The sequence below is a fragment of the Sturnira hondurensis genome, unplaced genomic scaffold (genome assembly GCF_014824575.4).
Source record: "Sturnira hondurensis isolate 20B ecotype Veracruz unplaced genomic scaffold, ASM1482457v3 Scaffold0024822, whole genome shotgun sequence".
Taxonomy (NCBI): Eukaryota; Metazoa; Chordata; class Mammalia; order Chiroptera; family Phyllostomidae; genus Sturnira; species Sturnira hondurensis.
In genome coordinates this window covers 540,990-609,959 of record NW_028097453.1, presented here as the reverse complement: position 1 = coordinate 609,959, position 68,970 = coordinate 540,990, and the positions used below count along the sequence as shown (strand labels likewise).

Below are 68,970 nucleotides of genomic sequence, written 5' to 3'. Positions count from 1 at the left end.
CCCTTGAGGAGCACAGGCCTTAGGCTCTGGCCCCAGCTACCTCGACTTTCTGTGATTAGACTCATTCCCCCCAGCCCATCTCCTCGGCTGAATCAGCACCCTGCCGCACCTCGGTCCTCCCGGCCTTGACACTGACCTCAGAGCTGTGTCACAGTGACTAATGGCCCCCAGCACCTTCCCCGCAGGTGAAAAATGCAAGGTAGCACTTCCCCGAGCCTCACGGGACGAGATCACAGGGCCCTCGCTCCCGCACCCTCACCACCGTCACACCCAGCAGGCTGGGCCGGTGTGCCACGCTGAAGCCCCCTGCTGCCCACCCTCCCTGCCACCCAGACACTTCCAGCTCCCGGCCCTCCACCCAGCTCTTCACCCTCCGCCTGAGCGACCCTCGCCCTGTCCCTTCCTGCATGAGGTCATTCACTCAGGGGTCAGTGTGTCCAGGCAGGACTGGGGCCACACCTGGCCAGGGTCAGTCACTGTGACTCAGCTAGCCCCTGGTCAAAAAGACTTTAAAGTGGGTTTTTTTCTGATCATCTCCCTAGGAGACTGGTTCTTCCACCCACTCCACGTATGTTGTTGAGCTTCTACTAGGTGCCAGGCGTGTACTAGCTGCTGTGGATGCAAAGCCAAAGATATGGTACCTGCTTGCCGACGGCTTGTTTGTCCTTGAGAAGACAAACAAGAGAACAAGCCGTTCGCGCAAACAGTGATCCGTCTAAGGACTGCGATCGGCAGCACATGTGGAGAGAGAATGGGGTGACGGCAGCGCCTGGCGCCTGCGTCAGGCTCACCATGTGGCCGGCTCCCTCCTGACCACTTACACATGTCGGCTCAGCTCGTCTGTCCCAGGGCCGGGGAGACTCCAGACAGAGGGAACAGTCTGTGCAAAGGCCAGGAGGTCACCACGACCATAGCACAGCAGCCAGGCAAGCGAACAGTGAGAGAAGAGGCTGAGGACGAGGGCAGAGGTCACATCTGTCACTTCCCCGCCGTTTCCATGTTGGAACCGTGCCAGAGAGACAGGGCCCCAGTGGCCGGCCAAGAGCTCGCAGTCTCATCCCAGAGGGTGGGTGGGTGGCAGGACTCAGCCTGTGTCAGGAGCTACTGAGGGTGGCTTGAAAAAGCCACTGAATGATCCTGTAATGCGCCCTTCACCCAGCCTGAGGGTTCGGGCACTACACGATTCCCAAACTCACTCCTAACACCAACACTCAGGAAAAGGGTGGGTTAGAGGAGGCGCCAGGTCGTCCTGCCCTAGGAGACCCTGCAGGGCTGCCGTTGGGCACGGAGACTCGCATAGGGATTCAGGAGGTCGTGCCAGCAGCGCCAGAGCTCCCCACGGGACCAGCCAAGACTTCTGCGGCCACTGACCACACAATTCAACCTCCGCTCTGCCTGATCCCCCTGAAGCGCGCATACCAAGCGCCCTTCCCAGGAACCCTCCTGCGTGCCAATGTCTGTCTCCTCCGGAAGCCCACCTACGACGACGGGCCACACTGAGCTGGCCCCTGGGCGTGCTCCCTGGACAGGCCCGCCCTCCCATCCAAACTCCAGTTCCCACTCGACGGTCCCACCAGGGAGACCCGGCCACTGCTCCTTACACATCACTGGTGCTTCCAGGGTCTCCATACGCCAGGAGCCACTCCAAGTCTCTCCGGCCTTAAAATGCTTATCACTTTGGTTGTCCTGGCCTGGACCACCGCTGCCACCACCACTCACTACCCTTTTCTCTATGCTTCTTTAGAGACACACACACACAGAGAGAGAGAGAGAGAGAGAGAGAGAGATTTCCTCCACCAGGAAGCCTTCCTAAACTACCTTCCCTGAGCCTGATGAATCCAGAATCCTGGAGCACTTGAACTTCCAGCTGTTGTGAGTTTGGAAACTTTTGAGTGTTTATAAATGGGTATTTAAAACCATGCATATGGGTTTCTTTGAAGTCTATTTTTATGCATTCCTCTGCCCTCAGGAATGTGTGCTCTGCTTCTCCAATAAAGGGGGGGCAGGCATCCCCCAAGATCAAGGAGGACCTTCATCCCACTCTCCCCCGCCCCCTCTGCTTGGCAACCACTTGGCTGCCCACAGACACGACCAGCGAGAGCACCCGCTGACAGCCCAATAACTCAGCGAGAACTAGAGGCCGGAACACAACCTACTTCTAGCCTTTTATTCCCATCAGAGCTCTGCATGCACAGTCTCTCTGGAACCTCTGGGGTGGGGTGGGGGCAGGCAGGAGAGCTATCCTTGTCTCCCACTTATAAATGAAGATCCTAAGACCAGGGGGGTGAAGAGACTTGTCCACAAACACACAGCCAGCAAGTGCCAGTGTTCGAGGCTAGAACCCCAGCCACTGGACACTAGCCTGGGGCTCCTCCTGACGCCGTCTGGTGGGAAGCCCAGGGCTGGGGAGGCTGGCCTGCAGCTGAGCAGTGTGCTCCCGGTGGGAGAGCGGGCCCACGACCACCCAGGAGGCTGGGAGACGCTGGCAGGCACTTGAAGGAGCACCCACTGCCACCCTTTTTCCATGTGGCTGTGTGCAAAGAGCCTGGTCAGCAGACACAGACGCCAAGGAGCCCTTGGGAGCCTCAGCTGCAGGAAGAAGCTGCAGAGCCCTCCAAGGACACGGCCAGAGGCTGAGCCCATCTGCAGGTGACAGGGATGCACCAAACACTTGGCCTTCGTGGCCAAGGCTGCTGTCCCGCCTGACCTCACTCAGACCCTGGGCAGGGTACTAAGGGCTCATGGGACCACACATCATTGAAAGTGAGGCCCCTGAGCCTTGCTGAACTATGAAGAGGGGCAGGGGATGCTGCATCAGAACCATGTTCTCCCACCTGACACCGGGGGTGAGTGGGCATCAGCCCTGCCTGGTGGCCCCATCCCCTGCTGCATGGGTGGCACAGACAGCTCTGTGGCCAGGCCTGAGCCCCAAAAACAGAGTCCTCGCCTCAACCTTGAGGACTTTGTGCGGGCTGGGAAGGGCACGGGGCAATAATAATACCAGTAATGGTAGTGGCAATGGTAATATTTAACAAGAGGTAGCACCGACCCAGAGCCAGGCACGGCCCCAGCACTCGCTGAAGGAGCCGCAGTGACTTCCCCGGGCCTCACACCACGCCACCAGCCAGGTGCCACCTTCACCCCTTGTACAAGGTGACCCGCTGGAAGTGGCAGCGCAGGGCTCTGCCCCCTGCAGTCTGGGGACAGTCTGCTCCGTCAGCCTCCGATCTCTCTCCTCCTCTCGTGTTCTGTGGTGTCCTTGCCCTAAAATTCAATCCCTCAACTAAGCCCACAGAATTCATAGGGAACAGGGCCTCCAGTCTCTCCAACCCCGCACACACCCAAGTCTCGGGGTTCGGATGGCCCTGTCTGCGCCAGAGCCAGGAAAATTCCAGCCCAGCCACTTGCAAAGCACCAGGCTCCACCGCACAGCCCTCTCTCCATCCACACCTGCGGTGGCCTAGCCAACAGCACCCGGTGGCCCTTTGGTTGAATGGTGAGAACCAGCCAGTCTGCGGACTGCGGCTGGGAGCCCCTGCGCCGGGTGGTTGGGGGGGGCGGCCACCCACCCGTTCCGCATGGTGTCCACACTGCATCGCTGCCCAGGCAGTGCCCTCTGCTGGTGGTGCTGGGTCCGTGCAGCTGGAACTGCGCCTCCCTGGCAGCCCTGCCAGGCACCTGCTCCCCCAAGGCTGTGTTTCCCCCCCCCATCTGTTTCTCCTTGGGAGAATTTTGGGAATGGCTTCTGGTTAGCAGACACTCTTGGTCGCCTTCCTGAAATTCATTTATCTTGCCGTCTTTGGTAAGAGAAGCCCAGATTTGTTAAATTACCCATTAATCAGAGAAGGTGTATTACTCCTGATTCATCTCAGTCAGTTCTGGCAATCCCATTTCCTTCCATTTCTCCTTCTTTTCCTGGATATAGTCATGACTAGATGTGATGGCCAGAACGTCAGCAGCCATCTTGCAGCTGTGAGGGGATAGTTTGAGGTCAACCCCTCTCTCCTTCTACCCACAGAGAAGTGAAAAGCCGGGAAGAACCTGGTTCCCTTCTTGTATTGTGAAGCTCCTAAATTAGCTGAGTCTCTCTTCTCGCAGTTGAGTTTTCTGTTACCACAGAAAACATCCTCACACCTTCCACTTCTCCAACCAGAGGAGACCCCTTGTGCGGTGAACTGTGAGCAGGTTTTCTGCACCAGGAATCATCCTTCTTTCAATGCATCCCATTCTCAAGACCTATCAACTTTATCTCCCAAATAATCCTCGAACTCATGCATTTGGTCACATCCCCACAGCCAAGCACTACGGAAACCATTACGTTTACCTTCTACCTTGTGCCTCACGCCCTTCTCTCCTCCCAACCATGGTCCTGCCCCACAAAGTGGGATCACATCACTCTCCTGTCTCCAGCCCTTCCGTGGCTTCCTTTTCTTCTACAACAACGTCCATGCAGTTTCCAAGGCCCTGTTTTTCTGGCTTAGCAGTGAAGCCCAGCGCCCGTGCAATGCCTGTGTCAGCGGCCCAACACATCCCTGTCCCTGAGTGGAGCGACCATCTCTCACCTTCCCCCGGCGAGGGTACCGCTGGCTTTCAACTCCACCCCAGAGTGTCAGGCAAGTGGATTCCGCTTCAGAACAACTCTCTTCTGTGAAACCAAAGAACCTCATGCTTGGTGAGACCCTGGGTGTTTTCAGAAGAGCAGACCAAGGCTTCGGGTGTCGTCTGGGTGTCCACAGCCCTGTGTTCCTCTCTCTGCTGGGCACTGGGCCAGGTGCTGGGGACCCAGAGTTAACTAGGACAGGGTCGCTGCCCTCCGAGAACTCCTGTCCGGTCACTTTTCCCCCAGGGTTTTCCCCCTGTGCCCCCACTCAGACCCAGTTCCCCACGTGTCCTCTAGAGGCAAAGCAACTGTGACAGCAGGATGCCAGTGGGTGACGTAAGGACAGAGAAGCCCCTTAGTGCTGACCAGGGGCCGTCAGGAAGGCTGCTGGCCAGTCCTCGTGGTCTTCAGCCAAAGGAACATGGTGTTATGGGGGGTTTCAGCAAGTAGCTCATATCTGCCTCAGTTTCCCCAGGATGACTTTCTCCCTCAGAAGCAAGAATTTCTGGGAAGTAGTGGGGGGAAGAATCTCAAGCTCCCTCAGAAGATAGCACGAGGGTGGAAGGCTCCTCACCTCCCGAGCCTGGGGTGTCCTTGCTGTTCTCCCAAAGGAGACCAACCTCAAGGACCTGGGGGAGCTGCCAGATCCCCTCAGGCAGAGCCCCGGCTCCGGGTGGGGTTGAAGACAGGTGCTGAGGTCGCAGGGGACCTGAGAGGAGAGATCTGAGATGCAGGGCTGAGAGAGGTCACCATGCAGCCCCCACAGTGGACTCCAGCTGGGTGCCGCCCCCCAGCACCCCAGTCCAGCCTCTGGGCCCACTAGTGCCTGTCTTGGCCTTGCTCTCCCACCTCCGATGCCCCCATGGAAGAGGCCCCACTATCAAAGGGGCCTCCTGAGGACTGGCAGGCCTGCAGGGCTGAATCGTGACGCCGGAGACAAAGCCACAGGCGGGGGGGGGGGGGGCAGCAGCAGACTGGAGAGAAGAGGACCAGGAGAGAGAATCCGTGTGAGGGAGAGCTGTTCTGCAAAGTCTGAAACACATTCTCCCTCTGCTTTCCGCCCCCCTCCCTCTTCTCCCTCCTCCCCCCTGCTCCCCCCCACCCTTTCCTCTCCCTCCCTTCTCACCGTGCCCCCCTCTTCTTCTCCCTCTCCCCCCTCCTCCTCTTTCCCTTCCAGCACACACAGTCTTTACACAATTAAAGTAGGACAAGAATGTTTTCCAAGGCTTTAAAATATCTTTGTTAAGGAAATTCACTGGGAGCAAGAAACTCTGCTTAATTCCTTGGAAAATAAAAAGCACACGGCAGAAACTGCTATTGTTCCCACACCCTCCCATCCCCTCCTGAGGACAGCAGGGCTCTGGCTCCAGCTCACCTGTCAGGCCCAGCTGACGGCCAGAGCCCAGTTCGCAGCCTCCCATCTGCTGTTGTCCCGAGTTCTGCTTGACAGGTGAGGTTAGGGACCAGGAAAATGCCTCTGAGCATCTGTTTGCTAGAGAACAAAAGTAACAGCTCCTTTTGTCTCCTGCAGGTGGGCCCTCTGGCCACATCCCAGGTCGGATTGTCAGTCAACCCCCACGAGCCCCCTCTGCACCCCAAATAGTCATTGCAAAGGCTCCCTGGGTAGGCAGAGGCCAGCTGGGGGGGGGGAGGGGGAGGGGCTCATCTCAGAGACAAGGCAACATCTGTCTGCCTGTGGACAGAAAGACATGGGAATGACCCAGAGCGGCTAGTTGTGCCCATTGAGACTAATTGGGGTAGTGGGTGCTTAACTTTTCTGGGTCACCTTGAAGATTTGATGAAAACTATGAAATCTCTTCCAAAAAAAATGTTCGTACACACACACAAACAAGATTTTGCACACAATCTCAGTGAGTCCACTCAAGTTAATACACAGCACCCTTAGACCAGCCAAGAGGGGACCTCCCCCCAGCCTCAAGCTTTAGAAGGCTCCACGCCAGTCCTTCTCTCTCACTGTTCTCCCCAGAGCAAGGAGTCCTCAAGGCCAAGGTGTTCTCACCTGGAGCTTATGCGCCCCCTTCTGGATCTTCCTTCCAGGTACCTGGGACCCTTGCTTCCTTGCCCAAACAGTTCCAAGCCCACTTCTATGTCCTGCATGTTACTTGTCTCCTTATTCGTCCTCTCAAGGATGGATCTTGGCCCCCGTGTACAGATTGCATGGCCCCTAGGGAGGGGAGTCAGGGGGGCTACGAGATGTGCGCAAGGACCCCGGGAGAAGCAGTCACGGCCCCTGAAGGTGTCCGTATCCAATCCCCTGTGAATGTGTCGCCGGACATGGCGAAGGCACGTTGCACCTGTGGCTAAATGAAGCCTCTTGAGGTACAGAGAATACCCTGGATCATCCAGGTGAGCCAAGTCTACTCACAAAAGTCCTTTCAAGTGAAAGAGGGATGCAGGAGAGAGATTTGAAGACGCTGTGCCGCTGTCTTTGAAGGAGGAGGAAGGGTCCGCCGCCAAGGGTGTGGGCAGCCTCTAGGGGCTGGAAAGGGCACGCTCTCCTGCCCCAGGGGCTCCAGAAAGCCCTGCGGCCCTGCAGGCACCTGGAGGCCAGCCTGGCGAGACCCAGCCCCGGACACCCAGAAGGTGAGACAGTACATCCGCATCGCTTTAACTCAGCGGTCACTAACCTTTTCGGCACCAGATTTCAGTTTTGTGGAAGACCGTTTTTCCATGGACGAGGAGGGAGTGGGGAGGGGGCATGGTTGCAGGATGATTCAAGAGCATTACATCCGAGCTCCCTCCTGCTCTGCTGACCAGTTCCTAACAGGCCCCAATAGGGATCGGTATCCATCCGTGGCCCAGGCGTTGGGAACCCAGGTTTTGAATGACTAGGTCTGTGGTAATTTGCCACAGCAGCCACGGGATAAAGACCCTCAACTGCTGGACGAAGCCAGGACTGGGGAGAGAAGGGGTGTGGGCTGCAGAGTGGGGGCCGGGGGCAGAACACCCCGCCGTGGCGGGACAGACCGACGAGGAACCTGGGCTTCCTGAATTTGAACGTGGCCTCCGGCGCTGTTACAAAGGCACATGGGTCCAGGTAGGAAGAGAACACACTTTACGTGAAGCTGGTAGCTTGACTCATAACTTTCAAATATTTAAATGTTGGGCCCAGAGGCCCCCATTGGCACTCTCGTCCCAGGCCCTGCCTCGTACCCAAGGGTCCCTCACAGAAAAGGCTCAGGACTCTCTCACGGTCATTTACATTTGGGCTACCACGTGCCATGACAAAGCGCATGCTCGGTGCCGAGCGTGTGCCGTTATCCGCGGTGACCACAGGAGCGAGCTCTGTTGCACTCTGAAGGCTGAGGCTGTCCAATGTCACAATGAGACTCCCCCCGAAGAGATGTCATTGCCATTTCCAGGAGCCATGGTCACTACACACAGGTTGGAGTGTTCGCTTGTGCTTTTCTTGTGTGTACGCAGCCAGGTCACTTCTCGTTCTCGTCTTCTTTGAAAATATCTCCAGCGTTTGTAACTGGCATCAGTGCAGATGTCTCCTCATATCCAGCAGAATGCTATCCTCATCCTCACTGACCCTCAGAGCTATGAAGAGGTCACGGTCCTGCCCCGGCCGGTGGCTCCACTGATTGGAGCATCATTCTGTACACCCAAAGGTTGCAGGTTCGATCCTCGGCTAGGGCACATGTCCAGGTTTAGGGCCCGACCCTTGGCTGGGGACTCACATGAAAAGTAACTGACCGATGTTTCTCTCTCAGGGTGAGAGGAGAGAGAGAGAAAACGGTCCTTTCCATCTCCCCAGTAGCCATGATTTTCTGCATCCTCTGTGCCTTCTTCCTCCCGGCCCCATCACACCTCACAGCCAAGTCCTGATGTTCCTGAACTCTGTCGCTCCTTCCCAATCATCAAGTCCCTGTGTCCTCTGTCCCCACAGAGGTCCACCTGCCCCCACTCTCAATGTCACACCTGGTGGCCCGACTTCTGGGAGACAGGAGGTGAGGTGAGTGCTGAGCCTTCCTAAGAGCCCCGAGGAGAAGCAGCAACATAAAGACCGTGCGAGAGGCACAGCCATGCCCGCATCCCGTCCTGCTCCTCCTCTGTCTCACCTTCTTCCCGCTTGGTGGGCTCCTCCCATCCTCGGACTCCTCCGGGTTCTCGGTGGCTTTCTGCTCTTTGCACTAATCGTGGCATCAGCTAATATTTATTGAGCCTTTTCCTCTTTTTTAAGGCTATTTTAAATTTATTTTTAATTTATTGACTTGAAAGATAGAGAGAGACAGAGAGAAACGTTGATTTGTTCTTCTACTTATTCATGCATTCTTTGGTTGCTTCTTATATGTGCCCCGACCGGGGATTGAACCCAAAACGGCGCTGTATCAGGATGACATTCTAACTGACTGAGCTGCTCCACTGGGGCTTTTGAGCACTTGCTATATGCCCAGTGCCTTATACATACATTGTCCTCTTTGTCTGTAAAGAAAGCCATGGAAATGTTATAGCCACTCAACAGGGGAGGAAGCACGTGGGCTCAGGGAGGCTTGTCCCCACACAGCCGGTCAGTGGCGGGCGGGTGCCTCCTACTCAGAGCCTCTCCCACCAGGTCAGCTTCCCACTGCTGTGTATTCACTGACCAAAGACCGATCATGCGGTTTCAGGCTACAAACCGCCCGGGTGGCTGGAGCATTCTAAGGGAAGGAATGTCTCGGAGTGCCCCCCACAAAAGTAGACTCTTTCCCTGCCCTGTAGGGACTTACTCGTGGGAGAGCAGTCTGCCCTGAAGGCTCCTTCTGCCGGGAGAAGCCTGAGAGGTGCCACGAGGGTCCAGGCGGTATGACCCAATCTCACAATTAAAAGTATAGGACATCCAGTTGAAGTTGAATTTCAGACAAACGAAGCATCGTTTTTTACTGTGAGTATTGGATTGTGCATGCTTAAACTATACTCTCATAAAATATCATTCATTGTTCATCTGGAATTCAAGTTTAACTGGGTGTCCTGCCTTGTAGCTGGCACCACTGGGCCCAGGCCACTCAGGGGTGGGCGCCAGCAGGGAAACAGGAGGCGTGCCTGCCTTCCCTCCACTCAGCACAGGCGGGCCAAAGAGGTCTGGAAAGGCAGGGCACAGCCCCAGCTGCCCCTCCCCCTCTGCTGGCCCTCTATGCCCACCTCCCGGCCCCACCCTGGGTCCCCTCTGAGCCTCCGCTCCCCCCACACTGCCCACAACATGGCCCAGCCCCTTGCGCTCTCCTCTCTGACCCCAGCACACCCAGGTGTCTGTACCACTCAAGTCAGCCCAGGACACCTTTGCTGTGACCCGAGGTGGACGGAGTGGGCGGGTGGCCAGGTCCCAGGCCGGCACAGCCTCCTTCCAGCACTGGAAAATGCCTCCGTAGCAAACTTGCCCAGCAGAGCTGCCCCGCTCATCCCCAAGTGGCGAGCGGTCCCTGGTGGAGGAAGGGCCTGGGGGAGAAGCCGGGGCAGGTGGATCTGAGGCCCCAGGCCCCTGCCATGCTCCCATTCTCCCCACCGGGCACCTGGGGGCCTAGGGGTGACACAGAGATTCAGGACAGTTCCTACCCCTCAGAGGAAACTGTGAGCAGTTGAAATCACAGTTCAGGAAAAATTCAGTGGGTTTTTCCACTGGATGCCCCCTGAGTCAGGCACCAGGGGTCTAGCAGATGAAACAGACCAGGGGTCTAGCAGATGAAACGGAAAAGCATCCTTCCCTCATAGAGTGGAGGAAATGGGTGATAAGATGATAAATATGGCCCTGCCAGCTAGTTCAGTTGGTTACAGCATCATCCCAATACGCCAAGGTTGCAGGTTTGATCCCCGGTCAGGGCACATCCAAGAATCAACCACTGAATGATGCATCAATAAGTAGAACATCAAATCCATGTCTCTCTCTCTCTCTCTCTCTCTCTCTCCTTCCCTCCCTCCCCATTTCTCTAAAATCAATAAATAAGAAAGTTGTTTAAAAGGAAATGACTGCAATGCTGATGAAAGCTAAGGAGATCAATGGGCAGGAGGAGCAGTGAGGACTGGGGTGGGGCTGCGCTTGTGGGTGGGGGCCCAGGACAGCCAGTGGTTGGCCCACGCAGGCAGCTGCAGGAACACACACGAAAGAGCAGCAGCAAGCGTGAAGGCCTGGAGGAGAAAGCACGTGGCCACGTCTGCAGAGCAGCAAAGAGACCAGTAGGGAATGGAGTGAGCAAAGCCGGAGAGCATCGGGAGAGTCGTGGGGGCGGGTCATTTACAGTCACTGAAGGGACTTGGACCCGGACTCTGATGTGTGAGCCCTTGGGACCAGATGATGTTGTTTTTACAAGATCGTTTCGGCTGCTGTTGGAAGAATGTATAATGGGGGCTGGAGAGCAAATGCAGGGAGATCAGCTAGGAAGCTCCTGGAATAATGCAAGCAAATGACCCCAATGGCTCAGGCCATGGTGACACAGTGGAGGTGGGAGGCAAGGCCAGGCTCTGGGTCCATTCTGTAGCAGAGCTCCATGACTCACTGTGGACCGGATGTAGGAAGTGAGAGGGTAGGAAGGAGTCAAGGAGAGAAGTGGTTTGAGACCTCGGCGCCTGGAAACAGTGGAGCCGCCATTTACTGAGACTGAGAAGATGCCAGGGGAAGCTGGTTGGGTGGGAAGTATCGGGAAGAGCAGTGTGGGCCATGCTGGGTTGAAAGGCCTATTGGGCATCAAGGGGGAGCAAAGATTCTGGGGAGAGACAGCTAGACAACCAAGCCTGGGGATCAGGAGGGAAGTCTGGCCCAGAAACAGGTTTGGAGCCATCAGTGCACAGAAGATATTCAGAGCAGGAGGTGATTTGGGGAGTAATTGCGGATGGAAAGCAGGAGGCGGGGCTCAGCCCTGGGTCCCTCCCACAGGAAGAGCTCAAGAGCCTGGGGGCAAAGGAGAGTGAGAAGGAGCCGCCAGCGCAGCCCCACAGAGTCAGCCTGGGCGACTGTCACTGTTCCGTTTTGTCGGCTGCATCAGTGCAGCCCCTTCAGGGCGGTGCTGCCTGAGCCCCACTGGGGGCGCCTGGGGTCTCTGAGATGTGGACATGCTCTCCGATGCCTGTGTCATCAGACCCGGAGAAGAGAGGGACAAAGGAACGCATCTCGGCCGTGTGGTGACAGGAGCTGATGTGAGAGGGGGAACAGGTCTTGCCAGGGAGAGAGAGAGAAACGGGAAAACAGTCCCCAAGTATAAAAGGAGCCAGAGGGGGAAGAAAGGGGAAGTCCCACCGCCTCCACCCCCGCAGCCGCCCCTGCCACCCAGCTGAGTGACAGAATAACAGGAGACAATGAGAGCACAGGAGCATTTTTTGAACTGCTGTCTTCATTTTAAAAGATCAACTATAAATAACCCTATGATCCAGGTGCCTCCTCTGATGGCAGGCTAACGAGTCACTTGATTCGGGCTGGAGACAATGAGAGGCCTGGCAGAAGCCCTCCCCAAGCTCTGGCCCCTTTGACTCACACCCCGAGGTCACTGAGCAAACTGTGAGTGTTTGTCAGAGGCTTCAGGGGGGGTTTCGATTCCCAGGGGAGGGGACACACCCCTAAGGACATCGACAGGGTGGATATTGAGGCCACACTTACACCGAGAGCCCAGCTAATTCTCCAGGTTCAAAGCCCACGACTATCTGTACCAGGCGAGATGTGAAGCAAACATCCAGACAATCCCTGTGCAGCCCCTGGAAAAATGATGAGATGCCACAAGGTTGCCAACGTGTCCTTGAGGAAGAGCAGAAAGTGCAAGACCAACCTCAGCAACCTCATAGTCCAAGGAGGCAGGAGGGAGGTGACAGACAGCGTGGACCTTCAGGTGCTTGGCTGTTGTTCCCAAGCAAACCATGTGTCATACCCACATCCCAGGTCTATAATGAAGAGAGCTGCCTTTTATGGAGTGCTCGTGGGCACCGAACTATACCCTTCATGTAAATTACAGTATTTAATTCCAACAACAATCCTGCCAGGTGGGGATGATATTTCTACACTCCCTGCCTTGTAAAAATTAAGTGTATAGGTTTACGTTTAGGAGTCACACAGCTCGCTATTAAGCAGCTAAGTTGGGGCCTAAACATGGGGCCGACTGGCTCTAGACTCCACACTCAGAATTGCACTGCCTCCCTCCCTGAGGTCCCCCTGCTGCCTCCCAGCCCTCCTCCGCCCCTGCCCATCACAGCCCTCATGGGTCAAGGCACAAGAATGGGTACATGGTGAGTGTTCAATTAACACTTGCTGCATTAAATATCTGGCGTCAGCTTTGAATTGGGTTGCTCTCCCCATCATGGAGAGTGAGAAAAGTCAACCCCGAGGGAGGCAGAGGACCCAAGCCTTGGGACCCAAGCCATCCCCACGGATGGGACCTTCCCCTTGTGGCGTTGAGAAGTAATCCAACCAGACCCACAGGTGGCTCTTGGGCTGCCACTGCCCTCCTGCCATCGAGCAGCTTCTCCGACAAGATGAGAAGAGCGGCCATTACCTGTGTGACTGTCCCCACTCTGTCACTACCACGGTGTCCACACAGTCTCAAAGCAACTGGCTGAGCAGGGCAGGGGATGAGGGCATGACACCCAAATCCCACTTATCTTGTGTTTTATTCTTGCTCACTCCTGCGTGACATTGCACAGGCATGATCCACTCAGAAATTCTTATTCCTTTGCCTTTTTCGTCCAGAGAAGGGAAGCTCATATCATAACGGAGGCATGTCCTCTAATCAAAAAAACATTTTTTATGAAAAAGAAGAGTCCTGGCAATTCCTTATCCAGCAGCTTTACAATCTCAGCACAAGAGATATCAAACAGGCTGTTTCTGTGCCAAGGCCATATCTGCAAAGCCAGAAACCTAGATACACAGTGGAACAGAAGAGTATGAAACTACTTCCATAACCAAGAGACACCAGGAGGTGTGGGCCAGCTGACAAAACATCAAAATTTCAGGGACATTGCAATAATTTAGGGAAGCCAAGTGATAGAATATTTGAAATTGGGGCAGTACCAGAAATTGCAGGAATCCAGAATTGATTGGATTGTCCAAAAAGTTCCTTTGGTTTTTTCCATACCATGGCTCTGGTGCACTTAGTTGTCTCTAACTTCATTGGAAACAACTTTGTTAGACTGTATTGTGACACCTGTCATATCGGCGTGCATTTTTTATTTTTATTTTTGTGAAGTCATTTTAATATTAAAGATGGAAGAAAATGAGCAGCATTTCTGGCATATTACGCTGTATTATGTTAAGAAAGGTAAAAATGCAACTGAAACACAGAAAAAGATTTGTGCACCATGTGGAGAAAGTGCTGTGACTGATCAAATGTGTCAAAAATGGTTTGCGAAGTTTCACGCTGGAGATTTCTTGCTGGACAATGCTCCAAATCAGGTCGACCAGTTGAAGTTGATAGCAATCAAATTGAGATATTAATCGAGAACAATCAATGTTATACCATGTGGGAGATAGCTGACATACTCAAAATATTCAGATCAATAAACTCATTGGTGAAAATAAAAAATGCCTCTTTTATTTTACAGAAAAAAAACATATGGGTTTTTTGCCAACATAATGTATGGCCCTACCATCAATATACAGACTGTTCGTGAGGGACAGTTTGCCAAGCCATCCCGGAGGCACAGAAAATATAGATCGAATTCTGTACCAATAGGTTTACAAAAAATCTTCAAGCCCCAATTCTGTGGCCCACTTACTAGAGCAATGTTTTATGGTCCAACTCCTAGCTGTCAAAAGGGTGCACAGTACCCGCATTCCATGAAACGGATCCTTCTTTCCCCGAATCCGACCTGCCACGTGAGACCCGCGACTTCAGCACCAGGGACAGCGCTCATGTGACTGGGGCTCCAGAGCAGTGTCTCAACTCTGCAGGGAAGACGGTTTTCCAAGTTCAAAATGAAACTACAGAATATTAATGCAAGAAGCAATTGCGTCGCTCGACGTCTTCATTTGATTGATGAGGAATCTGGGTCCCCCCCCAAATCAAATGACCCACTTAACATTCCAGAGCCAGAATGCTAGAACTCGGCCCCTTCACTCTGAGCCCTGAGCCCCACCCCCACCCCCACACCATATTGAGACCGGGGGTTGGATTAAGATCATCTTCTTGCAGCTTTGCACAAAGCTTCCCTGAGTTTTCAGAACTCAGTCAGTCTCGGTGCCAGGAGTGACATATGCGGGGGAGGGAGAGAGGTAGAAAACACAGAGGAAAGGGGAAAGTCCACAGCTCCTCATTTGGGAACACTTTGCCGATGACCCTCGGGGAGTGCAACCAGTTGGAAAGACAGAACAGGTAATGAAGCACAAGTAAGTGGGTGGCTCCTGCCAAGATCGCAGCTTGAGAGAATGGACAGCAGATGGGAAGCCCAGACCAGCCAGACCCAGGGCGGAGGGCAAGAATGCAGAGACCCTTCCCCAAGCCCCAAACCTCAGGGCGTCAGCAGCACACACTGAGACCCCAACAGGCACATGCAACAGTGATTCTTGGCGTGAAACTGGCACAGCCCCCGCCCTCAGAGAGTCAGCCAGGCCAGCTTAGTCAGCCACACCACAGCAAGAACAAACCCATGGCTTCCGCAAATGCAAGTCCTCCCAGGGGGGCCTGGAAATGGGACAACTCCCTGAGCCTGAGGCTGCAATGGAATAAAGTGAGTGGGTTGGTCTGGAAGCAGCCTTCCAGGACCACCATCCTGGGATATTTTTCTCAGTGAGATTCAAGGGGCTGGAAAGATGTTCTTAAGTAAAGGATCTCAGTGCCTCCCTCCCCAACTTTCCCTGCCAACCGAGAGCGATCGCCCCTCCGGACCCACCAGAGATTTTTACACACCTGGACAACAATGTAACCACAGACCCGGAAGAAAAGGTGGACACTAATACACAGGCCACGTGAGGCCAGTTGGCTGGACACCAGAGGCAGCTTTTATTCTGATGAGTTTGCTGTCAACAACACTTGTGCCCTCGCCCTTACAGACTGATAGACTCAAATTCTATTAGGATCCCAAATCAGATTTGATCAAATCTGGGGATACTGGCATACATTAATAAACCTCACATGAACCCGACGATCAGAGTGCCAATTAAATCACAAGGAGCAATGTAACTGTCAAAGAGGTTGGAAACTTACTCAGGCCGACCGCAGTCTCTCCATGGGAGCCAAATTATAGAAACATGGAGGAATTAGCCAAGATGAGTTAATTAAATTACTTGATTGCTTCATAGCATCAGGCTCTCCTGCCCTGCCATCTTCACAACTGGGGTTCACCTGCCCTCAGACCAGCCCCCCGACACCGCCGGACAAGCCCCACCTAGACAGGGGTGGGTGGGCCTTGCAGTTCTAACCTGTCTGATTCTCCTTCTTTTTGCTTCCGTCCGTGACCGATTTCTCTCCAGACTGACACTTTCTTGGTGTGAGTGAGTGTGTGTAAATATATTTGCCGTGGAGTCTTTTTGATCTTGTTGGAATTCTCTTTCTTTAAGGTTACTTTGCGTCACTGTTCTGATCCATTATATATTAGTTCTTTGCCAAGTGTGGGAAATAGATACTGTAACACGTCAGTGTGGGCACTAGATGTTGTCACATCCCAGACCACCCTGGGACTCAGGCTCAACACCACAATCCTTTGCGATTTCTCCTGCACTGTGGGTGGGTCAGCTGATCCTGGACAGGTCTGCTGCTGTATCTGGGGGTCTGCTGGGAATCTTCCGATCTGAACTGAGCTCAGCTGATGCCACTCTGGTCTCAGTGGCCCTGGCGCTCCCGGGATGGGCAGGCTAGCTGAGTCCTGCTCCTCTCAAAGCAACAAGGCGAAGGAAACCAAGCAGAAACCCACAAGACCTCCTTTGGCTGGGGCTTGACAGGCACACTCACTCCCACCTCCTTCTATTGGCCAAAGAAGTCACGTGGTTGAACCCAATGTCAAGGGCCAGGAGGAACTACAGAGGCACATGACAAGGGGCAAGGATACAGAAAGGAGTAAAGAATGGGGCCAGTGACACAACTGCCACAGGTACCCTGCTCCTGTCCCCTGTGCCCCCAACCAGCATGACTACCACTGATGTCATTAACACATTTTTAGTTTGAGAACATTGTAACGCACATGGTCTCGTTTGACCCTCAAAGAAACCTCATAAATTAGGACTACCGCCTTCCCTGCTTTGCAGAGGAGGAAACTGAACTCCCAAAGCATTTTGGTAGAGATCAACAGGCTTGAGCCAGGTCATCTGTCTCCAAATCTGTGCCCTTGCCCCTGCTGCGAGGCTTCTGCCTGCCGGGCAGAACTCCACACAGAGTCACGTGCCTCCTCCCTTCTTGGACTCGTGGCTGACCCGCGTGCTCCGGGCCTGATCCCCGGCCCTTGCCCACCCCAGCTCTCAGTCAGCGACCCCCTCGCTGGCTCCTCAGGTCCTTGTCCAGCATCTCCCCACATCGCCTCCACCTGCCCCTCCGCTGCAGCCTGCACCTCGCACTCAGCACCCACACAGCCCAAGCTGGCGGGGGTGTAGTGCACTCCCTCCTCAATCCTCCGTCCTGGGGGACACTTTGGAGTCCACTGTCAGGGGTCCAGGCTCCTTCTATCTCGTTTCTTCCCTGGGCCTGGATTTGACCTCGTGGTCAGGAAGGAACATCTTATTCTAGGCAGCAGGGATAAGAAAGGGACGGAGAGAGCAAAGAAGAGCATATGCGTGCAAAGTCTTAACACAGGGCCCGGGGGAGGCTGCCAAGTGACCCCTCACTTAATCCCGCCTTGATCACATGGTCATGCCCCACTCCCAGGGAGTTTGGGAAGCGTGTTCTTTGTTCTTGCAACCTCGTAGCCAAAAAGGATGGTATTAAGCAAGAAGAGAGAACCAAGATTCAAGGATAACAAGCCCCCTACACCAGGAAAGGAATTTCCCGTTTTGCTCTGCAGCAGATGGTGAGTCATTGAAGGATTCTGGGGGTGGGGGGTGACAGGCCTGATCTGCATGCGGAGCAGTCGCTGGGGGTGCTGCGTGGGCGGAGTGCTGGAAGGACAAAGGAGGGGAGACCTGTAGGAAGGCCACTTCAAGGCATCTGTGGCCAGACAGGCGAGGAGCGGGGGCGGGGGGAGCATAAAGGGAGACACCAGGGAAGTGGGGGTGAGAGAGGTGGACTGTTTCTCAGAACAGGGAGAGGGGCCTGGCAGGCAGCCGGAAACCACCCCCAGCTTCTAGTGAGACAACAGGAGTGCCCAGTACATTTTTGTCAAAAAGTTAAATGCAAGAAATAAATGAAGCCTCGGCCAGGTTGCTCAGTTGGTTGGAGCATCATCCGGTAAACCAAAAGGTTTCAGGTTCAATTCCCAGTCAGGGCATGTACCTGGATTGCAGGTTTGATCCCTAGTCCTGGCACTTGCCAGAGACGACAGGTCGATGTTTCTCCCCCACAGCGATGTTCCTCTCTCTCCCCAGCCACTTCCTCTCCTTCTGAAGACATACCCTCAGGTGAGGATTACTAAATAAATAAATAGGAAGAGAGGATTAAATAAGGTAACTTTTGTAAAGCATTCAGAACCCTGTCTGGCATATCATGAGCCCTCAGAAAGTGATGAAGTCTCCGGTGTTGGGAAAGGCCCAGCTTAACCGACTTTCCTACAGGGCCAAACACCCTCCTACGAGCTGCCCCCTCACCTCCACGCCCCTCCTCTGGCCTCTCCACACTCCAGCTGGGGGAAAGGATCAGCCAGCATCTTGGTCCTGGTCGGGAAGGCCTGTGGGCACCGGGCCAGCAGACAGAGGTAACGAGGACGACCCAGATGAATCAGCCGTTTCCAGCCCGCTCCCAAAGACCGCGCGGGGCCCACCCAGAGCAGCCAAAGTTCTGCTCTGGTTAAGAGTGGAGTGAAAAATGCCAGGTCCAGAGGTTCATTCCATGAGGTTTGGGGTGGGCAGGCGGCCGCAGGTTAGCGTGTGTCACTTGCTCACAGAATGGGGGGCTACTTTTCCAACCCCTATCCCAGCCAAGTCAGCCATATTTAGAATAAGAATGTTTAAAAAATTGCTCAACTTATGGAGGACCTCATATTTCTTTACGCTTCTCTATGTTTTTACCATTTTTCTCTTGTGAATGTGTGTTTCTTTTTAAATAAGAGGAAAATAAAATTTAAAAGCTTTTTTTTTATTGCTTATGTTCCCACATAGCTTTAAACATCTTTTTTTTTAAGATTTTATTTATTTATTTATCTTTAGAGGGGAAGGAGAGAGGGAGAGAAACATCAATGTATGGTTGCCTTTTGTGCATCCCCTGCTGGGAGTTAGCCTACAGGGAACTGGCCTGCAACCCAGGCATGTGCCCTGACTGGGAATCGAACCTCGATCCTCTGGTTCGCGGGCCCGCGCTCAATCCACTGAGCTACACCAGCCAGGGTAAAAGCGTTTTTTAACAGCCCAATATGCTGGCCTGCTGCAGCTCTGATGAAAGGTGGGGCTGGGGTTCGAGAGGAAGCTTGCTGGTTCTCATCAGCCACTCAGGGCAGGAAAGAAGCCCTCTCCCCCCAACCCAGCCCCTTGCCAGGAGCCAACAGACTTTGTTCTTGGCCCGTGGACACTCCCTTCACCCGTGGACACTCCCTTCACCCTACTGGTCAGCCCTGGACCCCACCTGCCCACGCTCCAACACTCCCTCAATTTCAGCAAACATTTCTCAGGTGCCTCCTGGGTGCCAGGAGCCGGGGATCCGAGATGACTAAGCCCTGGCCCGGGGCCTAGAGGTCCTCCCACGGAGAGACCTTTGAGGACTGGCCCACTCTGGAGGTCGAGATCTGGCTGGAACTGAGTGTTCACGCACCTTTGGCAGATGGAGATGGAGGGGCCTGGGCCAGACACCCGCGGGACGCAGCAAAGAAGGGATTTATGTTATCACCACCCCCGACCCCCCACCGCCACCACCTTCTGGGAGAAGCCCAACTAGAAATGCACACAGTCCTGGACCCGAGCCGAGGACAGAGACCCAAAGTGCTGTTCCTGGGCCTAAAGCACCCTCCCCTTTTCACTTGTGACTCAGCCCCCCACCCCTATGCTAGCTGGACTGTGTAAACATGTTTGACTAGAGCGCCCCCTCCAGGACACTGGTGAGAATGCACCCCTCGAAATCACACTTTCCCCATCTTAGGGCTTCCTCAGGGCAGGGCAGGGCCTCCGCTCCACCCCCATCGCTCTTGAAACGTATCACTCTTCACAGATTGGTCAGCGAGTCATTTTGTGAGGGTAAAAAGGAGGCGGGGCCTCTCAAGGGGACCGAGCTCGGGTATGACTTCAGACCAGAAACTGAGCTACTCAGAACCTGATCCAATGTGGTGTGTTTTTTTTTTCCAAACCAGTTTAATTAAAGTCAGTACCACCTGAAACCCAAGACCAATGCATGTCCACAAGGCCTCCCAGGTGGCCCCTTGGACAGGGGCACTCTCTCTCCCTGAAGCCATTTGGAACAAACATGGACAGGCTGGACACACCATTCCCACTAGGCCCTCTCTGGGCAAGACCAAAGGGCCACTCTGAAAAGCCTCGAGGCATCAATATTTCAAGCCTCTGGAGCTGTCTTTGTTTTTATGCAAATGGCTCAGCGGCCAGATGGACGAGGGCGGGCAGCTTCATCCATCACCAGGCTTCCCTCCTCCCAGCCCTGCCCACCGCTGGCTGCAGCCTGGCCTCAGCTCTGGCCTGGCTTCTCCCTCCCTCTGCATGATGGCCCACAGCTGGGTCCCAAGCCCTGGGGGACACAAAGGGAGCCTGGTCGCTGTGGTGGGGCCTCACAGGTGGAAGGACCTCAGTGTGAGGACCTCAGTGTGAGGGGAGGCAGCTGATCACTCCAGTGCCAGGCTGAGTGGCATTCATGTTAATGCCCCAAGAACCTGTGTGGCCGGCAGGACAGGGCTTAGCGTCCCCAGATTGCAGATGAAAAGCCGGGGCTCTGGGCGGCTAAAGGAATCTCCCCGAGGGCACCCAGCCAGGTGGTGCAGGGCTGCTCTGGGAGACCTCCCCTCATCCAGTCCCTCCTCCAATCCGATACCACCAAGAGCAGTGATCTGGAGGCACTGCCCCCTTCCTGGCCCGGCCTCCCCACCAGCCACATGGTGCCAGCCTCCATCCCCACAGCTGGACCCTCTGGCACCACCAGCAGCCTCAGCCATGCCACAGCTGAGCCCTGCCGGGTCCCCAGAGCCTGAGCCCTTGTCCAGGAACTTAGCCCATGGCCCCTTCCTCCAGCTCAGTGGCCTGCCTTGCTCTTGCCGATTCTTGCCCCTTTGGCATCAGGAGTGAGAGGTGCCCCACCGCTGAGTCTCGCCTGGTGGCTCCACCCAATGCCGTGACCCCACAGGGCTCTGGGCTCCACCCCATGGGGATGGTGGCCACCTGTGCCCAGCCTCCAATGTCAGCCTTAGTTGGAGTCACACACCCTTCGGGTTCCTCAGTGTGACATTCTTCCTGAAACTACTGTCAGCCTAAGTCCCCTCCATGGGTTTGGTCCCACCAGCCGTCTCCTGCCTGTCCCTTTAGCCCCAGCGTCCTGACTGTGCAAGGACAAGGTCCCAGGTACAGCACTCAGTCCTGCTTGGTCCATCCCACACCTCCAGCGTCCAGCACAGTCGTGGGGATGCGGGTGACACTCAGTGCCAAACCCTCCATGCACACAGCCCTCACCCCAGGGGCAGAGCCCAAAGGGACAGGTCTCCCTGTGCTGTCACTCGGGTGGAGCTGCTCGGCCGAAACGGCCCTGCCGGGGAGATCGGGAGGCCCACCAGGAACTGCCTGGGGGAGCCTTGGGCACGTCACAACCCTCCGTGTCTGTGTCACTCGGAAGTCAAAATCAGTGACAGCCGAGGCCCCGTCCAAGTCTCTGCATCTCTGAGCCAGTGGTCTCAATTCCCAGTCACCGTCCTTGTTTCCTCTCCCTCCAGGCCAGCATCTCAGTGAGATGGGATAAGTGGCCTCGGTCAGTGTTGCAGGGGCCCGAGACCTTCGCCCAAGCCCAGGAGTGTCCCACAGGATCAGGACATCACCTGGCCGTGCTTCGGGATAGGGCCTGTCTGCCCTGGGAAGGGGCTGCGGCAGATCTCTCCCGACATCTCCCGATTCCAGAACTTCGAGTCTGTTTCTGCACCTGACAGAAGAGGCAGGGGCAAACTCCCTCCGGCCTATCCTGTGACCGCCTCACTCCATTTCTCGTTCGTAGGACAACAGTCTAGCAAGGCAAACAGCCAACGTTCCTGTACAACGGAGAGACTCGGGAAGGAAAAAAGCAAAGAGGTGTGGACCTGCAGCTCAGAGACATTCAGCAATGCCCCCAGGCCACACCGCTAGGAGCCCAGGCCTGTCTGAGTGCCAAGCAGCTGTCCACTGGGCGATGCTCTGCCCAGACGGTCCTGGACGTCGTGCCTCCTGTCGGTGGGACATTCCCGAGCTTGGAGTTTGCAGGTAAGCCAGGCTTTCAGGTGCAGTCAGCCTTCCTTTGCACATGTCCTTTTGCTATGCCGGGAATGCCCTTCTCCATAGCTTCTTCTCTGTGTCAGGAGATCCCACTTGTCCTCTGACACTCAGCCCAGGCTGCTCCTGAGAGTGAGCTGGCCCCTCCCCTGCGCTCCCACAGCACACACTTCTCAGTCCCACCCCCCCTTCCCCCTGCAGCCGGCTCAGAGCTGGGTGCTGCGCATCCAACCGTCATCCAGCCCTCTCCACCTCCCGGGAGGCAGCTCCCAATACTTCCATTGTACAGTCACAGTCCACACCTTTTTGCCGTTGGCCCCACCCCACCCCCACAACTTCTCTGTCTCCTCCGCGCACAGTGCCAGGCACACGCCGGGTGCTGAGCAATCCCAGCTTGTAGGACTGTTGCCCTGCTGTCCATCCGCGGTGCTGAGAGATGGAGCGGGTCCTCGCCACGGAAATGTGAGCCTGGGCCCCTCAGGCCTGATGCAGTGTCCTATTCACTCGCACCCTTTGGCTCCCCCTCCCCCACCCCAGCTGCCTTTCTCTCCCCCTCCCCGCCAGGTCTAGTCCTGGGGTACACAGTGGGGGTGAAGGAGGCTCCGCTGAGTGCTCATGGCCCTGCTCATCCTTTTGCCTCAGAAACTGGAGCGCAGGAGTTTAGGTCAGAAGGGCAAGTCCAGACCAGAGCCCGAGAGGCCCCCGGATGTGATAAGGGAGTTCGTTTTTCGAGGCTCAGTGTCCATTCGATCAGGTGGGGGCCCCCGGCCCCGGCCCCTGCTCCTGGCTGGTGTTGGTAACGGAGCCGGAGGTCGGAGTGGAGAGCAAGGAGATCAAGTTCATGGGCAGGGACCAACCTGGACTGCGTCACTGACCTGCACGCTGGGGAGAAGGGGCCAGAGGATGTGTCCAGGGAGGGGGGGCAGGGTGACTAGGAGGTCAGACCTCAATGGGGTAGCATGAGAAGCAGTTAGAACTGTAGCCGGGGGAGCCGGGCTGTGCCATCCTGGGGGAGGTTCCCAGGAGCAGGGGAATCAGGGGTGTGGCAAGCAGGCGCAGGACCCTGTCCCACCCCTGCCTCAGGCCAAGCAGCTTCTATCTGTCTGTTCTATGGGTTGAATGTTCGTGCAGAATTTTCTCTGAATCGAGGAGGGGGGACAGACACCCTCTCCCTCAGCATCCCACACTCACCTTCAGTGAGTCCCTCTCCTGGGCTTTCACGCCATCACACTGAAAAGTCCCTTGTCTGGGGACCGCCTCAGAGCTCCTCCTTGAGCTCAAATGCCACCGCACCAGGGAGCCCTCCCTGACTTCCTCAGGCACAGTGAGTCCCACCGACAGCCCCCACCCCACCCCTCTCCCACCTGCGGCTGGCACAGGCTGCACGCCTGACGTGCAGAGGTGGAGTCGGCAGGTCCAGGTTCACCTTTCAGTGCTGCCCTCTCCAGAACCAGATGACCTTGAGCAAGCAAACATCCCTGTGACTCGGTTTCTCCCAACTCGGGGTCACACTCACACCTGCTGCTGTTGCCAGGAGGAGCAAATGGGACCTGCCGGAAGCACGAGAACCCGGGCCTGGCAGGGTGAGCCCCTAACAGAGGCACCTGCTGTGAGTGTCCCCACGGTCGGTGCCTAGGTCTGTCTCCTGCACTCGCCCCACTCCGAGACTTTCGCACACACCAAGGACACTTGCATTTTTGTCTCAATTTACTCTTTGGACACAACGACAGGTTCCTGTACCAGTGAAAGTTAGAGAGTTAGAGGAGCAATGTCGGGGAGAGATCGCAGCAGTTATTTACAATAGCCAAGTGCTGGAGACAGCCTAAGTGCCCTTCAGTAGATGAATGGGTCAAAAAACTGGTACATTTACACAATGGAATACAACGCAGCAGAAAGACAGAAGGAACTCCTCCCCTTCATGACAGCATGGATGGAACTAGAGAGCATTATGGTAAGTGAAATAAGCCAGGCAGTGAAAGACAAATACCATATGATCTCACCTGCAAGTGAAACCTGCTGAGCAAAACAAACAAATGAGCAAAACAGAACCAGAGATATGAAAACAACAAACAGACTGACAGGGACCAGAGGGGAAGGGAGAGGAAAGAAGGGCAGGGGTCTAGTTAAAGAACATGCATGCCAGGTTGGTGTAGCTCAGTGGTTTGAGCATGGGCTGCGAATCAAAGGGTTGCTGGTTCAATTCCCAGTCAGGGCACGTGCCTGGGTTGCAGGCCAGGTCCCCCCAATGGGGGCCACTTGAGAGTCAACCACATGTTGATGTTTCTCTTCCTCTCTTTCTCCCTCCCTTGTCCTCTCTTTAAAAATCAATAAGTAAATTTTTTCCTTTTTTTAAAAGTTTATTTATTTTATTTCTAGACAGAGGGGAAGGGAGAGAGAAAGATAGGGAGAGAAACATCAATGTGTGGTTGCCTCTTGCACGCCTCCTACTGGGGACCCGGCCTGCAACCCAGGCACGTGCCCTGACTGGGAATCAAACCAGCGACCCTTTGATTCACGGCCTGTGCTCAATCCACTGAGCTATACCAGCCAGGGCTAAATAAAATCTTTAAAAAAAAAAAAAAAAGAACGTGCATGAATGACCTGTGGACATGGACAATGGGTGGGGACTGACTGTAGGAATGGGCCAGGGCAGGCAGAGAAAGAGGAGAGCAATAGGGGAAAATTGAGACAACTGTAATAGAACAACAACAACAAAAAGATTCCTTTAAAAAAATCAAAATAAAAAAATTGTTTAAATGCTGGTGTTTGTGGTACTGTATTGTTTAGCAGACACTCTCGTCGCCCCATCACGCCTACAGGCTGCCTAGCCAGCCCTCCATGAGAAACACCAAAAGGTCTCTCTCCCAGGAAGGCCCGAACACCCGCCAGGAGTGGCCCTGGTGGAGGGAAGGCCCCGCCACGTGGAGCCCTGAAAGCCAAAGCCCACATTTCCCTCCGCCACTTCCCCAGGCCTGCATCACTCCATGGGTTCTGCGAGTATCCATCAAACCTCACAGCACTGCCGTTATCCTCATCCTCAGGTTACAGACGAGGAGAAGGAGAACCAGAGAGGTTGGGTACTTTGCCCAAGGTCACACAGCTGGTGGCTGAGCCTGGATTTGGACCCAGGCAATCGGCTCCACAGCCTGTGCTGAACTGTCGTGTTGTGATGAAGGTGATCGGCCAGGAAATGTAAAGCGTGATGTCCTATCTGGTAACACCAGTGCGGTTCTATTCCAGCTCTGTGCCTCTCCAAACAGAGCCCCTCGAGGCCAGCAGGCAAAGGGCTGTCCCCTGTGGGGGTGAGAGGCCCTCTCTCTGCAGCGTCCTCCCCGGTCCTAGCTCTCCTTCAGCCCACAGCCTTCCCAGACGACCTGAAGGGCGTCTGGTCGGAGCTGGAGAAAGGGCCCTGTCCGCAGTTGGTCAGGCCAGGTTCTGTTCTGCAGGTCCAGTGGGACTTTAGCACACCCCCCCCAGCTGCACCCCTGCTCTGGCCCTGCTCAGAGGCAGATGGGAGAGGCCTGGACAATGCCTAGGTCCCTGTCACAAGAACTTCAGCGCCAGGAGCCTGCCACTGAGAAGCCCAGCAGAGCCAGGGCGGGCTTCACTGCCCACAAAGGGGCCAGGTCCCCTACAAGCTGGGGGGTAATATTGGGAGCCCATCACCACCTCCAGCCTCTCTGCCTACATGTGCCCACCGGCTTTTAGGAAATGACCCCCAAATCAATAGCGAACCCAGGCCCTGGGTCAGTGTCTGAACTGTGCACCTTCCACCATGAGGGTGCAGTGCCACCCTGTCCCGAGTTCACTTTGTCCACTTTGCCCTGATGCCCTGCACCCTGTACCCACACACCGACCCTGACCGATCCCCTCTCGGGCTTCCTCCTGAGAGAAAGAGAGACGGCAAGGGCGATCCCGTTTCACAGCGGGATCGGGTGTCTGAATCCAGGCATCAGCTAGCAGGCTTCGCCAGGCCAGAGATCCTGCCTGCCCCGACACTGGCGGGTCCCAGCCACGGACAGCGGACCCAGCCGGAGCACCCACAGGCCCCGCCAGGAGCACCTTCTCCTCCACCACCTGCTGGTGAGTCACCTTTTCCCCCCTGACCCTCTCACTTCCTTCTCTGAAGCTGGATCTTAACCGCCATCTCAAAGGGCCCCCACGCGCCTTTCTCCCACAGCCCCTGAAGCATTCTGGGGAAATTCAGTTGGGAGCATGGCAACAAGCACAAGCTACCCAGAAGGGCTCGGTTCCCAGCATGCTCTTAAGGAGACAGGTTGTTCTCATGGTCCGCATCCCTAGCTCGTGTGGCTCGGAGCCTTCTAGAATACCAGTTTCGATCCCCCACCGAAGCCTGGGCCTTGTCTTTGCTCCAGAAGAAAGCTGCCCTCCGACCCCCACCCGCTCTGCCCATCTCCACTCCAGTAGCTCTGCAGCCCCCCTGGGTGTGGGGAGGCCCCAGAGTCCCTGCTGCTCCGTGGCCCACACAGGAGCCAGGGGAAGCCCAAGCCCAGAGGCAGACGCCGGAGGACTTTGCTGAAGAGCAGACCCCGACTTCCACGGGGCTTTGTCAGGCACACGGGCCACTTCCACCGCCCACGCCACACAGCCCTGTGTGTTCCCGTCATCGAATGGTTCGGTTGCCATTCCCAGAGGGTCTTCTCTGGGCAAAGCAGCACAGTAGATACGGGGTGGCCCAGGCTAGCAATCCATCCCCCACTCTCCCTGTAGACACCGTTATTTCCCCAGGGACCAGGACACAGAGAGGGTGACTTTGCCGAGGCCATACAGCTTAATACACCACATCCTGGAACGTAGCTTCAGGGCAGTTCCTTAGAGAGGGGACCCCAAGAGAATAACTCAAGACTGGGGGTGCCTGCAGAAAGGAGAGGCAGGCATTTGGCATTTTGTTCTTCGGTGTCAACGTTTAACCACAAGACCTCCGTCCCCGCCCCGGGCTGCCTGTGCCAGGAAGGCAGGGGAGGGGGAAGGTGCGGTGGGTCTCCACATGGGCCTGCAGACCCCAGATTGGCTGCAGAGGCTGGGTGAGGCCAGGGTCCTTCCACTGCTTGGTGGGGAAAGAGGGACACACAGTCCCAGGCTGAGAGTGGTGGGGGCCTTGATCTGGGCGTGGAGGAAGCACTGGAGGCCCTGTGCAGGGGTGACTGAGTGCACCTGTGAGCAGGAGCACCTGGTCACCACGGGGGAGGCCACAGCAGCAACCCAGGCAGGAGGGGAGGTCTGTGCAGACCCGCAGTACGAGAGGAGGGCCGGGCAGCGGTGGGGAGACAGGACCTCTTGGAGGCCGATCCCACAGGATTTGGAGGCTGATGGGGTGTGAAGACGGGGGAGAAGGATGCCTTTCCCTGAACAGAGGACGGGGCTGGGGGGAGACGCAGTTGGGGGCCAAGAAGACAGCGTGAGCCCAGACACAACAGGAGCGCCAAAGGAAGTCCAGGTTAGGCTCTCAAAACCAGGCCAAGGCCCAGCAGCCGTTGCCAGGGCAGCTGGGCCGGGCTCCTGGACACCCTGGGACCGACCTTCACGCAGCACAAACATTCACCGCCTCGACAGCCCAGGACCTGAGGCATCTCCCCATTTTACAGGGGGAGAAACCGAGGCACGGGGTACATGATTTGCCCAGGTCTAGTGGGTCACAGTGGCACGTCCAGGACTGTGGGCTCCAGAGTCAAGGCTGTAACTACGGTTACAAGCTCACAGGAGGGTGGGGGTCCAGGAGAAGGCCCCCCGAGTCCTGCCCCACAGCTGCCTCCCAGAGCAGAATTGCCTCAGCGGGGTCAGCAGGGAGCCGCTCTAGTCTCCGTGAGGAAGAGCGACGGGACCCCGCGCCCCACTGCTCCTCCTGGAGCGAACGAGCCCGTGACCCTTCTTTCCAGCGTCTGCTGCTCCTGCTCAGGTTTGAAACAAAGGAGCTCTTGTCACTCCATCTCTGTCCTTGAGCCGTGCCCAAAAGGAGAGAGACAGACAGCCCCCACTGTGCCCACCCCACTCTGACGAGGAGGAAGGCCACAGCCCTCCCTGCCTCCTTTCACTTGCTCCGGGTGACAGAACCTCCTCCTGTTCCGAGAGGCAGACAGACTAGGTGGGGGAGGGTCAGGCCACCTGGACAGACATCTGCGCACCAGGATGGGGCCTGGGGCTGCCGGTGTGTGCACGAGCCCACAGGTGTCTGCATATTTGTGCATGAGCACGTGATCGGATGTCCCGGTGACTTTAAGTGCAGCAGGTGTGTGTCTGTGACTATGAGCATGAGTGGGCACACGCAGCCATCTTGGCGGTGTGTCTGAGTGCATGTCTGTGCTCGTCGCACGTCTGTGTGGCCGTGTGCTGTGTGCTGTGATGTATCCATGTCCCCATGTGCATGTGTCCTGGGCACAGTCCTGGGCTGAATGGGAATGGACCACACGCAGTGGGGGGTCCGCCTCGGTGGGACTGACTGGGAAGAAGGTTGGCTTTGGAACTAGAAAGTTGGGTTTGAGTCACGATGTCGTCACCAAGCAGCGGAAGGACCTGTGGGCAGTCACACGCTTTGCTAGACTTTGGTCTCCTTGTTTGTTACGTGGGGATAATGAGCCCCAGCTATGCTCAGACCCTGTTCGGGAGCGTGTGGCTGGCCTGAGTGTAGGGCACGGGGCGCCCAGAGGAGGCAGCTTTACCACAGCAGGCAGGTACCAGGAAGGCCACCTGGCCTGGGGCACCTGGACAGTCCTCTTCTGTCCGGCCCTAGGCCAGCCCAAAGTCGACCTTCCAGCCACCCCTCCCTCCACGGTCCTCTCCTTCACTCAACAGCGGGCAGTGGGAAGCCACCCTCCAGGCCCACCTTCCGGCCCCTGGCCCCTGTCTGCCGCCAGCCCTGTGACATCTAAGCTCTCCCTCTGCCCAGCTATGTGGTCCCGTCCCTGGGGAACCCCATCCCCCGTGTGCAGTACACACTGTTCTCTTTGCACAGTGACTTCTCTCATCCATTCTCGGACTCGGAGATGGCTCCCCTGTCACCTGGGGTGGAGGTTGCTAAGCAACCAGAGGCCAGTGGTGGGAAAGGCCAGGGAGGGGTTCAGGACATTGATGCTCTGTGTAGCTCTGTGACCTTGAGAGGCCGGTCGGACAGCCTCTCACAGACAGCTGCAGGACGTCTGCCCTGGGAGAGGCACACTCCCGAGCCCCCCAAGACCCTGCATGAAGGAAGTGCCTGTTGCACCCCAAAGCCACAGGTCACAAACAGGCAGAGGAGAAGGTGCAGGACTCAGGGGGAACCATGAAGGACCCCACACTCACAGGCAGAGCATATCCCAGGACCCTGCTCAGCCTGATGGGCTGGGGCCCCCAAAGACCCCAGCCCTGCAGATCTGCCTTCACCAGGGCGCCCCACCCACCCAGAGCACCCAGCTCCTCCCAGGGGCCAGGAAGGCAGCCAGTAAGAGCCAGCTCCAATCCTGGCTCACACGATCCTTGTCGCCTAGTGGATTATTGTCACGTAGTACTGAGATAAGCAAGCGTGAGTGTGGACTCACTTTGGAGAGACCACAGAGCTGCAGGCTGTCCTCAACGTCTGTCAGGGAAACTGCTCCCCAGGCCGGGCCCCTCAGCCCCGCCAGCCTGCCCTTAGGGCACTGAGGCTGAAATCCAGCATGAGCGGACCTGAGGGAGGGACCCTGGTCCCTTCGTGGGTGTCCCAGCCCAGCGGGCACGCTCTCCTTAACCAACGCCCCCAACACACACACACATAATCACTTACTTCCCACCTGCCTAAGATAATTTTTGAAAATTCAAATCATCTCTCATAAACATCCTGGACTTAGGCCAAAAAACAATAAGTCTCATTATTAGGAAACATTAACTTCCAAATAATTTTAATTTAATCTTTAAATAAAAGAAGTGTCAGCTCCCTCTTTCTTTATGGCCTCCATGTGCTGTGATGTACAGGGACCCCCCTCGGCTGGTGGAAGTTCTCATTTCCCAGGCTCTTTCTGTGCAATCCCTTCGTCTAGTTGCCCGTACGTGCAGACTCGGGGTGAAAACCGATCCCAAGGGAGGAATGTCGCCCAGGAGGCCATGAGGTTTCTTCCCCAGCTGAACACAAATCATTCCTCAATCCAATGACGTGCCTTCTGTCGACGATCAAGGGCCAGCCATCCCCCGTCCCAGCCCCGATATGACGAACTTCTTCCGCTCCACAGGTCGCAGAGGGCCAGGAAGACTGCGCGCCTCCATGCCGCTTCCCTGAGTCCCCTAGGATGGATACATGTGGGTGGAAGGAAATGGAGGTCGCTCTGGTGGATTTCGATAACTCAGACGAAATCCAGGAACAGCCAGGCTACACCACAGACTTCAACCCCACCAGCCCAAAAGGCCGGCCTGGAAGCAACCCCTTCTCCAACTGGAGGGTCCTCATCAGCGACAGCACGGGCCACGAGACAGCCTTCTGCAAGCTCCCAGGCGACTTGCCCGACCCCCCAGAGCCCGAGCCAGTGGCCATGAACGAAGGGAACCAGAGGGTGATCATCAACGTAGCTGGGCTGAGGTTCGAGACCCAGCTCCGGACCCTCAATCAGTTCCCGGAGACCCTGTTGGGGGACCGGGAGAAAAGGATGCAGTTCTTCGACTCCATGAGAAATGAGTATTTCTTTGACAGGAACAGGCCCAGTTTTGATGGAATCCTATATTATTACCAATCCGGTGGGAAAATCCGGCGCCCGGCCAACGTCCCCATCGACGTCTTCGCGGATGAGATCACTTTCTACGAGCTGGGCAGTGAGGCCATGGACGAGTTCCGGAATGATGAAGGCTTCATCAAAGACCCCGAAGTTCCGCTGCCCACCAACGACTTCCACCGGCAGTTCTGGCTGCTCTTTGAGTACCCGGAGAGCTCCAGCGCGGCCCGCGGCGTGGCCACGGTCTCTGTGTTGGTGGTCATCATCTCCATCACCATCTTCTGCCTGGAGACACTGCCCGAGTTCCGGGAGGACCGGGAACTAAAGGCGGTGAGAGAGCCCAGCCTCGACGCCAACAAGACCGGCCTCTCCCACACCCTGTTCACCGACCCCTTCTTCATGGTGGAGTCCATCTGCATCTTTTGGTTCACCTTCGAGCTGGTGTTCCGGTTCGTGGTCTGCCCCAGCAAGACGGGCTTCTTCAAGAACATCATGAACCTCATCGACATCATCTCCATCATCCCCTACTTTGCCACCGTCATCACAGAGCTGGTCCAGGAGACAGAACCCACTGCCCAGCAGAACATGTCCCTGGCCATCCTGAGGGTCATCCGGCTGGTGCGGGTCTTCCGCATCTTCAAGCTCTCCCGCCACTCCAAGGGGCTGCAGATCCTGGGGCAGACGCTGAAGGCCTCCATGCAGGAGCTGGGGCTGCTCATCTTCTTCCTCTTCATCGGGGTCATCCTCTTCTCCAGCGCCGTCTACTTCGCCGAGGTGGACGAGCCGGAGTCCCATTTCTCCAGCATCCCTGATGGCTTCTGGTGGGCGGTGGTCACCATGACGACCGTGGGCTACGGGGACATGTGCCCCACCACCGCAGGGGGCAAGATCGTGGGCATCCTGTGTGCCATCGCAGGCGTCCTGACCATTTCCCTCCCTGTGCCCGTCATTGTCTCCAACTTCAACTACTTCTACCACCGGGAGACGGAAAATGAGGAGAGGCATAGCCTCCCGAGGGAGATCAACAAAATCCTCAACAGCTCGGACTCCAGGCTGGGCAGCACGGGCTCCCTCAGCAAGACCAACGGCGGATGCTCAGCAGAGAAGTCTGGGGAGTGACCCGTCCCGCGCTTCCTGGCCCCTGTGTCTCCCTGTCTCTCTGTCTGTCTCCCTCCCCCTGCCTCTCGCTCTCTGTTTTTCCGAAGACCAACACGCGTTGCTCGTGACCAGCAGGCCGTCTTTGACTGCAAGCTGTTTCCATAAATGTGCTCTGCTGCTGCGTCCTCTAAGTTGTTTCTTGTCGCCCACCGCAAGGAGAGCTCCTTCTCCTCTCCGGGGGGAGCGGGTACTTTGGGTCCTTGCTGCTCCTCTGCAGGTCTGAGCTCAGAGCACCAGCTTCACCTGGATGCGCCAGGAGAGGCGGAATCCAGGCCCTGCCCAGACCCATTGACTCAGAATCTGCATTTTAACCAGATCCCAGGTGACTCAGTTTCGCAAGGAGGATGAGGAAGCTCCAGCTTTGCTCTTCCCTGGAGGAAGCACTTTGAAAGGCCAGGCTTTGCCACGAGCTAAAAGTGAGAACTCAGGGTGGTTTAACAATGATATCTCACCCGTGTGTGGCATGGCACACGTTTTCTGAAGCGTTTTCCCTTACATTACCTCACTGTATTGAAAAATAAATGGTAGACCACCCTGGTGGGTGTGACTCAGTTGACTGAAGCATCATCCCGTAAACCTAAAGGTCGCAGGTTCAATTCCTGGTCAGGGTCTAGGGTTCAGTCCCCTGTCAGGACGTGTGCAAAATGCAACAAATAGATGTTTCTGTCCCTCTCACTCTCCCTCCCACCCCCTCTCTCTAAAAACAATAAGCATGTCCTCGGGTGAGGATTAAAAAAATAACCAGTAGAACAGATTTTATTATTATTCTTATAATGTAACAGGGTGCAGCCAAGGGAGGTCCTTCAAATGGGTTTTTGTAATGGGATCCAGAACTCAGGGTGTCCAGGAAATATTAGAAAAATATATATAGGATGTCCTCACCCCCACCAGTCTCAGCTGGGGCATGGGACACATGGAGCAGGGCCACCAAGAGTTGTTTTGCACAGCAACAGTTTTGCAGATAACCTCTGGAATGGTCATTTAATATATATATAACCTTTAACTGGTTTCACAGATATGTTAAATAGCTTTGGGCATGCTTTGAACCAGGGGCGTGGGAGTGACTTCAATCCATGATATATGTAACTGGGAGGCAACTCCCCCTGGTTACAGAACTTGCATGAGAGCTTGGAGATGATTGGCTCCAAACCACAGGGCCACGCCTGCCCGGACTTACTATGGCAGCCCAGTTAAGCTGGAAAAACACGAGAATGCTGGCAGGTATGACTGACTATGGGAGGAATCGAAAATGGGGCTGCAGAGAAAGACTGGCGCTGGGATTTAAACCCAGGTGTGGCAGCCATGGGGGGCTTTTGGGGACCCTGCAGCTTTAGGGTGCTCCCTTTTTGCCACGTGGCTTAGGAGGCAGGAGAGACTTTGCCTTGAAGAAAAGGGGTGAGAGGATTCCTGCTGGTGGGCCATGAGAAGGTGCCACCTGGTTCTGGATTAACTGGAGATTGTGGCAGGGACACAGCAGATGGTGCCGGAACGGAGGGGCTGCCTGAACCACGGACTTCTACTCCTTCTCCTGAGATACAGTACCCCGGACTGGGCAAAGGGGAGAAGGAAGGACTATGCGATTGTGGGTACTCTAAAGGGCTTTAGTGTTTTTAATGAAGACATTAAGTTGTTACTCTAAGCCTGTATAACTTTTTAAATAAATAATCCCTTTTCCTTTTCACCAATCTCTGGCATTAAGAGACGTCTTTCCCTGGCAGCGGGCAAGGAGAACCTAGTACAGGGTGGGGGACCCCCGGAGCACAAGGGTGGGTCCATTCAGTAATAGTGTATCATTCACCCTCCCCCCCCGGGTCTGTTCTGTAACAATAATACTTAGGCAGATGAACAATCAAGGGGACAGCCACTTACCAAAGGTCGCCAGAAGCAGTGACACAGTCTATGCTGGGACCCAAATCTGGGACCTACTGGTCTAGTGCTATTTCCGCCAATGGGTGTGATGGAACTGGGGGGAGGGGGGAGGGGCTGAGGGCTCTGTCTTTCAGAGGGTTCAGGCAGCACACTCGGGCAGAGGCATACGTCCCTGGGCACCCCCCTATCTCCGCACAGCCTGGAAAGACCGTACCTGCCTGGCCCCTGCTCCTCGGTTCCTTCTTGGAGCAGAAGCATTTCCGGGTGCCCTCCACCTGGTGCATCTTCCTGAATTTACGCACTGGCTGGTGACCTCAAGCGTGGGGCCTCCTGTGACGAGGAGGAAGAAGTATCCCTCCCCATCAGGGCCCTAGAGGTATGCCCCAGGAAAATGGTCAAGGCCCCTGCCCTGGGGTTCAGTTCCCTTCGACTGGTCAGGAATTGGCCTGTGGGACAGCTGGAGCAGGGGTAGCAGGGTGCTAGGACATGTGCCCAGAGCCCAGGACCCCCTAAGGAGGGTGGGTGTGGCAGGCCCTCTGAGGAACTGCCCTGTGGGAGAGGGCCCTGCTCAGCCCACCCAGCTCCCAGGAGGAGGGAAAGGAGTCAGGAATCCCCAAAGACAGGGAAGGATGTCTGCACTCTGTTCTTCCCCACTCACGCCCTCAAAGAAGGAGGCCCCTGCCATCCTCGGGCCCAATATGCAACATCTGGCCACACCTCACAGGAGACAATGGCCCCAGATCACTGCACAGCTCCACTCCACGAGGCCCAAACCACAGCCCACGACACACAATCCGGGAACACGCCCAGCCCGCCCCCCAGGCCTGCAGGACACAATCCTGCAGCTGCAGCGCCACTCTGCATGATGCCCACGGAGCAGGTCAGGTCTTCAGGCTGGTGCCAGGACGTGAGCCTGCGGGAGCTCCCCCAGCCCCTGCCGCCAGTGGGGCGCTGTCCCCTGCACGCCAGCACTGAGTCAGCTCTTTCTTCCCCAGCGACCTAGGGCAACTGGCTCTGGGGGCCCCTGTCCCACCTGTCTACCCAGACTCCTGTTTGCTGCAAGATCTGATGTCAGCCCCCTTCGCAAGCTTTTCAGGGGAAGGCCTGAGCCTTCAAAAGGCCGCCCTTCTCCACAGGCGTCCGGGAAAGTCCCGCCTCCCAGGGCAGCTCAGACTCTGCCAGACCCCACTCGCTGACCCAGCTGGCCCCACTCGGCCAAAGCCTGCTCCCGGGAAGTCCTGCTCAGGCCACCTTCACACCAGTGACCAGGCCCCTCCCTTTACCCCTTCTCCCTCCTCACGAGATCCTGGGAATGGCAGGGAAGGGGGTTCCCAAGGTGCCCCTGCCCTTCTGAGCAGCTATCCAGCCTCCTAGAAAATGAAATGCATTTGCCCCCGACAGGAAAGCTCTCCAAAGACCTTCTGAAGTGAGGAAGGAAGCTGCCCTGGATTCCCCAGAGGCTACGGTGTCACCTGGTGCCAGATCCTGGAGGCAGGAGAGAGGCTGCTTCAAACACAGGGATGAAAAGGAACAGGGGGCGGGAGGGGGGGGGGGTGGCCAGGCCGGGAGGTGGGCAACAGGAAGATCAGACAAACTTTTGTCCCTGCCTCTCAGGGGGAGCAGAGGCAGGAAGTCGCCTGCGAAATGTCACCAGATAATGAATGCTGCTTCACTGTCACTGAGGTGTCATCTGTCAGATGCACGCAGAGCGGGTGACAGCGAACCACATCGGGAATTCTAAGTGGATCTTCTCTCTCTCCGGAGTCAGCTGGGCCATGGCTGAGCCCCCCCTTCCCACCATCACCCTATTATTCTCTGTTAGCAGATACAATGCTCGCAAATAGAACAGAAAAAAATAAATAGAACAGAAATGATAACTCCAGGCTACCTGGGTGATGGTGGGAATCAAATAAGATAATATATGAAATTCCTTAGCCAAAGGTAGAAACATGGATACAAAATAGGATGGAGATAGAGGAGGCATAGGATGAGAACCCACCTGCAGGTGGAAAACCCTTCTGGGGCCACAGCCGTGCCCAGTGTCTGGTGCGTGGCAGATGCTCAACAAATGAAAGGAGGACAAGAGTGAGCGAGAGAGCCCTGGCCAGGTGGCTCAGTTGGTTAGAGCATTGTCCTGATACGCTGAGGTTGCGGGTTTGATCCCTGGTCAGGGCACAGGCAAGAAGCAACCAGTGAACGCACGAGTAAGTGGGACAACAAATCGTTATTTCTCTCACTCTGTCCCCCTTCTTCTCTTTCTCTCAAAAAAATCAATAAATAAACTTTATTTAAAAAGAATAGAAGAGAGAACTAGAGATGGCACAGAGATTAGATGATGTCCCTTGGAACAAAATGGTAACTTCCGCCAACCGTACAGCAGGCCCAGTGCTAACCTGTCGGGGCCCTGTCTCACGGATGAGGCAGCGGTGGCACAGAGCCATCCCACAGCTTGCCCAGGTGCCACAGCTAGCAAGCGGGCAAGTCGGGACGCGAACCCAGAGACCGGGCTGCAGGTCTGCCCCAATCCACCTCTGCTCGCGGCACTGTCTCGGGAGGGCCTGGATGGTTGAGCCCAGGAGGGTTCTTGCCTTTCAAATTCCACTCACCTCTCAAGCCGCTCCAAATGCCCCTTCTCCCTTGAAGCTTGCTCTGCTCTCACCTTGCCCGTGCTGCATCTCCCTGCCCCTCCACTGCCCCCTGCCCCTGCCCCAGGGAGCTCCTAGAGGGCAAGGTCTGCCCCAGCCCGTCAGAGCAGCCTCGGGACCCCGATACTACGTGCCTGGCTCAGAGTCAGTGTTCAGCTGGACTGACTGAAGTAAAGTGTGACGACACTGTGATTCTCTGGTGTTGAATGACACCTGGCAGTGTGCATGAGCTAGCTACCGCCGCATAACAAAGCACCCCCAGATTTAGCAGCTTAAGACAACCTGCTGTATTATCCCACAGTTTCCGTGGGTCAGGAGTCCAGGCGGTGCAGCTGGGCCCCCTGGCTCAGAGTTTCCCATGTTGTCAGCCAGAGCTCCAGTTACCTTAAGTCTTAACCGGGACATTAGAGGGACCCCTGGCATTGCCAGCTTCAGGGAAGGTGGTTCCTTCCTTCTGTTCCCTCACAGGAGGTCCCTCTAACCAATGTACACATCTCCAAGCCAAATACTCCACTTCTCTTTGTGGAAAGAACTCGCAGTGAAGAAGACTGTAGTCTAGGTGGGCAGGGCATGGGATTTGTGGGGACAAGTGTCTAGCTGTGATGTCTTAGCTTCAGTCCTTGGCTCTCTGAGTTCTTTCAAGATCTTCCTGCTATAGTTTGGAGGGAGGGGTACTGATGTCGCAGGCGCCAGGTGGCGTTCAAAGAAGGAACTTGTCCTGCAGCAGCCATAGAGAAAGGTCAGCCCCGGAGGCAGAGGACACGCACGCTCTAAAGGAAGTGGATTCTTGGGGCCAGTCATCCAAAGAGGAGGGCCTTGGGCAGGTGGAGGGGAGCTCCCGACTCCGCTAGAACCTCCTGGTCTTGCATCTAGACCTCAAGGCGGGAACTGTCTGAATATGAGCGTCAGGGTGGGAGGCAGTAAGATGATAGGGGAGGCAGAAAAACGACCCCTCAAAGATGCGCACAGCCTGCTCCCCGAAACCTTTGACTATGTTCACCTGGCAAAAGGGACCTTGCAGGTGTGACTAGGTTAAGGATACGGAGGTGGGAGTTCACTCGTGGACAGGAGGGTGAGCCCGTTATAATCACAGGGTCCCAATGAGAGGGAGGCATGGGGTCAGAGTGGGGACCTGTGCCAACAGAAGCAGAGGTCGCAGTGCAGAAGCCACCAGGCAGAGGACGGGGGCAGCCTGTAGCAGTGAGAGACAATGAGGAGACGGTCCCCATGAGCCCCCGAAGGAAGGCAGCCCTACTGAGATAATACATCTGTGTCATTTCCAGACCTAAGTTTGTGACCATTTGTTGTAGCAGCGGCAGAAAACTAATGCAGCTGGTGTCTGTTGTAAAGAATCACCCAGGAGCACTGCCCAGCATGGCTCCGTGGGTTGGGCGGCGTCCTGCAAAGAAAGGGTTGCTAGTCCAATTTCCGGTCAGGGCCCGTGCCTGAGTTTTGGGTTCAGTCCTCAGACGGGGCGCAATGAGACGGAGCTGATCAGTTGTTTCTCTCCCTCTCTTTCTCCATCCCTTCCCCCCCTCTAAATAAATGAATAAGACTCAGCCGGGAGACAGGGTGGGTCCCCACCACAGCTCTTAAACCTGACCATCCGGGCTCACGTCGCTTTCATTCACTCCCCTTTGAGTCACCAGAGCCCGTGCGCTGAGTCGTGCGCCCAGACTGGATCCAGAGCGTCAGGGGAGCAGCACCCTGCCCAGGAGGACCGGGTGGGGAAGGCGGGGCCTTCCCAGAGTCCCCCCGGGGAGGAGGTGACTTACCTGGGAGGTCATCTGCAGAGAGAGCCTCTGAACAACGTCCAGCCTGGAGGGTCAGCCTTTGTTTCATCAAGGAAAGAAGTTGTCCCAGCAGTGGCCCGGGGTGCTCAGCTCCAGGGCCCGAGACACTGGGGGCTGCAAACTGTCAAAAACATAAACTGAGGCATATTTTTTTTTTAAATTTTAAAGAGTTCATCTGAGCAGAAGTTGGTTTAAACTGGGCAGCTTTCAATCCAGCGAACAGGAAGGAGCTGCGAGGAGCCGCACAAAGTGACAGACTTTGCAGGGCAGACGGGAGCGGGGATGAGGAGGTTATAGTGGCGGAAAGCAGGCTGCTTGTTGCAAAGTCCCCGTCCCTCAGGGGACGGCAGGGAACTCGGGCAGGTGGTTCCCGACTGACTGGTTTAAGATCCCATTGCTGGGACAGCCAGTGCTGTCCTTAAGTGACGTCTCGGCTGGGCCCTAACCCCTGAGGTGGCTGAATTTGGAGTCAGGATCTTTAAACATTTAAACAGGCAACTAAGATTAACTGAGGTCATAAAGGCGGGGCCCTAATCCCATAAGTGGAAGCGACTCCAGGGACCTGCGGGCAGAGAGGAAAGGCCATGTGAGGACACAGTGAGAAGGCCACTGTCTACCAGCCAGGGAAAGAGGCCTCGGCAGAAATCAACCCTGCCGACCCCTTGATCTTGGACTTCCAGCCTCCCGAGCTGTGAGCAACAAATGTGTGCTGTTTATACCACCCAGTAGGTGATACTTTCTTATGGCCGCCCGGACTGACTAGCGCACCACCAGAGACCAGGAGGAAGATACGGAAGTCAGAGCGGTCAGAGGAGAGAGGGTTACACAAGTGCCAGGGACCCTTGCCAAGGAGGAGCCCCCAGGCAGGAGGAAGCCCTGCCCCCTACTTGGGTCTAAATAAATCCTTGGAATCCAGGCCAAGTCCAGAGCCGCCAAGTGACTAGAATATCTGCACGGCCCCTTCTGCACCAACCTGTCAATCAGGTCATGCATCCGACTCTCTGGCGATGATTTCTGAGGTCCCCAATCCCAGTCCGTTCTCTCCCTACCTGGCCTTGGACTCCCTGGACTCAGGACAGAACTTGGAGAGTCTCTACTTTTTGCACGTGATGCAAACCCACCAAGACCACAGGCCAGGTACTAGGGCTCGGGCCCAAACACCCCTCAGCCTGGGGCCACCTGCCTTGCCATCTCAGAAGCAGAGGCCGAGTGACTCTGAGAGTCCCAGGGACATGTCCCCCGGGGGTCAGACACAGGGACAGCTAAGACGTGTGGCTGAGCTTGCAGGACGTCCCAGGCCACAGTGCAGACGGCAGGCAGTGTGGCTGCTTCCTACCTGGGGCACCTCTTGACACACGAGAGGCCTGTTTCCAGAGGCTCCTTGTTTCCTCTCACAAGCCCTAAAAATAAAGCTCCTAGAACAGTTATTCTGGTCTCAGTGCTCAGCAGAGCCCTGGGAAAGAAAGGGACTCTCAGGTTTCGTGGGTGGGGCCAGAGGAAAGAGAGCAAGGACAAACGGTGGGAGAGGCTCAGCACCTGCGGAGGGAGCTTCAGCATCAGTAATGAGGAAACCAAGGCCACCTGCTCAGAGGAGGGGGCCGGCCACGAGCAGTGACTGCAAAGGAGGCACAATGCCGCCAGCCACAATGGGGAGGCGGCTTGGGTCTGCATCTCACTCAGCCTCAGCCCCGACACTGCAGGGAGTTCCTGATGCATCCTGTTCTGGCTGCTCTCCAAGCTCCCTGGAGCTGTAACTCCGGGGGGTGCAGGGCTATTCCACCAACTTGAGGGTAATGCTGCCCCTAAGCCCCTCAGGCACTTACAACCAGCCGTGCTAGCTGTCCAGCTCCAGTCCAAACCTGGTATCGCGGGGGATGCAGAACCATCAGAGAGGGAGGACACCAGAGAACAAGGACTGACCAGCGAGACGTCCACTGAGTGTGGGTTTCAGGCAGGGATCACGCCTTCTGGGTCTGTGACTCCTGCGGAAGCTGGTCCTGTGCCTCACGCATAGTAGTTGCTCAGCGAATTCTCTTCGGTTGGCCACTGCCCCAGGAACTGGGAAGGAGGACCCCTTAGGGTGTAAAACGGGGCGTACAAAGTGGGCATTTGAGATCTGATCACCAGAGGGCGCTCCAGGACAAGCCCTGAGTCCCTGCAGCCCTCACATTCAAATGCACCTACTGAGCAATGGATTTACTCACTAAGTGCTATGAAGGATACAAACAATTTTTATGTGGCTTCTGCCCTCAACAATGGGGTCATCTCCTTAGAATGGCCAGAGGCGTAGACAAAATATAATGTACCCCTTTTGTCTACTGGTAGCTTCTGTTTATGAAGCGGGGGTTAATCTTCACACACTGTACCTGTAACTCCGGTCTCTCCCTCTGGTCTGTGTGCCTCACCCTCTCCTGTCTTTGCTCAAATTCCCCTTCTCCTGGAGCCTTCTCAATTCAGCACTCCTGGTCATCTCTAACCCCCTCTGCTTCTTCCCAGGACATGATGCTTAAAACCAGGCGACCTGTCACACATCGAGTAATTCGAGTCACCGCCCGCGTCCCGAGGCACTCGCCGTTCCTTCTAACTAGTCCCAGGAAACCCAGTGGCCAGGAGCCAATCAGCAATTCTCCTGCGGTCTGAAGGGTCTGGGGTAAGTGGGCGTTGCATGCGGCAGGGGTCTCCTCCTCGGGGAATGTGACCTGGAAGCTGGTGTTGAAGGACAAAGAGCAGGGACAGGTCAGGGACTGTGGAGAGGGACAGCAGGCAAAGGGCACGGCAGGAGCAACTGTTTCAGGGCCAGCCCTGCAGGTGTGGCCGTGGCAGACTGGACCAATTGTCCCTCAGCTGGGGGCTGCTGCACGCCCGGCCATTCGGGGCCCCAGGCGGGAGCAGGGCCACTGGGCAGCAGCCAGGCCCGTCCCTCCGCCCACCCTGGACTCTCCCTCGCCCTGGGCTCCCACTTCCGGCGCCTGCACAGTCTCCACTGTCCAGGGCTCCGTGACTCCGGCAACCTGCCTCAGCTCCTTTCTCTTGACCCTGCTAGCAAGAAAAACACTGTGCAGCCCGGAAAACAATCCATCATTGTGTCATAACATTTCCATTTCAAAGACTTCCTTTCCAAGATGCTCTCTGGCCAAAAGATTCCTCTCACCCACAAGCGCCAGAGGAACTGGCAGGAAGAATGAGTGATGGGGTCGCAGGGCGGGAGGGGTGGAGCTCGGGCTCCAGACTGAGGACTCCACCCACCCGGACCTCAGCAGGGGCTCTGCAGGTGGGACACTGTGTGTCTGTCTGTCCGTCCATGTGTGTATGTGCATATGTGCATCTATGTATGTGTGTCTGTGTGTTTCTATATGTGTGCACTTGTGTGTTTGTGTTACGGGCGTCTCTGTGTGTCTTTGTGAACACATTTTCTCAGCACTCCTGATTCATGCGGCTCAAGTGGGGATTTGCCAGCTCCCGTTGGCCCAGTGGCACAGCTCCCCTGAAGCCTTTGCTTGGGCTCCTCTGGTGCCGGGAGCTCTCCTGGGTCCTGAGGTTCAGGGCACAGACACCAGGGCAGGACCAACACTGACCAGTTAGGAAGTGGGAAGGTGGGAGCCAGGTGGAATGGGGGTGTCCCCTCAGAGGACACAGAGCTGCTCTTGGGGGATGGGGAGCCGGTCTCAGGCTGCAGAGAGTGGGATGGGCGAAGGACAGTCCCTAGGCTGGCCCTGCAGGGTGCTAGTGTGGCTGTGACAGCAAGCCCACAGGGGGGTGGGGAGGAGGAGAATGGCCACCAGGACCCCGGGCTGCCCTCTCCCTGCGCTGGAGGAAACCGGGCAATGAGTCGGCCCAGCCCAGCCGGGCCCCCCACCCCCACCCCACAGGCCTGCAGGCCGAAGATGTGCTCTCAGCACTCCCTCGCCCCCCCCCCCACAGACAGCTGTGCCAGGGGCAGAGCCAAATGTGGGCCCCTTGACAGAACCCGAAACCCCGGGGACAGCTAAGCCACCTTCTCTCCCCTTCTGTGCCCTCCCAAAGCGCACTGAGCCATTCCCCAGGGACACGTCCCAGGACCAGAGTGCTCTGGGCTCAGGGGTGGGGGGCGTGGTTATGGAGACCTGAGAGGGAAGAGGAGACCGCAGCAAGCAGTGTGGGTCTCAGGGACCCCCCTGAGTGCATCGTTCATTCGTTCTTCCAGTCATCTGTTCCTCCAAACACACCTGAGCTGGGCTCTTCCAGGAGGTGGGTGCCCAGTGCACCAGATGAGAGAAGCACAGTGTCCGGGAGGGGGACAGACAAGGACACAAGGGTTAGGACACTGAGCTCAGGGGGGCCCGGCCTGGTCAGCAGCATCCCGAAGAGGTCTGCACTGAGGGGAGGTTTGAAGGACAATTAAAGGTCAAAGGGGTCAGGGTGTGGAGAACATTCCAGGCAGAGCTTTCTCGTCGGCCAGGGAAACCCCAGGAGCAGAGTGTGGGGCTGCCGACATCCCATGAGCCCCCCGGAAGGAGCCACATCTCAGTGTGGTCGCTGCCCTCTTGGGACAGGGGCAGCCACCAGGGCCAGGAGAGCGGGGGGTCGAGGTGTGATGAGGGCCCACTTGGCCCAAACTCCTGGTTTATGAAAGTCATCATGGTTAGGCTTTTTATCTCCGGTCAGGGCTCGGGTGTTTAAAATACGATTTGTTAAGCATAAATTATTGAAATAGAACCCGACTTCTGTGAGCCTGTTTGGCACTTTTTAAAAAAATCTCCAAGAAGCCTAAAAATAATGAAAGTGGCCCAGTTCTGTCTCGTTGTTGGCAGGCACACAGCACAGGTCTTAGATATGGAAAGGGAGGCTTAGAGCCATCCTCACCAGAGGCCGGGGCCTCCTCCAGGGCCCGCCCGCCTCCAGACCCTGTAAGCCCTGCTGGGAGGCCTGCGAGTTTGTCCTGTACCCTCAGCCCGGGGCCACCCAGGGCTCCTCGGCTCACCGGAGACTGCAGCCTGAGCCCCTCCTCCCAGTCCAGCCCTGTCCCTCTCTGCCAGAGGTCCCCAAGCCTGTGGCCAGCACTGGTACCTCAGACAGCATCGCTGCTCGAGGCCCTCCTCTTGTTTGTCCTTGGGCATAGCTGACAGAGATCCCACGAGAGGCCCCACAAGAGGACCCCATCCTCCCCCCCGCGCAGCTCCCGCTGGGACGCGTGCCCGCGCGCACGCGCGCGCACACACACACACACACACACTCACTCACACACAAAGTCTCCTTTGTGAAACGCTCAGCAAACCTGCAGCTTCAGGCTGCCCATGCACAGCACCTGCTCCGCAGCTGTCAGCAGGGCCCCTGTGGGCAGGGACGCAGTAGGGACAGAAGCCTTTCCCCTGAAGCAAGGGACACACTCTCAGGCCCTGGCAGGTCAGGCTTGGAGCCTCTGGAATCGAGGGTGGACCTGCGGCCTGTGGCTCTCCCCCAAGGGCATGGCGACCTCAGGACCTACACACCTTCTCGGATAACCAATCCCCTAACTTCTTCTCCCCGAGGCAGCGAGGCCATCGCTTCACAGACCGGAGTCTTCCTCTCTAGGTCAGTGCTCCCTGCACAACCCCACGTCCCAAGCCCTGGCTCCCAGCCCGGCCCTTTTCCCAGAAAGAGCTCGGGAGAACGGGAAGAGGAGACGTTACCCAACCTGAGCTGGAAACGGCCAGGCCCCCGGTTAAAGTCTTACCCATCAACAGTGTCCCCCACATACCGCCACCCATAGGGCCCCAGCTCCGCCGGACACACCACGTGACGGTCACGCCCCACGACGGGGCGGGGCTTCGGCCCCAAGGAAAACCAGGCTCTGCAGAGACATGGTATTTATTGAGAACTGATCTGTGTGTGTACACGCGTGTGCAGGTGTGGGTGCATGCATGTGTCGGAGCAACGAGGGTCACAGCCCGGGTGCCATCAGATGGCCTTGGCCAGCCCCACGCGGTTGTTGGCCCTGTCGAAGACGCTGTAGTACTCGCGGATGAAGACGTCCCCCAGGATCCACAGCTCCGATCTGTTGTCCATCTGGAAGTCGGTGGTGCACGAGCCCTCCTCCTGGGGAGGCAGGGAGGCGCACTGAGGCTGGCGCCCATCCAGCACGGTGCCTGCGGGCGGCCTGTCCCTCCCCACCTCCAGCACGCCCTCAAATGTTACGTCCTCTCATCCTCGAAATCACCCGCCAAGGCAGGCAGATGAGTGTTCGAGTCACTTCACTCAGCAGGTGAAGACGCTGCTGTTCTAAAAACTCAGTGAGGGGTCGAGTCAGCTGGTGGGGTTCCCTCACCCCAGTCCTCCTCCTTGGTTCCCGTCTGCACCCCACCTTCCCAGCCTCAGCGCCTGCTGCCCCACGGACCTGCTAGAGCAGGTTGGGGGCCTGGAGCCTGGCCAGATTGGGGTGCTCAGGATGAGGTCAAAACAGATCAATGGGGGTAAGGGTTGGGTCCCCACAAAACCCAGGCTCTGTGAGAAAATACCAGACAGAGCTCTAGGCCCCTGGACTTAGAAGCTAGAGCTGTGGGCATAGCTTCCACAGGGGGGCTATGGCCCAGCCTGCCCCCTCCCTCAAGCCCCTGGACTCTGTCCTTCCCCTCTGCCCCATTTCTCCCAGGATGAGGCTGCAGCAGCCGCAGGGAGGCCCAAGGACCACAGGGTCCCCTCAGAAGGCCAGCTGCACGCTCCATTGGGGCCCTGCCCCTCATCACCAACTGCGCAGACCTTCCAGGACGGTGGGGGTGGGGCGAGGCGAGCCTGGGGCTCCTTCCGCGGAGACTCATACCTGGGTGACGTAGGCGGAGGGCGGCAGGGGGTACTTTTGGCCGTCGATCTCGAAGACCACTGAAGGCATGCTGCTCAGCCTCCCGCAGTTGACCTCAAACTAACAAACCAACCAACAAAACAGACAGATGCAGAGGAAAATGGATGGCTGCCAGAGGGGAGGGGTGGGGGTGACAAGGTGAAGGATGGGGAGGTACAAACTCCCAGTTATAAAATAAACAAGTCACAGGGTGCTGTACCCAGCCTAGAGAAAACAGTCTGTGTTATTATGGTATCACTACTAACAGTCAAAGTTAGTGTGATATTAGTACTAACATCGTGGTAACTCTGCACAGTGACAGACGGACACTAGACTTATCAGGGTGATGGTCACTTGGTAAGATACAGAGATGTCAAATCACTGTGCTGTATACCTGACACTAGTACTATATGTCAGCTAGACTTTAATAAATAATTGCAAATTACTTTCTAAAAAGGCCAGAGGGAAGTCCCCTGCAAAGGGAGGCGGGTGTGACTGGAAAGCTCAGAGAAGGTCCTGGGCCAGGCCTGTCCTCTGCGCTGGAAGCCACGTGGTGGGGAGGGGCCTGCCTTCTCAGAGGACCCCAGGGAGGCACTCAGGTTGGGGCTTGGTCTCAAGTCATGGTCCTCAAAGAGTCGCATTGAAGGGAACCAGCTGTCAGCCAACCTAGGGAGCCGGCCTCAGGCTCAGGTGACCAGAGGTCAGGCTCTGGCGGCTACATGGGACCTGGGAGCAAGGCCCTGAGATATCCTGACATCTGGGGCTCCCTCCCCTTGGGTCCCTCCCCGGGAGGGTCTGGGAAGGACGCGAGGGCCTGGCCTCACCATGCCAAGCTGGCTCGGTGTGGCTCCAATGGCCTTCTGGATGGAGAGGATGTTGCTGCTGGGCCCGACCAGCAAGGAGGTGCCCGTGTCCAGGATGGCCTGGCAGCCACGGTAACACGCCACCGGCACGCCATTCACAGTGATGCTGCAGAGGGCAGACAGGATGACCCCGAGATGGGTCCCACATCCGGCCCTCCCTTTCTGGGTCCCCTCTGGCCTCTCCTGCCAGGACCCTCCCGCAGGGAGGCCGGCCGAGCCCCAGGACCCGTTCCTCCGGGCCCCTTTCTTGGGTCCCAGGTGCTTCCTGAGCTCAGAGACAAGACCTGGAACCCAACTCGGGGGCTGGATGGAAACCGCCCACCTTCGGTGGGGCGGGAACCGCAGTAAGACAGCAAAGTCATGCGCACCGGGGTGGAACAAGCACTTCACAGGTGTCCCGAAGAGCCGAGTTTCCTCCCTGCACAATTCGGGCAAGTTCCCCGACCTTCCCTCTCTCAGGCTTCTCATCCACAAAATGGGCACCTTAACAGCCACTCCCTCAACCTCCGTAAGGGATGGTTGCGAGGCTCAAACTCCATGTTAGAAAACTAGAAAACGAGGACGCACCCTCCCTGGGCTTTAGCAAGGACCAGACAGGACAGTCCTGTTATGGCTCCGCTGACGCCCCGCAGGCAGTGAGTGTTCCATCAGCTGGTCTGTAGGGGCAGCTGCCCCAGGCCTCGGCCTGAGCAGCATCCGATTCAGACTCTGACAAAATGTGCTTCTGAGCTGCCCACACCAGGCCTCCCTTTCCCGCCCAGGAGGAGGCCCACGGCCGCCGTGCACCCACCTGTCCACGGTGAACTGCCAATACTTCTGCACCGTGATGGGCACCCAGTGCAGAGAGCCTGTGTAGTAGGATGGGTCGATGGCCCCCAGTGTCAGCATGCTCCCCTCGCTGCTCCTGGAACCAAGGACAGGCGTGCTGTGGCCCTCGGCCCCTGGCTGCAGCAACTTGCCCCAAGCTCAGCGACCCCCGGGCCGAGGCTGAGTGAGGGGTTGTCGGGAGCCAAGCTGACACACAGGCCACAGGGCCGCCAGGTTCCGCTCAGAGCATCCTCAGTTCTTCCCGGCTGTCACCCTGTGCCCCCACCCTGTCACCCAAGACTTACTGCCCCAAGGCCCTTGGCTGCTATTAGGAGACAGGGTCGTCAGCAAAGTCCCACACACTTGTCCCCTCAGCGGAAGCCTGTCTGCCCCTTCTAATGCTCTGAGTCACAGCCGGGAGACATGGCACACTAGTGTCACCTGCTTCCCACTCTGCCGTCCCCAGTCTTAGACCTCACTCAGCTCTGTCCCACCTCTGGGCTCCAGCACAGGCTGTCCCCCTGCCTAAGATGCTCTGTCCCCGTCTCATCTGGACGCGCTCACTCAGGCCTCAGCGAAGCTTCCCTGCCCCTCCACACCCACCCTCAGTGAGAGGCGGCTTCCCCATTATTATTCAGTCTGTAATACAGGGAGATGTCCCCGAGGTCCTCTCCATACTCGTCCTCAGATCGTGTGTGTCACTGTGTGTTGTCTGTGTCCCCTGCTAAACAGTTCCCCTGCACACAGGAAGGACCCCCAGACATCTATGGTGTGAACGAGTGAGTGAATGAATGAATGAACCAGTCTGCCCCTAGCCTGGGCTCCCCTGACATCGGCCTTCTCCCTGCCCTGTCCCCGACCCTCTGTCCAGCCCCGCAGCACCATCCCAGGGGCAGGCAGGGAAGGCAGGGGCCCCTCAGCTGGAATCAGGAACCCTGGGCTGCAGGCATGGCTCAGCCACCGGTTCCCAGGCTGATTGCTCCCCACCGCCTCAGCTTCCCAAATTGTGAAAGGAGAAGGTAGGGCTCCTTTGGAGCCAGCTCTACAAAGTCCGTGACTCTCAGTGACATCAACAGGTGATGACCGAGGCCTGCCACTTTGGGAAAAATGTGTAAAATCCCTTGTGCAAAGATGGCTTGTTTTTGCATTTTTGTCTTGTTCTTTTTTTATGCCAGAAATGAAAGTCAGATTTCAGCCCAGGGGACTCTTGCTCCATCAGTGACTACATTGGGGACCTCTGGACACAAGGTCAAATGTGCCTGGATGCTTGGGTCCACCCTGAAGTTGCAGCATCTTGGAGGGATGGGCACTATCCCCAGCCCATGGACCCCACCAGGCTGGGGGGGCTGGGCCTGGCGGGGTGCAGGCCCTACCTGCTCATGTAGACGGAGAACAGGTCTTGGGCCACCAGGTGCTTGTTCATCATGCTGTCAAACACAGGCACGGAGTGCTTAGAAGCCAGCAAGGGGTAGCCCAGGCCCAGGATGCCGTCGAAATGGGCGTAGACGAAGACCTCCCCAGGCTCCTGGGTGCTCAGGCCCAGGATCTGCTGAGAGTCCACAATGCTGGAGACCTGCGAGAGAGGCAGAGGTGTCCACCAGGGGGCCTTGGACCAGACACAGCAGGGCCCCGGGCCACCCTCTGCTAGCCCCCCTGGGGGGGAGGGGCTCTGGGACGCTGCAAGGCCCTGTGCTGGCCTCCAAGCCTCCCATCAGCGGCTCCGGGGGCGTCTCCCAGGGAACAGCCTTCAAGAACCAGAAGCCCAAACACACATTTTGCATCTGAAAGAGCCGGATGTGTGTCCTTAGCATGTAAAAGACCTCAAGTACCAGGTGCCCTGGGACCAGTCCTCTCCCGGCCTCACTCTCCGAGTGTTTCATGGAGTGGCGGCGCCCACGCCTCCAGACGGAACCCTTTCCCAGCACTCGCTGGGCGTCCAGCCATCAAACACGTACCGACTCTCCTCTGAGGAAGCACTAACTCCGAAATAGCCTGCTGGGCTGCCCACTGCTCTGGACGGGGGATGCGCCCCCAGCCTCCTCCGAGCCACCTCAGCGGCTCCTGCTTCGTCACTGTTCCCAGAGACCCACCGTCCACACGGGCAGCCTGAGTGATCTTTCAACGTGGATGTCAGGTCCTGTCACTGCTTGCTACGCCTCCCAGAGGATCCGGGTGGCATTCAGGGTGCAACCTTCGTCCTAGAGTCCCCTCCTGTGCTCTGGGCCTGCTTCTTACACCTCCGCTCCCTCCTCTGGCCCCTTAACTCCCCTGCATCTCCCTGCTCTTCCTCAGATGCCCCAAGTCACCCTCACATCCATGGAGTCCACTACGGGGGGCCTGACTGCCCCCAAGGCTCCCCACCCCACCCACTGCCCACAAAGGGCAAGTGAATGCAGCCAAAATCCTTCTCAGAATTCTCACTCACCACCGGGCCGTGGCGGAGAGGGACAGGACACAAAGGGCCCCCCAGCCCCGGCCCAAGGGGCAGTCGGCCTGCCCACCAGAGCTGGGGGTCAAGGGAAGCAAAGCGGGGGGTGGGGAAGGAAAGCAAAGCGGGTGCTGGCCAGCCCAGGCCTCGCTCACGGTGACAGTGTCGGAGCCCAGGATGCCCTCCATGCTGCCCGTGCCATACTCGATGCTCAGAGGCTCGTCCAGGGCCCGGAAGGTGGAGGACTTGAATGGGTTGAAGCGCTGATGGTTTCCTGCAGCAGAGACCAGGGTGAGCGGGCCTCACCAGGCCCCGTCGGGGTCTGACCTAGACACCAACCCCTCTCTCCCCCGAAAACAAGCAGCCTGCCCTGCCTCAAGCCCACAGTTGCACAAAGAAAATTAGTCTCTGCTCTCCCACCCACCTCTCTGACCCCGTGCCCGACCTGTGTGGCTTCCAAACCAAAATAAGAAAGAAAAACAGCCACCCCCCGTGATTTCCTGGGGCATTTCACTTTCATCAGCTTTGTCACCCCAGGCCAGCCCCTCTTTCCCTCTGAACTTGGTTTCCTCATCTGGTAAATGGAGCCAAAGAGAGCATGGGCCTCCCAGGATTGCCAGGGAAGAAATGGTCACATGTATTTTTTCTCAGTCGTGAGAAGCCTTCTCACTTCATTTGCCTGGTGCCCCCAGCGTGCTGCAGCCCCACGCATCATCTCGGCTCCTGATGGGCACAAAACCAAAACCACGCTTCCCTCTCTCCCAGCTGCCGTGCTGCACGTCAGAGCCGAGATCTGCGCACCTCCCCGTCTGTGGCCATTTAGGATGGTTGAGAAAGCAGGTGGGACACACGGGGAGGCTGGGACCGTCAGAGCAAGCTCTCCCACGGCCTCACACGACCCGCCGGCCACCCTGCCCACCGCCGGGCCCTAGCATGCAGGGGCGGGCAAGGAAGGCCGGTCACTCACGGCAGGCTTCACTCCTGCAGTAGATGGAAGGCACCCAGAGGTCCGAGGAGCCGGTGTCGAACACCACGGTGAAGGTCTGGGGCGGGGTCCCGATGGAGATCTTCCCAAAGTACTGGCACTTCAGACAGAGGGCACAGGGTCAGGGGCCTGGGGCACAGCATGCAGGTGAGGATGGATGCTGCTCATGGTGCCTGTTCAGTTTAAAGGCCATGTGCTTTCTGCCCAGAGACCCGGGGAAGTCGAGGGGGAAGAAGGAGGGGGTTCACAGGGGTGGGGTTTGCAGCCCCGCACCCAGAGCCCACCCCAGCCTCGCCTGGCCTGGCCTACCCTCCCACGAGCCCGGCAACACCGAAGCAGACATTAGACTACATTTCAAGTCCTGCCTGGTAGGGACACTGGCCACCTCCCAGGAGAGGGACAGGGGTGGGCACCAGCTAGGTCCAGGCCTCAAGTCCCCCCAGCAGTCCCTTCTCACTGTGACTCAGAACTAGAGCCCAGGCAGGGAGCAGGGGAGACCTCGATGGGGAAACGAGTATAAGAGGGGAAAGCCCTGTCCCACCATGAGCGACAGATGTAGAGAGCCAGGCTCCAGAAAGGAACAGGGCACACGGGGCCTTCATGCCACGTCCTGGGCAGTGGTGGACTGGCCACCAGCTGCCCCACCCCTGTGGAGTCCAGAAGGAGACAGGGGATCCGGGGCCAGGAGAGGCAGGTGTGAGCTTGGACCTGGGAGTGGACGAGGACCCAGGGGACACTGTCTGCAGGAAGCTTGTCTGAGCTCGGACCCCTCCACCGGCAAGGTCCGGACGGAACCCAGCGCCAGGAAGCTGACGGAGGGTCAGGGACACGGCCGCCACACCCCTTGGGGCTGCATGACTCCTCGAAACAGGGAGAGAGGAGGGGACTTGGGCAGGATGGGGTGTCCACCACACCCTGTGTGACCACCGTCACCGGGAGGCTGATGGAGCCACTCACATCCAGGTAGTTGGACAGGGGCTCGTTGGCCACCCGCCCCGAGGGCTTGCTGCCGTCGGCATTGTGGTGTCTCCACAGAAAGTCCTCCAGCAGCCCACGCTCCTTCAGGGCCTTCCTGATGGACTTGCCTTTGTGCAGAGGGATCCTGCGGAGACCCAAGGGTTAGTGAGCCGGGTGGCCAGGGCCCCAGGGCTGCCTGGCCTCTGCGAAGGGCCTGGAGGCTCCGGGTCTCTGCCAGCCACCCCCCCCCCCCGCTGATTTCTCAGATTTCTCATAACCCAAAGTAAGAAAATACATGTTTTCCCTCAGCTCACAAATCAACGCCTACCCTTAGTAAAAGCAACGCACGCTATTTTCTATTTCTTTATCTTTTTTTAATGCGGGTAGAGAGACTCAATAGATATATCTGATCACCAGCTAACAAGTTTTGCAACTCTGAGGTTTGAAAGACACTAAGCTCGTGAGTGCTCAGTCTGCAAAGTCTTGCTGTGCACCTACTACGTGCCAGACACTGTACAGGGCACAGGGACGCAATAGTGCATAGGGTGCATTGTCCCCACACTCTAGCAAGGGGTATCTATGGCAACACTCCCGCCCTCCGCACGGCTCCCTGAGGGTGCCGTGGTGGGTGGAGACCCTTCAGAGGGCTTCAGCACCGAGCCTGGTCTCCAGGGAGCTCCCAGCAGAGCTCAGGTGTCACATGGTGGAGACAGGTCGACAGGGGAAACTGCAGAAGCTGGTCTGTGGCAACTGGCTGGCCCCCCCGAAGCCCTCAGAGCTTCAGCTCCATTCCCCGCAAAACGGATTAAGTTCTTCCTTTCCAGCCACTCTCCCCGCCCTGTGGTTGTTGACTCCTCTCCGGGAGGCTGGAGGAGTGGAGCCTGCCGGGCCCCCTGTCCTAGCCAGCTCCAAGGGTCACGAGCTCCCCCATGTGGGGCTGATGGAAGGACGCCTGGGGACTACAGGGGACATGATTGAAGGGCAATCACGTTGAGACCCCTAAAGAAGTGGGTTTTCTCAGTTAGTTAGCCCAAACGGCCCCCACCCGGGTCAGCCTCGTGCGTGCATCGCGGCATCTCCTCTGGTGCTCCCTCCCCAGCCCTCCCGTGTGGCTCTGCTGGGGCCCAACTCACAAGTGGAAGGTTCTCGGGATGTGCCTCAGTCTCCATCCCTACGATCGAGAAGCACATGCGGCCTAACGGAAGGGCCCAGACAGAGGCCCTGGGCCCAAGCCCACGGCTGCCCTTTCCTCTGTCCCACGTCCAAGGCCCCCAGCGCTGCCTGCTTGCTGGGCTGTGGTCCCTGATCAACTCAGAATCTCCCACAGTGGTAGCTGTGACTCCGTTGAGCTGTCCCATCCCAGCCCAGGACTCCGGCGAGCCTCCCTCAAGGGGACCTTGAGCCTGGTGTGATGTGAACAGTTCAAGTCCCTAGGGGACCGAGTCCTGGCTCCACCTTTCCTAATTGTGTGCACGTGCGACCCTCCCTGAACAATTGTTTCTTTGCCGGCAAAATGCAAAGAACAATACCCACCCAACCCCTGAGGATTCATTCGAGTCTAGGGAAGACCTCACAGTGTCTGGCCCCTGGTAGCACGTGGCTCAGTAAAGATCTGTTGCTGTTTCGGAAAGAGAGCTTTACCGACAAAGGACCTGCTGCGTCTGAGAACTTGGTTCTGCGGCAGAAATGCCCTCACAGCTCTCACACCGCGCCAGGCAGGGCTCAAAGCAGCATGCAAGTATTCACGCCTCTGTTCCTACCACAGTCCCCACCCTACCTGGACAACAGACAGGGACACTGGGCACAGAGTTAAGTTTGTGGCAAAGCCCGGGGTCAAATCGTGGACAGCCCAGTTGAGAAGCTGTGCCCTTCGTGTCCAGGGCTGCCCGACCCCCACCCTAAAATGGACAGAGAGAACAATGTCCCCAAATTTAACAGGAAGACTAGCAGGGAATGCCTGTCCTAGGGGCCCGCCGTGCTCCCTTCAAAGGCTCCCCAGGGGAACTGATGGAGGCACGGCCAGGTTCCCCTGGGCCAGGTTCCCAAGGGGCCTACCCAGTGTGGATGCCTGAGATGCCAGTCCCCCTCTCCGGGGCCAGACACCCACCTGGTGACCTCACTGCCCTGGGACAGAGCGAGGACCGCCAGTAGCACCACGAGGCTCCTCATCCTGGATGGCGGGCAGGGCACTGCTGCCCCCGGTGCCCACAGCCCAGCCTTTATGGAAGGCGCCAGGCTCCCTCTGGCTGGAAGCCCAGGCTGCGGCAACGGCCCCTGACCTCGGGCTACTCCACAAACACATTAAGACAGCACCCACTCTGATAAGGCACCCCCTTCCACGGCACGGGGACTTCAAAGGCCTCCCTGACCCGCTTTCCCCTTCCAAACAAAACTCCCTGAGCTAACACAGGTGGGGCCACCTGCAGAAACCTGTCTCACGTTCACCTTTCCGGTCTGGAAAGCAGGGCCCCACTCCAGCCCTCGCTGCCCTCCCCCCACCCCTGGGCCTGATTCACAGGAGCCAGCGGCCAGCCCTGTCCAGGAAGGTCCCCCATTTTCCAGGGACACTCAGTCTGTTCCCGAAGTGGCATCTGAGGCAGAGAGGGTTCAATCCGTCACCAAGATCTAGGAGGGGCAGCAACCCCACAGTTCCTGCACCCCCAGGGCCGTGGCCCTGGGCTCCCTGCTGGGAGGGCATTGGGACCGGGAGGGGTAGATGCCGGAGCCCAGGACCTGTCAGGAGGCCCACAGCAGTGAACCAGGAGGCCGACATGTGCCACGCACAGAGGGGAAGGGGAAGGACGGATGAGGCCGGGACTTGGCATCTGAGTCCCACGCCGCGGTCCAGCTTCTGGGGAGCTTACACGCAGGGGGTGGTGGCTACAGGGGGCCAGGGGCCAAGCCGGATAGGCACTCAGGCCTGCAACCCGCAAATGGGGTGAGAAGGGAAACTAGACTTAGCCATGAGGGGGTGGGGGAAGGTTGTAAACCAGACATCAAAGTCAGGTCAGGATAATAAGGCCGGGGCTTTGGGGTCACAGTGTGGGGAGGGGGGCAACAGTGCCGGCCTCGGACCCCAGCAGGTCTGATGAGGAGGCCTGGTGTCGACGAGGAGGAACACATGGACCTGGAACAGAGAGGGCAAGCCAGGCAGCCAGCCAGACAGGTGGCATGTGTGGGGTCCTCAGACACAGGTGCAGACATGGAAATGGACAGACAGACTCAGAAGCATTTGACTTGGGAGGGCCTCGGGAGGGAGCCTCAGGGGGCCCGCCATCAAGGGAACTGAGTGTTTTAGGACAGGAGGCAGGAAGCCTTCCCCGATGTCCAGGCCCCCGCTGGTCTTCCAGGCCCGGGAAGCGGCCACATCAGGCCCTGCTGTCTCCTTGACGCCTGCCCTTCGCCAAGGCCAGGGAAGCAGCTGGGAGAAGCACTAAACGGTACCACTCCCTCCTGTTTCTCCCCCAAGGACGTTGCCCTGTCCCAGCAGCCTGTGTCTGCGTGGGGTTCCCCCCCCACACCGCCCCTCGAGCAGGACACGTGGTAGTAGATGCTCAATACGTGTTGGGCTAAGCCAATGAATGGATGAACCTGCGCCCACAATGTGAGGCACATTCATTATGTCCCCAGACGGCAAGAGGGAGGCTCAGAGAGGTTCACCCGAGTGGAGAAGTTTGCCCGGTCGCAAGGCCCCTGCCCTGGCACCACAGGCCTAAGCACACAACAGGCAAGTCGTCAGTTCACAGTGTCAAGTCCGGGGGCAGCTCTGCCCCTTGTCACTCCTCCCAGCCTCTGGACATCACTTGGGACAGCCGTACCTATGGGCAGTGGGCCCATCTGGGCCTGGGGCCCTCAGAGGTGGGCAACGTCAGGTGGGAGCTCTGCTCCACGCCCCCGGTGCCCCGGGCTGACCCAGCAGCCGACACTCCTGGACAATGAGTGCTGGAAGAGAGGCTCAGCCGCCTCTCCCTCAAAACCAAGAAACGCAGGTCCCCTGGCACGGGCTGCTCTGTGTGTATTCACAAGATTGGGATCGTTTTAGCTGCACTCCAGTGCCCACTATCAGGAACGCTGCCCCACAATGCACCGCGTGTTATGATTGGGTATCGCGGGGCAGGGGTGCAGGCCAAGACCTGCAAAGGCTTTTAGAAAAGCTCAATAAGATTTCATTACTGATCACCCAGAGCCAGACGGGGACGGCTCCGCTTGCTCCGGATTCCTGGTGCCCAGGGACTGACCCACAAGAGCGGCTAGAACACAGCCACCGCCCAGGACAAGCTGCCCTGGGCCCCCAGCCTGTGTGAACACCACTCAACAGGGGCAAAGCCAGTTCAACTCCGTGTCCGGAGCATCTTCTATGGAAGATGAACCAAGAGATGTGGAGCTGACGTCATCTCCAACGCTGGGGAGCCCACAGTCGGGTGGGGACAGGTCGAGCCGGTGACCCTGTGTGATGAGCACTCTCAGGGGTGACTCCAAGAGACAGACCCCTCTGGCTGGGAAGTGCAGGTGTGGCCATCCTGATCTTAAATCCTGGGCCCGCCCCAAGGTGGAGTGACCTTGAGCACGTCCCTTTACTGCTCCGTGCCTCGGTTTCCTTCTTTTCTGTGGAGACGGTGGTCCTGGGAGGGTGGTGTGAGCGTCAAAGTTAAGACAAAGGCTGCCATGTGGTCCGCAGAAGTCCAAAATTGTTTAAGCATGATGCACGCCGACACCACGCAGACCAAACGAACGACTTTCAGGGCAGCTGCAAGCCGCAGCCGCCAGATGGCGGTGTGAGCCCGAGGCCCGGTCAGAGGTGGGTTTAGTGCGTCCAAAGTGCCACCAACAGCAGGCCGCCACCGTCAGCTAGTGTCACTGTAGGAGCCCGGCCCAGGGACGCCAGGACTGTCCACTGTCCAAGGGATACAAGAAATGTATTTTGGAGGGAAATACACCAACTTTTATAATAAAAGGGTAACGCTTTATTTTCACACTGTGCAAAGGGCATGACCCTTCTGCAGGCCAGCCCCGCAGGGGCGTGCTCCAGTATGCCCCCTAGTGGCGGTCTCTGGCATGAGCCACTTCACCTACCGGCAGAGCCGGGAAGAAAAAGTCTGAGCTCCCAGGCCCTGATCCAGCCTGGACCCTCGGGGACGGGAGTCCGAGGAACAGGGAAAAGGATGGGCGGAGGGAAGGAAGAGCAGGACGCCCACGAGAGCTTCCGACTCAGGACCTACTCATCTCCTCCTGTCGGACCTTCGCCTGCAGCTACACCCAAAGATCTCAGTGGTCCCTCGCCAAGGGAAGGAGTGCACAAACCCAGCCTCAAATCAAAGAGGATTTTTTTTTCCTCTGAGATGAATATGTGTTAAAAATATCAAGTGTTAATCACTGGCAACATTAATTTATGAGAACGTTTGTCTCCGTCTCAACTTCCAAGTCGACATCTGGCGTGAGGGCTTTGAAACTAACACCCGCTGGGTGGCGGGAATTATAAATAGCCAGAGTTCAAATCTTCACCTTGAAATTAACAGACAGACTCTGTGGGTTGGGTTATAGCGTGAAGAAGGCTGCGCTGTGCAGTGAAGTCCTGCACGGTCTGTTTGGGGAGGAGTGTAACCTATTTTTTTTAAAAAAAAGACAGCGTGTCAGGCCCCCTCTCCTGCCATTAGGACCCAGCAGCACTGGGGTGCGGAACAGGCCTCTGGGTGCCCAGCAAGCACCCAGGCGATGCCCAGGACTAGGGAAGGCTGGGGAAGCAGTGCCAGGGGTACCCCTCACGACCACCCCATAGGTGGCAGGACCAGTGTCCCCACGTATCAGATGTGGAAACAGACTGAGAGCTGCCTGAGCCTCAGAGAACTGAGGATCTGAACCTTTGTTCCCGGGGCCTCAAGGAGGAGCTGGGCCACCAGGCAGAGGGCGGAGAGAGGATGGAGCCACTGTGGAGGGGGGAGGTAGGGAGGACGTGGGAGGGCAGCGTCTGGGAAGGAGGCCAGGAGATGCTGGGGGTCAGCATACAACCCCATTTCTGATTGTCTCCATTCTTCAAGGGCTCAGGTGTCTCTGGGGCCATACAGCAAAGCCCCTGTGGACCCACTCACTGTGCTACTAGGCTGTGTCCACGACTTTCCCCCAACTGGGGCTCCTGGGAGAGTGTAAGCTGTTGGGGCAGAAATGGTCCCAGGCAGCCTTCCCTCCCCATGGTGAGAGGCACCCACAGACACCTTGCCAGTGAGAGCCCGCCCGTATGGCCCACCCAAACATGCCAGAAGCAAGGCGCCAACCTGCGCTCCCACCGCTCCAGGCTGGGGCTCAACTGCCCTGCTGGGACCGAGCCTCCCAAGGACTCAGCTGCTGAGAACATTCTGGTTCCTCCCTCTGACCCCGCCTCTGGGGCCTCTGCTCAGTGTCCCTCCTTTGGGATTAAGGAGACTGGGAAGGACAAGCCTGGCAGCTCAGGCTCTCATTGTTTGACTCCCTTCCCCTCACTCTGGGAGGGACCTGCGGGCTGCTTCCGCCCTTGTGGCTCCTCACCAGCTCACGGGCCCCAGCAGGCCCCAGACAGAGCAGGGCAGCCCATAGCCCAGGGACATGGGCCCCTTTCTCTGTAGCCACCGCTCCCTAACACCCCCTCCAGGCACTGAGCATCCCAGCTGGGCCCCACATGGGAGATGGGGTCCACTGGGCACATGTTTGCCTTCTGACTGGGGCCTCAGGCAGCCAGGGCAGCCTCCTCACCTGCAGGGCTTTCCAGGCCCCAGCTGCTGTGGGCCAGGTGCTGGCCCAGGTGCTGGCCTTCTGCGAGCAGAAATGACAGCCCCTGAAAGGGGCCTTCTCCTCTCCTCCACGGTCACCCCTCCCTTTGTATCCTTTTCTCACTTTGCCACTTCGCTGATTGAGGGGCACACAGGGAGGGCCATCCCCACTTCGAAACCTAATCCTTGACGGAAGCAAACCCAGACTCAGCCACACTCCCCCTTCTGCCCCCGCCCCCCTTCTCCTGTCTTGCTGGTCCTTGTTTTAACATTAAGGCCACACTCTAGCCTGACTGGAGCACTTTCTTTTTTATTGATTACACTATTACAGTTGTCCCATTATTCCCCTTTATACCCTTCCACTCTGCACACCCCTCCCACCTGCATTCCCCACCTTTAGTTCACGTCTTCAGGTCATACATATAAGTTCTTTGGCTTCTGCATTTCCCACACTATTCTTAACCTCCCCCGCCTATTTTCTACCTATCATCTATGCTGCTTACTCTCTGTACCTTCCCCCACCTCCCACTCCCCTGCTGATAACCCTCTACGTGATGTCCATTTCTGTGCTTCTGTCCCTGTTCTAGTTGTTTAGTTTTTTTTCATGTTCAGTTGTGAATAATTGTTTGCTGTCATTTTAATAACTGTGATTTTGTTATCATTTTATTGTTCATATTTTTATCTTCTTTTTCTTAGATAAGTCCCTTTAACATTTCATATAATAAGGGCTGAGTGATGATGAACTCCTTGAACTTGACCTTATCTGGGAAGCACTTTACCTGCCTTTCCATTCTAAATGAAATCTTTGCTGGATAGAGCAATCTTGGATGTAGGTCCTTGCCTTTCATGACTTCAAATACTTCTTTCCAGCCCCTTCTTGCCTGCAAGGTCTCTTTTGAAAAATCAGCTGACAGTATTATGGGCACTCCCTCATAGATAACTGTCTCCTTTCCTCTTGCTGTTTTTAAGATCTCTTATTTTTTTTAAGATTTTATTTATTTATCTTTAGAGGGGAAAGGAAGGAGAGAGGGAGAGAAACATCAATGTGTGGTTGCCTCTCATGCGTCCCCCGCTGGGAACTGGCCCACAACCCAGGCATGTGCCCTGACTGGGAATCGAACCTCGATCCTGTGGTTCACAGGCCCACACTCAGTCCACTGAGTCACACCAGCCAGGGCGATTCTCTTCTTATTTTTAATCTTGGCTAATGTAATTATGATGTGCCTTGGTGTGTTCCTCCTTGGATCCAACTTCTTTGGGACTCTCTGAGCTTCCTGGACTTCCTGGAAGTCTATTTCCTTTACTAGATTGGGGAAGTTCTCCTTCATAATTTTTTCAAATAAGTTTTCAATTTCTTGCTCTTTCTCTTCTCCTTCTGGCACCCCTATGAATCGGATGTTGGAACATTTAAAATTGTCCTGGAGGTTCCTAAGTCTCTCCTCATTTTTTGGAATTCTTGTTTCTTCATTCCGTTCTGGCTGAATGTTTATTTCTTTCTTCTGCTCCAAACCATTAATTTGAGTCCTAGTTTCCTTCCCTTCACTGTTGGTTCCTTATACATTTTCCTTTATTTCACTTTTCATAGCCTTAATTTTTTCCTCTAATTTTTTACCACATTCAACCAATTCTGTGAGCATCCTGATTATCAGTGTTTTGAACTGTGCATCTGATAGGTTAGCTATCTCTTTGTCACTTAGTTGTATTTTTTTTTCGGAACTTTGATCTGTTCTTTCATTTAGGCCTTTTTTTTTTTTGTCTCCGCGCACCTGTTATGTAGTAAAGGGCAGAGCCTCAGGTGTTCACCAGGGTGGGGCAACCCAGGTGCTGCGATGCAGCACCGCCCCGGCCCTCCAGCTGCCATCTTGCCACAGGTCCTCTCCGCCCAGTTGCCTCTTTCTGCCCCTCTTACTGGTCTGAGTGAGTGTTTCTTCTTCAAGTCCTTGGTTGTCGGACTTCCACACAGTTCAATTTTCTGGAAGTTCTGGTTGTTTCTTGTTTTTAAATTTGTTGTTGCCCTTCTTTTGGTTGTGCGAGGAGGCACAGTGTGTGTACCTATGCCTCCATCTTGGCCGGAAGTCTTCTGGAGCACTTTCTGATGGGAGCTAACCTCTCTACCTCTTGGAAAGAAAACTAGAATTTTTATTCTTTGTTCAATTGATTTCCTCTGGAGCTGGGGGTGGATGGGTAGTGCCATGTTTCTCCGGGGAGGTGGGAGGGGGGACCACCTGCATTGGGGTGTGTGGGAGACCACCTGCTGGGAGGGGCTCTTTCCAAGCCCCACTGAATCTGACTGCAGGAATCAGCGCCTTAACCCCTTCCTCCAGTGCTTCTCTGGACAGTTTGGAAATGGGAGTTCCTGGGACTTCCAGCTCCGGGGGGGGGGGCAGCCACCAGTCCCGGTGACGCCTGTCTCAGGGGACACTCACACTTTGGCAGGTTTAATTGGAACACAACCCAAGAAGAGCTAGGAGAGAATTCAGAGCCCACTCTCCTGCTTTTGCTAGGAAAAAAAAAACTGAATCGCGCAGGATTAAGATCGTGAGCAAATATTTCCACTACGATACAGCGACTCGCATGTTCAAGCAAGGGGTCCAGGTGCACCTAGATAAGATTGGCGTATCTATGTCCCCAAACAGGGTTGTTCTGAAGCTTTGCCAACATAAACCTGCGCTTCCAGATTTTCTGATAATAACAGAGCACAGTCTGGACACACAGACGTATTCTTCCCACTGTGTTTGAATTCTGGGCACTTGAAGCCCCGCCGGGTGGAGGGTTTTGCCCCTTCCCTGCAGCTGGGTCAAGTCACCCCGCTGTGGAGGTGACACCAGGTGACGCTGGCGTGTGAGCCAGTTCCCAGCGACCCAGGAACCCCAGTGCTGACTGCCCGCGATGTCTTCATAAATAAACCAAAAAGTGCGAGACGTTCCCACAGATCTCGTGCATGCCGGGCCCATCCTAAGCACTTCGCATGCACTAACTTACAGCAACCCTGGGGGGCAGGTACTATGGTCATTAGCGCCATTTTACAGCTGGGAAAACTGAGGCAGAGAGGTTCAGTCACGTGGTCAAAGTCCCTACCTCATAAAGCTATTTACCACCAGGTCCCCCACCCATGGGAAAGCTTCGCCAGGGTGACTTTGCTGCTAATTCCACAAGAAATGTCCACCCAGCAAAATGCAAAATAACACAACTATGTCACGCTGCCTCCTGACACATGTGTTTGCTTGGTTTTCGGGCTATTTTGTGATGGAATGTCACAGGCTGCCCTGTGTCTTGTCTCTGTCTGAACTGTGCCCACGGCCTCTGATGGCAAGAACTCCCAGAGCCTTCCAAGTAGGCAAGGGCTGAGACACGAAAGAATCTTCTGGACAGAAGACCATACCTCCACGGCCTGGGCCAAGTGGTCTTCTTAACGCCCCAGCACAGTTCTCTCAGGCTTGTGGCTGGCGACAGGCTACCTCTGGGCCCTTTCTTTATAAACTTTGAGTGGAAGGCGTTAGTAGCAGCTCGTCAAGGTCAAGAGGAACCTCAGGGGAGCTGAAGGGTTTGGAACACCGAGGGGCTGGTGCCTCGCACAACCTCCCCAGGGTCATCAGTTCAGGGTGTAATTCTGAAAGAGATCCGAGGTAGCCCTCGGCGGTTACCATAGGAACTTCTCTGCCCCCGCCCACCACCACCATGGGCAGCGCTCTCCACCATGAAAAAACTAAAAGCATCCTTGCAGGAGGCAACNGCGCCCCCCCCCCCCCCCCCCCCCCCGTGAGGCCTCAGGTGCAGCTCTACGGGCTCTGAGTGCAGCCAGCTGCCCGTTTTTTAAAAAATCCTCACCCAAGAATGTGTTTTCATTGATATTTTTTTGAGAGAGAGGAAGAGAAAAACAAAAAACACCAATCAGTTGCCTCCCATTCGCACCCCAGCTGGGGATGGAACCCCAAGACCTTTCAGTGTACGGAGCAACGATGCTCCCACCAACTGAGCCACCGGGCCAGGGCCAGCTGACACACATTTTAAGATGCTGCCACAATAAATGGCAACGGGTTAAGGCACCATTCAAGTTGGCTGGTGGAGAAGACCACACATGGCAAACGCCGTCTTCCGCACATCATTCTTTCCGCCCCACCAAGTCAGGGTCAGGTGAAGGAGAAGGGACCCCAGCCCCCCAGCCCTTTGCCAGCCCACCATGCCTCCGCCCTGTGGTGCCCAGACTGGAGGACCCCCAGGGTGCCTGGCAGCCCCAAACCCCGGAGTGAGCCCTGGTTCCAGTAAAGACAGCCGCTCTGTCCCGTCCTGAGACGGTCCTGGCCTCAGGCCTCGACCTCTCCAGCCTGGGAGCATCAGCCTCCCCCTGCCAGTGGACACTGGGGAGTGTGTTTCTCAATGTGTGGGTCATCGTATTCATTTTTCTAAGTAGCTTTGTTGTAATATAATTCACATTGCCTACCGAGTCACCCATTTGACACGTGTGACTCCGCCGTCTTTAGGATTTAGACATTGTTTCAGGGCTCTGCTGCCGCCCCAGAAAGAAACCCTGCACCCCCACTAGTCCATTCCCCTGCCCTGCACAACAGCCAAGCTACTTTCTGTCTCCACAAGTTCGCTTACTGTGGACATTTCACATGAAAAGGATCAGACGGGATGTGGGCTTTGGGGTTTGGCTCTTCAACATAGTGTTCTCAGGGAGCTTGCTTCCATTTTTGTGGCTAAGTAATAGGCCATTGCGTGGAGCTCAGGAAGAAGGGAGAGTGGGAGAAATTAAAATCTAGGCTGACCTTGAACCTGGATACTCAGTGGCGGGGGTGGGGTGGATGGAAACCCTAACGCAGGACACAGATAGACGGGGAGGGACACCCAAACATCCTTGTCCCACCCTGCCCACCTCGCACTTTCCTAATCCTGGGGGAGGGGTGACAGGTGTCTCTTGGGAAGGTGACAGTGGCTTCTAAGAAGTACCCAGGGTGGGACAGGACACAAAGGGACAATTAAGCATTTCTCCTGCGCTCCTTAGAGTGGCGATCCTCTTTCCACAGGTGGAGGCCTTTCCCCTCTAAACCTCTGAGTGAGTCTAACTCTTGGGGTCATCTGGGGACTGGTCCCCATCTGCTTTAAGGCGGCGGCGTCCTTCTGAAGCTTCCATTTTTTTCCGCGTAGCTTTTCTGTGCCATCTCCACTTTAGCCACTAGATGGCACCAGACTCCAGCAATTGGAGAGAAAGGCCTGGGGTGTATCTGGAGGCACCATCCTAAAAGACTGCATCTTGAGGGGGTGTGCGTTTTACCCAATCCCAATTTGATTTAATTCTTCTAAGATGCATCCTTATCATGGAAGTATTCTACTTATCACTAGGTTCTTTTTATAGCTACACATCCACTTTCTCCAAGAAACCATCATAGCTGGGAGGAGGCCCAGGTGGCCGCAGCCTGGACACAGCCAGGCCTGCCCCTGAGGCCCACTCGGGCGCCACAGGGACACCACAGCCACTCGCTCCTTGTTCACACTTTTATTCTGCAACCAGCAAGCCAGGGCACACAGCATGTGGTGTCACTGCCCTGTCCCCAGGAAGCCGGGTCCAGGTGGGAGGTGATCAGTGGGGCGGGGGGTCCAGAAGAGTGTGGGTTCGGTGACACAGCTCCTGGACAGATGGCTGTGGACTTCAAATGCCCCTGCTTCGCAGAGCTAGACGCCTTCCCCGGGCGGGCGTGGGGCCCCTGCAGACAGGCTCTGGCCCTGCTGGCAGCTGCCCCTCCCCCCTCCCCACAGACTCGCTCCCAGGGGCTGAGCCTTGGAAAGGGGCTGTTTAAGGCAACTCCCTAGTTACCTCCTAAAATGCAGATTAGATTAAACCCCACCATTGCCTCTGAGGGGGGCCGTGGGAATTGGAGACATCCCTGTTCACTGGCAAAATGTGTGTGCAAGGACCTTGGAGGCCCCCCGATTCTGGCCCAGGGGGCCCCCCAACCTCCTTGGCTCCTCACATCTGCCTCAAGGTGACTGTCCACTCCCCTCCAGGCAGGGCTGACCTCAGGCCTGTGACCTAAAACTGAGGGGCCAGTCGATCAAAGGAAGGTGACCACAGGGTGACCCCCACAGACTTCACAGACAGGCCAGATGAGGTTCCAGCCAGGACCAGCGGGCACGGCAGGTCTGTGCAAGGAGGAGAGAAGCAAGACCTGGGGAGGATGCGTCAGCTCTGAGGAGCAGAGGGCGGGTGAGGCGAAGACAAGAGAGGAGTGCCCTTCCTGCTACTTAAGCCCCTTGGGCAGCCTGAGCAGCAGAGAACCGGTCAGGCCACTTCGAAGGCCGCAGCCACAGCTGGGACACCCTCAGGCCAGTGCCGTGAACCACGTTACTGGGCGAGTGCGTGCTGGGAGGGAGGGATCAAGGTAAGTGGTGGTGGGAGTGGCAATGCGGGCAGCTGCGGGCAGCGGGGACCGGGCCAAGTGGCAGAAATAAAGCAAAAGTACGTAAGAGACCGTCCTGGCTGCGTCAGCAAGACGGCCGGTGGGCATCCTGAGACCAGGCGAGCTCTAAAAGTTCATGTTCTTCAAGTCCGCGGAGCAGCGGTACCTGCCGCCCAGGTGCCAGGAGCACAGCAGGTTGGGCAGGCAGGGGCAGGTGTGGTGCTGGCGCTTTCTGAAGAAGGGGATCTGTGGAGAGAGGAGAAGAAGGGGGGCGCCCTCACCAAGGGACAGGCGGGAGCTCCAGCCCTGACCGCTGTCTCATCGCCCCTACCCCAGCCCAATAGGGACAGCTATGACAGAGGGGCAAACTGAGGCACAGAGTGGCCAGGCAGTGTGCCAAGATGGCACAGCTCATTTTTGGAGGAGCCAGGATTTGAACCCGAGAATATAGGATCAGCCACAGCACAATGCTGCTCACCCCTGACCCTAAAACTGCACCTCCCCCAACATTGCCTGCCCTCGCTGACCCAGCACACACATGGGCACATTCACACACGAATTCCTTGATTGAACGTCACATAGTGTCCACTCTGTGTGTGACACTGCTGCAGCTGGGGAGCAGCTGGATAGGACCCATGCTGTGTCTCAGCGCTGTGACCCACACCCAGAGGAGTGCTCAGCCACCAAGGGGGTTAAATAGGAGCGATGACGAGCATAGTTAGTGTCCAACAGCCTGGGTTCAAATCCCAGCCTTGCCACTTACCAGCTGTGTGACAACTGACAAGTTATTTAGCCTCTCTGTGCCTCAACTTTATTATCTGTAAAACGGGTTAATAACAGAGCCTTCCACCTACAGTTGTACAGAGGCTTAAAAAAGCAAAAGCACTCAGTGGGAAGAGAGGTTCCAGCCCGGCTCTGTCGCCCTGACTGCGGCCCCAGCAGGTCCCTGCAGCACCTTGCGGCTCCCCGGGTGGCACTCCTCTCCTTCGCGGCCCAGTGGGGTGCACATCCGCAGACCCCGGAGCCACAGGCTGATGGCACAGCAGGTGCCTGCTCCACACTGGACATCCCGCTCACAGGCCTGCAGGGGGCGACAAAGGGGCCATTAAGGTCACCCAAGAAAAACCAGAGCAAAAAAGAACATCCCAAAACTATGGGGGTGAGAGGTGCTAAAAGTGGCACCCACCCCCCAAGCCCCACGGGATACCTGGGACCCTGCATTATTGCCCCACCACCTCGCAGCGGGAGGCTCAGGGCTCAGCGGGGCCTCAAACCTGAATCTGAGGACAACCCCCCCCCCTTGCTCGGCGTCCTCCCTTCCACAGGCTCCTTCCAGGCCACTCAGTAGGGAGAGCCCTCCCCTTCCCAGGCCTGAGGGCCTGGGTTCCCAGGGAGTTAGTGCTGAATTTCCCTGGACCCAGCAGCACCCAGTGGGTGGGTGCCTGTCCTCCCCACGTTGGTGCCCCGTACTCTCCCCGGGAGCCCAGCTCCCCCTGAGGCTCCCACAGGAGCAGCTGCCCCCCTCAACAGGAGTGAACCCCTCTGGGCAAGGCCCCCAGGTCGGGGCTGAGTGGCCCCGTGAGTGTCTGGAACGGGCCGTTTTTTAAAAAGGCCCCGTGAGTCCACTTTAAACAGAAACCTGGATTCAGGGAAACTGAGCTGCAAATGGCCCCTGACTCAGCGGCCGTGACAGAGAAGCCNCCGCGGGGCCTCAAACCTGAATCTGAGGACAACCCCCCCCCCTTGCTCGGCGTCCTCCCTTCCACAGGCTCCTTCCAGGCCACTCAGGAGGGAGAGCCCTCCCCTTCCCAGGCCTGAGGGCCTGGGTTCCCAGGGAGTTAGTGCTGAATTTCCCTGGACCCAGCGTCACCCAGTGGGTGGGTGCCTGTCCTCCCCACGTTGGTGCCCCGTACTCTCCCCGGAAGCCCAGCTCCCCCTGAGGCTCCCACAGGAGCAGCTGCCCCCCTCAACAGGAGTGAACCCCTCTGGGCAAGGCCCCCAGGTCGGGGCTGAGTGGCCCCGTGAGTGTCTGGAACAGGCCATTTTTTAAAAAGGCCCTGTGAGTCCACTTTAAACAGAAACCTGGATTCAGGGAAACTGAGCCGCAAATGGCCCCTGACTCAGCGGCCGTGTGACAGAGAAGCCCTCGACCCCTCCGCCTCCAGAGCTCTGCAGCTTTGTGGGGCTGCCGTGCGGGGCTGGGCATGGGCTCGCTCTTCTCCCCCAACAACAGGCCTCAGGGCACCGGCTGCTGCCCGAGACAGGTGGCAGGACCTGGACACTGACCACCTGCTCAGCCCTGGGAGCCGAGTGGGGTTGCGGACTGCTTGTCACCCCGAGGAGCTGCAGGTGGCCGTCACCTGGCAGTGCTGGTCTCCAGGACAGTAAGTGCATGTCTCACACACCAGAGGGCCCCTGAAAGCTCAGGGTCAAGGCGGAGTAGACCCCACCCAAACCTCCTCCCAGAGGCAGAGAGTCGCTATCCCACTCGGGGGAAGGACCACCCAGACCTGAATTGGGGACAGGTTGGTCTGGGAAGCAGAGAAGTGTGGATGGTAAAAACCAACCCCTTAATGAGAGTCAGACGGGGTGGGTGGGGAGGCGGGGGTGGGGGGCAGGTTCTGACTTGCCCTCAGCGTGGGTTCTACCCTCTCCTCCCACGTCACATGTTTCCTGTTCACCTGGTTTCTCTCTCAAGGTGCTTTTCAAAGCGATGACTTGAAGGAAGGCACTTCCCACCTCTCTCAGACCTGCCTCTTGCCTCCGCTCTGGGCCAGAGGTCGGAGCTCACAGTCTGAGGTGACCTGGGCACGGGGTCAACCTTCGGCTCCCACCCCTCTGGGCAGGGTGACAGGGCTTCTCCCCTTGGACTTCCTCTCCCATCTGCAAAGCCCAGTAGGAGGCCAGGCTTTGGGGTTTGCTTCGCTAGGAGAGATTCTGCAAGAGCAATTTTATTTCCGCACCCAGTCTCTGTCCTCCAACAGGGAGGAGAAAGGGGCTCTCCTTCCTCGACAGGAAAACTAACCTGATTCCGGGAGCCCTTGGGCATTCCCCTGCAGCTTCACCCCCCAGGGGGGACGTGGGAGAAGGTGGACGTGCAAGGGAATGTCCCTTCTTGTCCCAGTGGCTGCAAAGCTGTGGGGGAAACTACCAGTTTCTTGTGGAACAAGAATGCCCCCACCCCTGGGACACAGCACACGGCCCTCTGAGGGCAGCCCCAAGTGAAGCCACTCCTGTGGGAGAGACTCGCAAGCTGCGTGTCTGGAGCACTAATGTGTGCGTGGCCCGTGAGCACACCCACCGCCGTGAGGCCGCGCTGGTCCAGGTCGCCCCACGCTTGCTTTTGGGCGCACTCAGCCGATTGTCCGAGCCGCCCCTGTTCCCACCAGAACTGGGCACAGAGTGAAGACAGGCGGTCAGGGAGGGAAGGAGGGTTTCAAGACAGCCTTTGGTAAGAGCGGAGAAAGCAGAGGCTAACGGCGCCCGGCAGACGCTAACAAGGCCCCTGTCTTCAGTGAGGCCAAGGCTCTGGGTGAATTGAACTTGACACATGGCCCAGGCCGTATGGGAAAACCCAGACTTGCACAAAAGATAAATTAAAAGATGCTGATCTGTTTTCTAAGGGTTTATACACCAAATAGGAATCTTCAAGTCACCAAAGGCCCGAAGGACAGAATTTCCAGTGCTCGCCTAATACACAGAAAACAGGATTTGATTTACACACAGCTTCTGCAAAGCACACCCGCTTAGCAGGGCGAGATCTGAGTAATGGGAAAATCTTGGGGGACGGCTCAGTCCCCTTCCCTTAGGTTTGCCCCCGGCGGTTCCCAGCTCGCTCCCACGGGGACCTGACACCCTCCAGAAACCCAGGGAAACCCCAGCCGACTTACCCCGGTGATCACGGCACAGTCGGACACCGCCACCAGGAGCAGCACGACTGAGACGTGTGTGGCCCCTCTCATGGTGACCGTCCGCTCCACGGCCTCTCGCTTTCTGTGGCTCAGCCTCGTCCGCCCGCCCACCAGCAAGGCCAGGCTCTGGGCACCTCCCCTCCCAGATTGATCCGGTCGGATCCTGGCTGCCTGTGGATGCCTGCCTCCTCTCCTCCCTTCCCCATCCATCCCCAGATGATCTCAGACACAAAGATGAGACCTGAATTCCTAATGACATCAAATCACCACCAACATCAATACAAATGGATGCCTCGGGGCCTGTGCTCTATGCCTCCCAAATCACGCTGAACCAGGCTGTTGTGGACACCCCACCGCTGCTGTTCCCTCTGCCTCCGGGGCACCCCTGTCTGGCAGGGCAGGGGAAAGACTGGTCACGAATGAAGGGGTTTGCAGCCTTGCCCGCACCAATCCATCCATCCTTGACCTCCGCACCGGAGCTAACAGGAACTGTCTGGGCAGCTACGGCCAGCTCAGCAGAGTGCAGGCCGCTGGGGGGACACATGTAGGTGAGGCAGTGCCCTTCCAGAAAGTTCCAATGTCAGTGAGGAGACAGAAGACAGTGAGAAACAAAGATGAGTGATCTGGGAAGAATGCATGACTCATTGCTCTCTAACAGACTCGGGATAAACACCAAGTGTCCCTTGGTCCAGAAACCAAAGGGCAGAAGGTGAGCCAGCCCACAGGTAGGTGCTGGGCTGTGGCCAGAAGGTGCCAGGAGCCACGCTGCTGCCTTCCTGTGTTCGGGGCAAGCAGGAGGTGGGTTAGCAAACACAGCGGGGTCTGATGCCGGCTGGGGACGCTGACTCTGGGCCCCTGGCCCAGGCCCACCCCCCGCGGGACGACCCAGAGAGGTGCCAGGACCCTTCACCTGC

At 56.9% G+C, this 68,970-nt stretch overlaps 3 protein-coding genes across 3 annotated transcripts; 1 reads left to right on the top strand and 2 right to left on the bottom strand.

The window, feature by feature from the left end:
* Positions 1-30,292: 30,292 nt before the first annotated feature.
* KCNA10 (potassium voltage-gated channel subfamily A member 10) lies at positions 30,293-31,828 on the top strand. Its single transcript, XM_037038832.1, has one exon. The coding sequence runs from the start codon at positions 30,293-30,295 to the stop codon at positions 31,826-31,828; it is 1,536 nt and encodes a 511-aa protein (XP_036894727.1).
* Positions 31,829-44,090: 12,262 nt separating this feature from the next.
* Positions 44,091-53,176, bottom strand: LOC118981981 (chymosin-like). The gene is made up of 9 exons (XM_037038876.1): positions 53,115-53,176; positions 51,008-51,152; positions 50,033-50,150; positions 49,221-49,339; positions 48,011-48,210; positions 46,621-46,734; positions 45,792-45,936; positions 44,950-45,048; positions 44,091-44,228 (listed from the first exon to the last, which is right to left on the bottom strand). The coding sequence occupies exons 1-9, from the start codon at positions 53,174-53,176 to the stop codon at positions 44,091-44,093; spliced, it is 1,140 nt and encodes a 379-aa protein (XP_036894771.1).
* An 11,009-nt stretch (positions 53,177-64,185) lies between these two features.
* Positions 64,186-68,107, bottom strand: PROK1 (prokineticin 1). The gene is made up of 3 exons (XM_037038935.1): positions 68,036-68,107; positions 65,101-65,226; positions 64,186-64,391 (listed from the first exon to the last, which is right to left on the bottom strand). Exons 1-3 carry the CDS (start codon positions 68,105-68,107, stop codon positions 64,272-64,274), a joined length of 318 nt encoding a protein of 105 aa, XP_036894830.1. The 3' UTR covers positions 64,186-64,271.
* Positions 68,108-68,970: the final 863 nt, after the last annotated feature.

What these genes read in the sequence shown, in the direction of transcription:
- KCNA10 (XM_037038832.1), top strand. Translation starts at nt 30,293, where the DNA reads ATGGATACATGTGGGTGGAAGGAAATGGAGGTCGCTCTGGTGGATTTC.
- PROK1 (XM_037038935.1), bottom strand. Translation starts at nt 68,107, where the DNA reads ATGAGAGGGGCCACACACGTCTCAGTCGTGCTGCTCCTGGTGGCGGTG. An exon ending in ACTGTGCCGTGATCACCGGG is followed by an intron (nt 65,227 to 68,035) that starts GTAAGTCGGCTG and finishes CGCCCCCTGCAG; the next exon opens with GCCTGTGAGCGGGATGTCCA. An exon ending in GCCACCCGGGGAGCCGCAAG is followed by an intron (nt 64,392 to 65,100) that starts GTGCTGCAGGGA and finishes CTCTCTCCACAG; the next exon opens with ATCCCCTTCTTCAGAAAGCG.
- LOC118981981 (XM_037038876.1), bottom strand. Translation starts at nt 53,176, where the DNA reads ATGAGGAGCCTCGTGGTGCTACTGGCGGTCCTCGCTCTGTCCCAGGGC. An exon ending in CAGGGCAGTGAGGTCACCAG is followed by an intron (nt 51,153 to 53,114) that starts GTGGGTGTCTGG and finishes GGGTCTCCGCAG; the next exon opens with GATCCCTCTGCACAAAGGCA. An exon ending in CTGCAGGAGTGAAGCCTGCC is followed by an intron (nt 49,340 to 50,032) that starts GTGAGTGACCGG and finishes TCTCTGCTGCAG; the next exon opens with GAAACCATCAGCGCTTCAAC.